This window comes from Saccopteryx bilineata, chromosome 1 (assembly GCF_036850765.1).
Source record: "Saccopteryx bilineata isolate mSacBil1 chromosome 1, mSacBil1_pri_phased_curated, whole genome shotgun sequence".
NCBI classification, from domain to species: Eukaryota; Metazoa; Chordata; class Mammalia; order Chiroptera; family Emballonuridae; genus Saccopteryx; species Saccopteryx bilineata.
Genome location: NC_089490.1, coordinates 341,151,577 through 341,223,665, shown reverse-complemented (window position 1 = coordinate 341,223,665; position 72,089 = coordinate 341,151,577).

The window sequence follows — 72,089 nt, the reverse complement described above, 5'->3', positions numbered from 1 at the left end:
ACCACGAAAGCCCTCTTTATATGTTTTCTCAATAAACAAGCTTAAATTAAGTTCTAGGCTAATTGCTTGGAGTTCAGGGATGATGGGGGTATAGCCCTTGATCTTCAGGCACTCATAGTCCTGTTGCGGAGAGAAGTCTAAAGGGACAATGACATAGTTCAACAGGCAGCAGATAATGCATAAATATAGAAGGTGAACTAGATACAGAAGGAGGAGCATCTCCGGGTGCCTGGGAAGTCAAGGAAGGTTTCCTGCCAGGCTGAGGAAGGGTGGGCACACATTCCAGGCATTTGAGGTGAACTCTGTCAAAGCCCGAGAGGGAGTACAGCATGTTCGGAGATTTAGAAGAAGATGGAAAAGTGAGAACATAAAGCTTGAGGCTTGATTCCAAGAAGAAAATGTAAGTGTAGGTAGTGATGATGAGAAGATGAATGTAGTAGGCACTGGCAAATTAGTCTTTAGAAGCAAAAATCACGCAAGTATGGAGATGGAATGAACTTTAGAGATCATCTAGTATAAATGGTTTATTTTATCAATGAGGAAACTAAGGCCCAGAGAAGGGATGTTGCTTTCATGCTGCTGTGAATCTTTCTGAAATTGCTCAAGGAAGTAGGGGCAGGCCTGGGGGAAGAGCCAGGTCTCCTGAGTGTTGGTCCCAGCCTCTGTGTAAGGGAAGGTAGCTAGAGTGATGCAGTCTGATGCTTCATGGGGGGAAGGGAAGTCCACCTTCTCCTGCACAGGAGCACTGAGAACCCAGCACAGTACACAGTGACACAGCACACAAGGACACTGTGACTTCAGGCAAAAGTAAATGCTGGGTTCCAGTGCTCACTGATACTCTAAAATGCCCTTTATGTCTTCTTCAAATCCTGTCCTCCCCTTAGGGCCTGGTTCAACAATCTTCTTTTCTAGGAAGATTTCCATGTCTCCCAGCACCCATAGGTGGCCTTCCAGGATCTGATATTCACAGAGTATTCACTTTTCTGGCCTATTACCATGTGAGTTTCTTGCTAATCTGTATGATTATGTCTCCAATTGGGAGTCCTGCCCTGTGGAGGGCTCCCTCTCATATCTTTTGAACCCTACAACACTTAGTCTAGTGCCTGGCACAAGGAAAGACGAATGGATTCTTTTAGACTTTGCAAAATGACCCTTTCTGCCTTCCCGCATGCCCTTCCAAAGCTAACTGGACTCCCTATATTGTTCAGTTTCTACTATTGCCTACCAGTTTTCCCATTTATTTTCTTAACATTAAACAATAATTATAGCATCCCTTTATATTTATATAGAGCTCTGTAGTTGGAAAATATTTTGCCAAACCTGTGGAGAACAAAGGTTAGGAAAGTTACATGACTCTCTAGGTTTTTCAGGTAATGCTGATCAAAGTGATGGAGAAGTTCAAAGCCATACTTAGGTAAACTGAGGACAGACAAGAGGTTCAGGAAAACCACTTACTTAAACATCGTCAAGTAGATGGAGCTTTGGGGAAAGAGCCCACTTCCTCTGCACCCCATAGTCCTTATTCAGGGAACGATCTAAGTGGACAAGAGGAGGAATCTTTCACCTCTGACGGTCTATGACAGTGTGATTGCTATGTGTGCTTCCCACTCCTTGCCCAAACTCCAGACCCATGTATGTGATGTATTTGCAATGTTTATTTTGTTTTGAAAGATAATTATATGCTTAGTTCCAGCCTCTGATAAGTTCTAAAATATCATTTTTACTTCCTTCTTCACCTTCCTCTTAATTTATTGCATATTCAACTTCTGGCTCAATGATATTAATCGCATGCCCAGCATGTCAAAGGAGGTCGCTATGATGGATCTACTCCATTTGACCCCCAGATCCACTTTCCTCTCTTCTCCACCCTGCTGTTCCCACAGAGGCCACCCTCTAGGGCAGTGGTTCTCTAACTTTTTGAAGTTGGGGTACATTTAAAATCCTACAAATAATTGTAGGTGCACTATATACAAATTTCTGAGAAGTATGTTATAATGATTAAGTCAAATATTAAAGAAAAAAGAAGTCCAAGCATGCTTTTATGGTAATTAAACAAAATAAATACAACAGAATTAAATTTATTCTGACATTTGAAAATATTTTTATGTTACATTTATGCTTTTTAGAATTCATAAAAAAGAGGGGTTAAAAAATGATAAAAAGTTATTTATACATATAGATATAGATATAGATACATTCTTAGTAAGATTTAGTAAATTCAGCAGGTCCTGGCATGAGTGTGTTAAGTTTTTTCATTCTAGTGTTTATGAGAAACATGACCTGAGCGATTTCTTCAATGTTTGGGCATATATTTGAAAGGCAAACTCTCATTTCCTCATCATTACGTTGAAGAATTCCTCTCTTTTTACTCTTAATTGTGTTGAGTGCAGAAAACCCGCACCATACATATCATCTTAACTTTACACCAAACAAAGGATAGAAGAAACTTGCCTCCAGTCTTTCCGGGGAACTTGGTGGGTAGTATATACAATTTAGCACCACAGCTTAGCCTTTTGCAACCTAATCAGGCAAGTGAGGTGGAGGGTTGGACAGACTGTCAGTTTACAGCCAATTCCCCACACCTCTGTCCCCCAAAAATCTAAACTCCAAAAACTCTATTGGTTTTTTGGTCCCCAACAGGCACATATTTCTCTGGAATACCAGAGGGCACACCTGGAAATCTTCTAGGGTGCACCAGTGTGCCCTGGTGCACACTTTGAGAACCACTGCTCTAGGGACTGCACCAGTGCCCTTGAACTCTGGAGTCTGACTGGGTTTAGCCAGTGGGAAGCACTAGAAGGAGGTGGAAGGGTAGGAGAAGAGTAGAGGTCAGGGTATCGAGTCCCCTGGCTCCCCAACCATCGCGTCACTGTGGGTTGGCTGTAGTCCCCGACTAAAGGCCGCAGCTTCCTTCAGGGGTCCTCTTTATATGGCCCACCTTTTCTGGTTCTGAAAACTGTCCCTTTAGGCCTAGGGGTGGTCACCACTCCCTGCTGCTACTTGTCATGTGGTTTACACCCTCCCTTGTTGTTTCCTTAAATCCTTTCCCACATCTTTGCAAATAATCTATTTCTTAAGTAAACCTCCATTATCCAGTTTAAGGGTGCCATGTGTTTCTTGCCAGGACCTTACTGATAGTCATCACACGTTTTTTAAAAAATGGAGTAATTCCATTTATCTTAGGTATCTAGAATAGTCAATTTTATAGAAGCAGAAGGTGGAATGGTGGTTGCCAGGGACAGGGTGTTACTGTCTAATAAGTACAGGGTTTCTACTTGGGATGATAAAGAAAAGTTCTGGAGATGGACGGTGGTGATGGTTCCACAACAATGTGAATGCACTTAATGCCACTGAACCATACACTTAAAAATGGTTAAAGTGGTAAACTTTATGTTAGGTATATATTACCACTATAAAAGTAAATAAATAGGGGACAGAAAAGCTGATTGCTTATTAATGCTTGATAGGTTAGAGTCAAAACAGAATATATATATTTTTTTAATTTATTTTTTTCTATTTTCAATATTCCAGTGGAGAGATCACATTGGATCAGCCCATGCAACGACCAGGAACCTTTTATTCCTGCCAAACAACTTAATCATGCATGAGATGCTGTTGAACTTATTTGAATAAAGAGATACATGCTGATCTTGGTCTGATGCTGGTATACAATACTGACAGACAGTAGCCTCCTTTGGTCCTATCCTTAATTCAAAGCCTAGCTTATCTCCATTTATTTCATACTTATTTCTGGAATTGCGCTACCTAACGCTCCTGTTGCTTTTGTCATTCTTGTCTCTGAACTCCAACAGCACTATGTCAGTTCTGTAGAAGCTAGTCCATTATGTTACTCCTGGTTCTAATCCCAGACAGTTGTCTCCAAAAGACTCAGTTTTTGGATGTCAAGAATCTGAGCCTTATTGTCATTGTTTCCTGTGCACCTACAATGATGCTATATGGTACTCCACACTTAGCAAATGATTGCAACCTTACCTAGCTAGCACTGTGCAATTTACATAATAAAAAGTACCACAGATCAGAGTGTGTTCCTCTCTGGCTCTGATTTCTACTGGCAGGGAGACTAATTTTCTCAAACTTATAACAGCCCAGACTCGTGACAGCAGTTTGACATCCAGGAACAATGGATGACTTGGGAGCTTTTTTTCCTCCCCCATTCTTCAGTGTTCTGCAGGCCCTTAGCCAGAAATTTATAGAAATAGCTCAAATCTTCAAGGAATAATGAACTCCTCTCCAGGAACCTCGGAGGTGTGCAGCACCAACAAAGCTCCCGTTTCGCCAGAGAAGAGCCATCTGCTCTGCTGGCCTTGTTCTCAGACAACTGTCGCATCCTCCTAATTTCTCTCCTTGTGAGTGGTCAACTGCGCGGCCTATTTATAGCATGATCATTATGTTGTTTTAAGCATGGCTTTTTCAGTAAGAGAGAGAATTTAGTTTTATTCAGACTATAACAAATGCGAGTGAATTTCAGCCCCATTCATGAGCATTGCTGAAATAGCCACATATGTCACAGGCTTGATCAGGGGAGCCGTGACATCCCAAGACTTGAACCCTGCCCCTCTTCTCTGAACTGGATACTTGAAAGACCTCAAAGGGGAAAGTGAAGATGAATTAGAATATTAGTGTGTTAAAGTTCTTAGCTATTTTATTTTTTATTATGATGTATTTTATTGGTTCACATAAACTCTTTATATTAAAAATATTATAATAGCCTACTGTATATCAAATTTGTTCCATTTTAAATTAATATTTTTGTTGTCTCCATTTTATTTGTAGCACTTATGAAACCTCTTCATTTTTATATAGTCCTTGTACATTAACATTTGTTTGGCTGGGTATTCTGTCCCATTAAATTTTCTTTTGTGTGTGTTAGTACCACATTTAATGCTAATGAATTAAGTAGGCATTTTAACAGATTTTGGTGGGAATATAATTGATGGTAACTTTTCAGGAAAAGCAATTTTTCAGTTGCTTACAAGGGCCTGAAATATGTTCATATTCTTTGACCCAATAATTCTCCACTGAGGGACCTGTGCTAAAAAAAATAGTAAGAAATGTAAAATATGTATGCACTAAGATGTTCACTGCAGTATTATTTAAAATAATGAAAAATGGGGTATGATGTTTGAGAGTTAGAACTTTTGATAGATTTTTATATAACCATTAAAATTTTAATTACAAAGAAAATGTCAAGATCCAAGAAATACTTAGAATATAATCAGTGATGTGCTAGCGGAAGTTTAACATAAACTCTCTGAACACATGAAACAAAACAGCCCTGCTTGTAGCATCTGCCGATTTCTGTCGTGTGCACATTCTCATCATGGCTGATTTCAAGCCCTGCCCCCTCACTGTGATGTCATTGTATTCAGAGGTGGGAAGAGATGTGCATAGGTTCTTGTGAACAAGTGTGAGCCAGCTTGAGCACACCAATGGTTATAATGCTTTGTGGCAAAAATAGGATGTAAAAGGTGCATATTGTGTGATCTCCACAATGTAAGTAATTTTTGGTATTTAAAAAGAGGCTGGAGGAAGAGTGGCCCCTTCGGGCAGTAGAATTATGAAGGATCATTTCCTCCTGCATTTAAATATTTCTCTGAACTTCACAGAATGCGAAAGAGCCAAAATATTCTTACAGTCAGAAAAAACAGTTGCTAGTTGTCCCATTTCCCACCTTCCCCATCTACTTCTCGTCATAAAGCTTGGTTCTCTGTAATTCCGTTACCCTAGGGACAATACTACACTGGGACCTTTGCTGGTGTCAACTTTGAAGACTTGTGCTGCCTTTTCAGTCTTTTATTTGTTTCAGAATCTCTGTCTACACACCTGTTTCCTTTTTCACCCTCTAAAAAGAAGCAAAGAGGATTTTCATTCTCTACGAAGAAGGTACTTTATTATCTTGGTGTAGTAGGTGGAGGCATAAGAATTATATCCTCAGGTAACCCCCAGTATAGCTTGTTTCCATCACATGTGATGATGTGTGCCTCCTGTTACTCAAAGTGATAGGAAATCCTCACGCTGGAAGGAGGTAGTCTTCTCACTTCACTGTCAGACAGGGAGTATGAGGCCAAGAGATCAAGGTGAGGATGTACAATGAGCTAGTGGCTGGAACCCAGGTTTCCTGACCAACAGAGAGCTGCTGCAGTGCCTGTTGCAGTGGTACTGAAGGCAATGATCAATCTAGACCTTCTTGTGTAGAAACTGGTGAGAGCTAGCCCCTCAGTCTGCAGGTAGATTCACATGGACACCCAACACTGCCACTGGGAGCTTTGCCTCGGCTTGCAGGGCAGTGGTGCAGTTCTAGAGAAACTTTTAACCTTACCATTCTCTTGACAATAATCCCTTCTTCCCTTTCACAAGAGTGTTTTTGGATGTGGCCAGTTATGTACTGAGAAGAGGAAATGGCCAGTGCTCGGGGGAAGACAGAGCATACAGACTTAAAAAGCTGCATTTTAATAAGCAGCAACTCTCTAGGAAGTCAATTGGCAACAAAAGCCACAAAGAAACATGTCTGATTAAAGGGGAAATTGTCTTATCGACAGCTGGGGCACACCTGAAGCAAAGGCACATCAGCCTTTCTTCCCGGGCAATGTTGGCCCTATGGGGTGGGGCCCAGTAAAGTCTTCTCCATGTTGTAATTCTGAAATACAATGTCATTGCTTGAACCTCTCACCAGTTTTCTGGGATACAGCATTCTTTCTCTGTTCCCAATCTCAGAGGAGAGGGTTAGAAACCTTGTCCTGTCTTGTGTACTTGTCCTGACTTGCCCTGACACTCCTTCCAGCTCAGCCACATTATCCTCCAACTCATCATCAAACACTGTCCATGTCACTCTTAGGAGCCCCTGGAGTCACTCCTCTTGCATCCATCTTTCTTGCTCTAAGCTGAGCTGCCATCCCAGGTTGCCTGGACACTGCAGTAATCTCCTCTCTTGACCATTCAGCATTCACCATCTCCTTTCTTCCATTCTACACAGGGTACCCAGGGTTACCTTTTCAAAATGCCCATGCTTCATGTCACCCATCTGATTATAACCTACTTCTCTTATGACAAGACCAAAATCTCCACATGACTTATATGCCCTGAAGCACCTGCATCCACCCCCATCCCACTCTCAGCTGGGTTCCCTGGGCTCTGGTCCACTTTCAGCTCTTTGACTGTGGTATGCTCTCTCCTTCTACACAATGTTTCTGGGGCCATACTACAGCTCTCATGCTTTCATTAAGCCCATCCTGTCCACCAGTTCAAGCATCACTTCTTCAGGAAGTCTTTGTTGACTCCCTCCCCCAACACCTCCTTAGATGACTAGGTCCTTTGTCAGATGCTCTCCGAAAACCATGCCTCTTTCCTTCAGAACACTTATTCTAATGTGAAGTTCTGCAGTTATTTGATCATATCTACTTCCTGTCATGACTGTGGGCGCCATGACAGCAGGGGCCACATCTTTCATTATTTACAATTATTTTCTCAGCATCTACCACAGTGCTTGTTAGTGGCTCACCAGATGTCATTTAAATGAGTGACTGTGGATGAATGTGACTTTTCTCTGTGAATCCTTTGAGACTAACCCTGCTGGAGTAGCTAATTCCTACCCCGATGTTCACCTGGCACTTCTTCACAACCATCCATCAGTTTCCCCATCTGTAAAATGGGCTACATTTGTCACAGTGTTAAATGGAAGGTGAATTGTGATGATGGAGCTGGACATACACAATGGCTAATGTTGGTCAAATAAGTTTGTAAAATATGATTTTTATGTTTGCTTGCTTATAGTTTGCATTAGGGGCTGGGCAGCACCAGGTATATGTGATATGTGAAATTGCAAATTACCTTCCTGCTTGGGAAGGGTCATTGTTTTGCTAATGTTTGCTGGAGAAGAGGTTTTTGCACCATAAAGGTTTGAAAAGAGAAAAGAAGAAGTCAGTTTTGCAGAGAAAGAAGCCATGTTTGCAGAGTGAGAGCAGAGAGAATGCAGTGTTAAGAGAGAAGCCATTCATTAGTTATTAGAGAAATGCAAATCAAAACTACAATGAGATACCACCTCACCCCTGTTAGATTAGCTATTATCAACAAGACGGGTAATAGCAAATGTTGGAGAGGCTGTGGAGAAAAAGGAACCCTCATTCACTGTTGGTGGGACTGTAAAGTAGTACAACCATTATGGAGGAAAGTATGGTGGTTCCTCAAAAAACTGCAAATAGAACTACCTTATGACCCAGCAATCCCTCTACTGGGTATATACCCCAAAACCTCAGAAACATTGATACGTGAAGACACATGTAGCCCCATGTTCATTGCAGCACTGTTCACAGTGGCCAAGACATGGAAACAACCAAAAAGCCCTTCAATAGAAGACTGGATAAAGAAGATGTGGCACATATACACTATGGAATACTACTCAGCCATAAGAAATGATGACATCAGATCATTTACAGCAAAATGGTGGGATCTTGATAACATTATAAGGAGTGAAATAAGTAAATCAGAAAAAAACAAGAACTACATGATTCCATACATTGGTGGAACATAAAAATGAGACTAAGAGACATGGACAAGAGTGTGGTGGTTACCAGGGGTGGGGGGAGGGAGGACATGGAGGGAGGGAGGGAGAGAGTTAGGGGGAGGGGGAGGGGCACAGAGAACTAGATAGAGGGTGGCGGAGGACAATCTGACTTTGGGCGAGGGGTATGCAACATAATTTAATGACAAAATAACCTAGACATGTTTTCTTTGAATATATGTGCCCTGATTTATTAATGTCATCCCATTACCATTAATAAAAAAAAAAAAAAAGAGAGAAGCCATATTGGCAGAGAAGGCAGAAGGTGTGCAGATGGGGAACCAGAGGTGAGGGGCTTTTGTGAGCTCTGCTGAGACTGGTGGGGCCTTTGATTCTAGGAGGAACCAGAGAAGATTCTACTGGTTGTGGAACTGGATAATGTGTCAGGGCTTTGTGAGCTCTGAATGAAGAGGGAGGTGTTTTCCCTGTGTGTTTGCTTGTCGGCCAGTACAAGACCTTAATAAAAGTATGGCCCACCATTTTTTGGCTCCACTGTTTCTTTACCATCTGTCTGAATTCAATAGGAACCTGCATGTGCATGCCATGATGGCCACGACTACTGGCCATTCAGCTATCACATAGTGGGTATTCCAAAAAAATGATTTTTTTCTTTACAATCACACTCATTTCTTATAATGAGCACTTAGCAGGAATAGTCCTGACCCCATTCATCTCAGCCCTTTACAGGGAGGGCACTGCACACAGTAGGTGGGCCCCATGAATGTCTGTGTGTCTGAATGACGGCACTGAGACATTAGCTTCTATTGTCCTTGGCTGCCTTTTCCAAGACTAAATCCTTAGCTACCTCATCTTGCTGTGAAGCATTTTTTTCTGATCACATAACTTGTGGCTTCTCTGGCTAAGTTGTTTCTGGTCAACTGGATTGCTCTACACTCACATTTCATGTAACACAGCCCCTGGAGTTTACCTCAGCACTGAAAGGCAGTCTGGCTCATTTGAACAAATTGCTTAACATGTTAAATTAGATTCAACCATCCTTAAAAAAATTAAGTAAAAAAAAAAAAGATTACTAATTGTCCTCAAACCCATAAAACATAAAATGAGACTTCCACAATCTTCCAAAACCGCCTTATTTTACTATTGACAACTCCCCAGGCATGTCTGCATTGCTACTGTGACTTGTGCCAACCAGGAGGTTAAGTCATTGTCACCACCACCAGTCAGCAGTCCCTGAGAATGCACTGAGCATTTGGCACCATGTTCACAGCATTGTAGAGACATTTATGACCTTAAAATAGGTGCAATGCAGTTGGGCAATTCATTCACTGATTGTCAGTGTCACTAATTTGTCTAGCCACGCTTTCCCCTTTCAACCACTCCTATCCATCATGGCTGGTTGGACTCCTATTTGCCCTCTAGAGCCCAGTTCAGATGTGCTCTCTGCTCAGATGGTCCTCTATTGTTGAATAAAAAGTTAGTCACTCCTTTAATTGAGCTAAATCTATATCTTAACAGACTTCTGTTTTTATTTTTAACATTGTATTTCTTTGCTAAATATTTCTCTTCTTTATTGGAATCTGAGATACTTAAAGGTAGGGAAATAACTGAGTCCTCAGCATATAATATGGTGATTAATATATAGTACATGCTTAAAAAAATGCTTGCTGAACTGAACTGATAAATTTATTTGGCCAAAAAATATATTGCACCTCCTATATGCTAGGTGCTAAGAGTACTATTCAGACAACTCTCTAGGAGCTGTGGCTATTTTGTGAAATGACAGGTACAAAACTAAAATGTAAAAGAAAGTGTCATAAATGGAATCACAGAGGTGCTTGAGAAGTGCTATGGAAGCCCACGGGCGTGGGGAAGGCTAACACATACACAACAAACAGTCACAGTACCATGAGGCAGGAAGTAACAACTTAGAGGAGAACCACTAACAATTGAGAGGAGGCAAAAATTTGTGTGACTGGGATGATCAAGGCAAGGTTTGGCTTGATCCTGTGATGTTTTGGGTATGTTTGATTTATATAAGCAGTGGTTTCTCTTATCATGACCATGCCAGTACTACAAGTTACAGTGTACATTTATCACAGTCAAAAGGGCAGATTCAGACTTAAGAGTGTGTGAAGTTTGGGGCAGCTGTTAGCCAGTTTGTCTTGATCTAGCGTCCTGACTGGGGTCCTATCAGGGCTTGCCTTCTGAAACCTGTTTGACTGAGTTTTAGAGTTTGAACACTGAAGAATGTACAACGCTGTTTGGAAGCACCTGAAGCAGCGTCACGTGGCGGAAAGATCAGAGCTGAGAAAATCAGGAGGCCTGTTCCAAATCCTGCCACTCTGATGAGGCAGCAGAACCATGTGTGTTTCAGATGCTTCTTAGGCATCCTTGGCTTCAGGTCACCACTACAGGAAGTCACAGAAGCCTGACGCTAGACCACGTTCCTCTAGTCTTCACATTCGAGTTCCTCCTGACCTTAAAAACGCATCACCATTTTGTAGGAGTTAGTGAGTGGGGAAGATGATTAAACCCTTTTCCTATGAGACCCAGCCCAAAGCCACGGAGTCCAACCTGTCTGTGTTCCCTCTCTCCTCTGTGCTGCTCCAGCCCTTTTCCCTCCATGCCGAGAGGAGGCAGCACAGATGATCAGGAAGAAGAGCCATGGCAGGGAAGACAGTTGTCGCTTCAGTCCAGTTCATTAGCCCTCCTGCCTTTCCTTTACAGTCCCCACCCTACTTCAAGAGGCCTAGCTGGGTGTGTCCGCACAGATCACCTCAGAACTCCTCCTCTGGATGGGGAGGAGGCCTTGGTGTCCCACAGCGCCTGGACTGTGCCATCAAGGGGCTTGGTGCCCAGGCACAGGCAGCATTGGAGGGACGCTGCAGGACACAAGAGAGCACCTGCTGCCACCTCTTCATGAAGCATTGACTGCTTTTTACCTTTTAAGCCTCACAGGATCATCAATAAGATAGTACTAGCATCATTTTATGGACATGGGAATGGAGGGGTCAAAAAGTGAGGTTAGTTGCTGGAGTCACAGCTTTACTGGGAGTAGTTTGCTTGCTGTAAGGAAGATGACAAAAAGAAATCTTTGTGAATAAAGACGTGTGTGGACCTGCAATGGAGCCACAAGCTGGCCGATAGAAGGTGGCTCAGGGAGAAGGTATTCTGACTCTGCCTTTGTTTCCTTCTCATGGAGACCTCCATGCTCTCTGCGCACCTGCTCCAGCCCTCCCTCGTGCTGACTGGCCAGCCCGCTCCGCTTTCCCAGTCCAGCTAGAAGGGTCAGGGCAGTGGCTGAGTCACCTTCATTTCCCCAGTTGGGCAGAGCCCAGCTGCTGGGGGACCTCACTGGGCTTTGGAAACAGTGACTTTTCATTTGAAAACAAAAATCTTTCATTATGATCCCCTGTAAAAAAGTATGTCTTACATTATGAGTAGGTTCACAAATATATACATATCGTAAGTAAAGATATAAATTTGTATGTACAACATACACAAACACACAAATATAGAAACAGATGTTTGTTTTATAAACATATATAATGAGAACTATTTCATGAAACAATACTATATGCAAAGTATTCTGGTATTTTTCATTCTTTTCTACCCCATTAAAGAAAGTACTGCTCATTATTCTCCAAAATGATTTTCTAATCCACTAATGAGTGGAAGCCTTCAGCTTGAAAAGCACCAATCTAAATGTTGGTGGGCCTCAGGGTACAGTCCGGGGCCCCTTCTGTTCTCTCTCACACTCTCTTTTGGTGTCTCATTGAGCTTTATGATTTAAACAGCATATATACTGATGCTTCACAAATTGACACTTCCTGCATTCCCACACTCATGTACTCAATAGCTGATGGACAATAGCATCGCGCACCACACTCCTGGCCCCTTTCCTATGTTCACATTTTTTCTTTTCTTTTTTTTTTTTTTTGCAGCCTGTCCCACTCCAATAAATGACAACTTCATTCTTCCAGATGCCCAGGCTTAAGCACTTGAAGTGACCCCTGAGATCACCCCGGATTCAAACCACTTCGATACTCTTGGCTTCAAACTTTGTCTAGAAATCATCAAGTCCTTACCATCTCCACCAAACACCACTCTGGTTCAAACACCATCATCTCTCTCCTGGATCCCTGCAATGACCTCTTAACTGATCTCCTTGCTCTCACCTCAGCCAGAGGGAACCTTTAAAAATATGTCAGATCATGTCACTCTGCTCAAAACCCTCCAACAAATCCTCATCTTTTGCAGCATGAAACCCCAAGCCTTTTCACTGCCTTCAAGGCCTTACACCATTTGACCTGGTGACTCTCTGACCTCTGTATTTTCTGTTCCCCTTACTTCCTCTGCTCTTGCTGTTCCTCAGCCAGGCCAACCACACTCCTACCTCAGGGCCTTTGCTCTTGCAGTTCCCACTGCCTGTACCGCTCCTTCCCCAATTATCCACATGGCTCACTGCATTAGTCAGGGTTCTCCAGAGAAAAAGACCCAATAAGATATACATATATACAGAAAATATTTATAAGAAATTGATATGGAGGCTAACAACTCCTAACTTCCAAAGTTGGCAAACTGGAGACCCGGGAGACCCAATGGTATAGTTCCAGTCCAAAGACCCAGGAAGAGCTGATGTTTCAGCTCCAGTCTGAAGGCAGGAAAACAACTGGTGTCCCAGCTTAAAGGCAGTCAGTCAGGCAGGAGGAGCTCTCTTTACTTGGGGAAGTGTCAGCTTTTTGTTCTGTTGAGGCCTTCAACTGATTAGATGAGGCCCACCCACATTATAGAAAGTAATCTGCTTTACTTGATTTACCAATTTAAATGTTAAACACATCTAAAAACACCCTCATAGAAATATACAGAATCACATTTGACCAAATATCTGGATATTCTGTGACCCAGGCAGAATGATACATAAATGTAGCCATCATACTACTCCTTCACCTCCTGTAGGTTTCTGCTCAAATGTTGCTTTATAAGAGCGGTTTTCTCTCACCATTAAGATTGAATGACACTCCTCTCCCCTCTCATGTTATGTTAAATCCTCTTATCCTGCTTTCTTTTTCCCCAAAGCCACTTATTACTAACCTGACTTATTATTTTTTGTTTATTGCCATCTACTCCAAACTATAAAATTCAAGAGGGCAGGGACGTTTTTTAGTTTGTTTGTTTTCAGCCACCTTTCTAGGGTCTAGAACAATGCCTGGCATATAGTAACTGTTCAATTAATATTAATTAAAGTAATGAATGAGTCTCTAGAGAGCCAATACAAAAGTCATCCTTGGGCTTGGTACCTGCCCCAGTCCAGCTAGTGGCCACCTCTTGTAAAGAACAGCTGATTTTGCTCCCTGAATTGGGAGCAGCAGGCACAACTGATTAAGTTGGAATGGACTTCTGGGCGTGGGAATCCCACACACACTGAATTGCATGTATAATAAACCATATATTTTCTTTCCTTTGTATGAACTTTCCATAAATGTGTATGTCTTTTTTATGAAGTCCCATGAAAAATAAGTTTACAGGCCACAAGAAACTTGAAGATGCTATGCTTGTTCAGAGAAGGAGGGAATTGATTCTAAGCTAGTGTTATAGAGAATCTTTGTGGAGAAAGGGATCGTAACTGAGCCCTGAGAGTAGGATTCAGGACTAGAGACGGGGCTGAGCAGAAAGGTCATGTCAGACTGGGGGAAAGATACACATAGGCAAAGGGATGGGAAAGTGCATTGTACACAGAGAAGACTCAGTCGTTTTTCTGAGCACCTTGTAAGTACCAACTGAAGATCTGTCACTGCTCCGGTTATCAGATCACAGGCAATTCAGGTAAGAAATAATTCAGGTTCCCAAGTTTCATTATGCTATGATGTGGCTTGGTAGCTTGGATCACCCAGATCATTGCTTCTACTCTCTCCTCTAATGGGCTCTGCATTAACGCAGGTAATATTTTAGCAATCTCCTGGCTGTTCTGTATAGGACACCTTTGAAGTTCAACAGGTACAGGTGAGATCAATGTAACTCCAAGAAGTGATGAGAGCCTGCACTTGCAAAATGCTTGTCTCCACTTTCTGAGTGTTTAATTAGTTGATTCTCACATCTTCAACTGCACAAGGGCAGCTGGACAATCCTCATTACAACATTTATTAGCTTTTCTACAGCTCAGAAGCAGGAGGGAGGGTAGGGAGGGTAAGTACTAGACCGAAATTTTAAGCTTGTCAGAGTCAGGAGTCAGGATTTCAGTGCCGCTCCTTAGGTATTTGGACCTGCCAAAGAACTGTACTGTTCTTTTTCACTCACCTCTTCATAAAAATTACCAACTTTTTATCATTTTTAGGACCTCTTGGAAAAAAGAACAAACATGTAAACATGTTCTTAGCTTATAGGAGTCTGACTTTCTCTTTATATTTTTTTCTGTCTGTTTATTTCTGTGCCTGCATCTTTGTCCTTTTCTCTCTGTTCTCTTGTCCAATCTGTCTATCTCTGAGAAGCAACAGAGTATATACTGTGCAGAGAAGAATACTTGGCAAAGAATGAGAAAGCTTGTGACATGGGTTCCAGCCCCAGTTCTGCCCCCTAATAATAGGGTATCTATCACCAGGCAAGTTGCTTAACTTTTCTGAACCTTGGTTTTTCTGAACATTCAATGTGAAGGATTGGGGAGGCAGGGTAGTATCACAAAAAGCAAACAAGTCTTCTTGCATCAAAAGTCCTAGGGCTTTTGTGGGCCCTGTCATATCCTCACTCTGGCACTGAGCAGGTTCTTACACCTCCCTGCATCCTGCATCCTGCATCTCAAGTTTCTAATTGAGAAGATGAGGATCACATGAGGGTGTGGGGAGAAAAAGAAGAGGCAGTAACCTCGCCGAGAAGACATGGCTTTGGCTCAGAAAGGCTAGCATTCTATTCTCACTAGCTGCGTGGTCTTGGGTAAGTTACTTCCTAATAGTAGTTAAGATTCGCTATGTATGTATCATGCGCCAGGCATTATTATAAACTCTTATTTGGATTATCTCAATGAGTCTTTCTAACTTGATGAAGGTGTGATATAATTTTCTCCATTTTGCCTATGAGAGAATGGAGGCTCTGAGAGGCTCGGGGATTGCTCAATGTCAGAGATCAAGGGCTGGCTGACAGGACAGCAAGCCCAGCCCTTCCAACGCCAGAGCCCACACTTTTTGAGCATGACAAGTCCACAATAGAAGGGCTTGCATAATAGGTAATATCAATTAGTTTTTATATATTTATAATTGATAATAATACATCAATGATTACTATTGATATGTTAATATCAATAATATGTAATATCAAGTAGTGGTTACCTTATATGGCTATTCCAAGGAGTAAATGAAATGCTACAAATAAATGGCGTCACAGTATCGCATACAAATGTCATGCTGTAATAAATGTCAGCATGTGTGTATATGCCACCTTAAATATTTGTTTTGTGGACATGACTGGTATAATATATACATCACAGGTATGTGAATAAGTAGCTGTGACCTTTTTTGTACTATACAAGTCACTGTCATGATGACAACCTCTAACTTTGCTCCCAGCTCTTAATTCAGACCATGACGCATTTTCCCCCGGCTCTGTCAGCTTTGGTGGAAGTTCCCAGACCACCTTACACAGTGATGACAAATGGTTCCAGAGCTCTTTGACTTCTGTATTAATTAAATGTGAGAAAACATACAGCTCCATGAAAAGACACCTCTGTGGTTTCTTTTGTAATCCTGTGCTTCCACCATACCTTGCATCTGCGTCACTCAAAACAGCCTGCTGCAAAACAGTATCCTATTCATTCAGCGTGGTGAGTCACAGATCAGTTATCCAACCTGCATCTCATATTCCAGAAAGGAGAGATGCACCTTGAGAGGCAGAGGAAGCAAAAGGTGAATCAAGGGGCTTTGCGTAGTCGGTGCAAAGGTCATAAATACATAAGATGCCAAGCTTTGCCCACTTACTGACTCACACAGCAATCATTTATTAAGCCTTTACTCAGGGCTAGGCACTGAAAAAAAACAAAGTCCAGTAAGTCTTGCTTCCTGTCCTGGAGGAGCAGAAGGGAGAGGATTTTCCATCCACTGATTGTTTGCTTTGGGCTGGGCATTGGCTAGGAGATTTTTATTGTTTGTGTTTCGTTTCGTCTTTGTTCTTGTTTTCAGAGAGAGAGAAACATGATTTATTATCATATTTCACTTATTTATGCATTCATTGGTTGATTCTTGTATGTGTCCTGATCAGGAATAAATCTACAACTTTAGCATATGGGGATGACATGCTAACCAACTGAGCTACCCGGCCAGGGATTGGGTTAGGAGTTTCAGTCCTTATGATAATTGTCTTGAGATAGGCATTATAATTCCTATTTTGAAGATAAGAAAATTAAAGTTTAGATTATCTAAGAATTCTGCCTAAGGATCACATAGCTGGGAAATGGAGGAATTGGGACTGTTGGTTCTACCACACTTTATTGTCCCTCTGATTAGAGAAGCTCGTGTCTAATGGGAAGCTGGACTCACGTCATCACTGTCTGGAATGAGACAGTTCCTGGCTATTTAGTCCTCCAGTGTGGGTGGGCCTAGAGGGAGAGCTTTCCTGCAGCGACCTGTGTGATTTGTGTCGAGTTCTCTGCTACCTGTGTGACCTCAACCCATGCATGTCCATCTCTTTCTTCAGTTTAACTGCTGAAGGAAACCTTGAAGGTCTGGATGTGAGAAACCACAGTGAAGGCTGCTACAGGTGCTGAGAACTGGCTCCCTCACACAGCCAGAGGAAGGAGGCTGTGTGGCCCTGGCGCGGCTGGTATATTGTAGGACAGGCCACCCAAACGTTTCTAAAGCACGGGTCTCATCACATCACGCCTCTGCTGGAAAGCCGTCAGTAACTTCCCTGGCAGAGAAAAGAGGCCAAGTCCTTGACCACGTCACCACTTGTCCCCCACAGCTGTAGCCATGCCACACTCCTTGCTTCATTTCAGGACTTTTTGCCTTTGTTCACCTTTTTATTTTTTCTTAGCACTTATGACTGAAGTCAAATGTCTACTATTCCGTGAAACCTCCTCAGATACTGCAGGGTGGAGTAATCACTCCCTTGTCTGCATTCCCATGGCGCTTTGCTGACACTGCTGAAGTAGCACAGAACATTGCCTTCCTTGGATGATACCTGGCCATGGCATAGTTTGAGGAGATCTGGTCCTCTTGGAGTCCTCCAGGAACGCTGGCATAGAGCCTCACGGGGGGTTCAGGAAGGGTTTGTGGATTGACCAGGAACCCGTGCCGCGCACACCGTTGGCTCTAATGTCTGTGCAGTCCCGTGACTGTGTGCCTTCAAAACCTCTTCCTGCCTGGCCCCTGCTTGGCCCCCCCACCCCCCACACAAGATTATAAGGCCTCAATTCCTGCCAACCATTCTTTGCAGATGCTTTTGCAAATCACATTTCCCAGGGTCCTTTCTAGGTTCTGAGGTCACATTCTATGGGCATGAGGAATGCTGGATGCTGGTTCTAGTTCTGCCACTAAGCATTCCTGGGTAATTCACACAATTCCTCTGGGCTTTAAGAGCCTGAGCACCCTCTTACCCTTCCTCCCTCCCTTCCTCTCTTCCTTCCATCTTTCCTTCCATCCTTCCTTCTTTTATCCACATAGTCATGAAAACACACTGTGTTCTCTCCTTGTGCCAGGCAGAGGGAACACAGAGCTGGGTTCAGCCTGGTCCCTGTACTCAGTAAGCTCATATTGGGGCAACAGCAGCACTTTGGGAAGGGCAGTGATGTGAAAGGACATGTTCTTTAGCAAATGTAGCGGGCAGCCTGTGGTGGGGGCTAATGGAAGCCAATTTCCTGAGGGCAGGATGGGAGCAGTGGAGACAAGTCAGAGGAAGTCTGATTTCATCTTGGAATGGCAGGGCGAATTTTCTAACGGTTAGAGGAGCTCCACAATGACATTATAAGGTAGTGACACCCTGTCAACAAACATATCCCAGAAAGGGCTGGCTGTTGCCCTCCTACATGGTGGGGAATGTTTGCCTGCTTTAGGAAGATAGACTAAATAGTTCTGAGGACGGATTTTTAACTCTAAGCTACTGTGATTCTAAAAGTCAAGATCTCTATGCTTCAAATTAGTGGTTTTGAAACCATTTTTTGAAAGCAGCATGATTTTACCTTTAAACAAAGTACCATGGAATCTCAATCAAAAAATAAGTAAAATTGAAGCAATTCTGGTTAACATGCAAGGCTCCGCTCTCCTGAACTCCCCTTCATTTCCTGAGGAAACAGGTCAAAAACACAGCTTTATAAAACTCAGAACTCTGTCTTAATGGTGGTTGAGCAGATCTGTGCTATGAGGTGCTGCTGGTCCCAGCCCCTTCTTTCTCCCCTTCTCATGACCTGTTGCCCCCACATGCAGTTCCTTTCTCCACTCCTAACCCTCTCTGCCCTTGGCCATGAGAGGTTAAGGATGTAACTTGATGCCATGCAACTTGCAGCACATGGCCCTGGCTCCAGGCCTGGACTTTGCCATGCTCTGACGCTGGGCTTCTGCCAGCAACTGACTCCTACTCTCCACCTTGCTGACTCCCAGTCTCACCTGGATTCCCTATCAAGGCACCAGAATACGTCTCCCCTACCCTTTTTGCCCCCTTCCACTCCATCCTCCCCTTCATTTCTGGCCCTGAGGACCTCCACTGTTGGGCAATAACTCACATTATCTGAGCATGCCCTCTGAGCCAGACCCAATGCTCATAGTTGATCCTCACATCAAAGCTGTCAGTCACCCGGTATATATATATGTGCACCTATGTTGTGAATGAAGAACCTAAACCTCCTAGAGGGCGACTGACTTGCTGAGAAGCTGCTGCACTGAGATCACAGCCCTGCCTGGCCCTGGAGCCCACGTTCGTTCTGCACCCTGGGAAACCCAGTCTCTCCCGGGTCCAGGCCCTGCTTTTCTCTTCCTTCTGGTCTTTTCAGGTGCCAGGATCTCTCACTGCTGAAGACCAATGTCCTACATGGTTTTCTGAGCCTCAGCTGCCACTGAATTTTGCTTAGTCTCCCTCTGTTCATGTACTCTCACATTCATTAAGCCCACATTATATACGGGGCATGATTTAGAGTCTTTACATGTATTAACTTATTTAATCCTTTAAACAGATTTAGGAGGTAAGCATACTTCTTATACCCACTTTACAGATGAGAAAACTGAGGCCCAGGAAGGTTGAATAACACAGTCACATAACTATTCAATGGTAGAGCCAGAACAAACCTGGGCATCTAGTTCCAAAGCCTGAACTAATAACTAGACCTTGACTACAGAGTTTTGACTGACTAACTTGTGTCTTTCTCAACAGCAGCTGATATGGTAGGACTCAATAACACAGGTGCTCACTGGGGCTTAGTGACTACCCCTCCCTAGAGGTGTCAAAATGGCAACTACTTTACATAGCTACTTTGACAAAGGACAATTTTTTATTCAAGCTAATAAGTAAATTAGCGATGAGAGCTATGTTTGTGCTTGTTTGTGTGAGTGTATGTGTGTGTAATGGGACGGAGAACAAGGATATCTCTGCTTACATTATTTGGGTTGACAGCTTTTTTATTTCCATCTAACTACATCAAAATATCTTGTTTTGCTTCAGTGAATGATTGAAGTTGTGGGCTGACATATAGATTTCATCTCTTTTTCCAAATTTGGTCGATTTATTGTGGCTGCTTGGAACTGTGAGTTGAGAAGGATTCTGCAGTCACAATTGGTCTCAGTAGGAAAGAGTCATGATCTATTAATAATGTCTGCCATGGGCAAGGGATAAGAAGGTGATGCATGTGAGTTGTTCATCTGATAGCCATGAACTGATTTCCTATCCTGACTCTTCCTTATCTGTTTTATCCTGTCAGTTAAGCGGGGGCAGGTCTATCCTTATCCTAAAGACGTGACCTGAGGTTTGCCAGGGCATCCATCTCTTTCATATCTGGATATCTGTGATATAAAACACAGTTCTGAGTGGGGAGATGTGAATGTGGGGAGAGGGATTTATAACAAAAACGTTGCTTGAATATATTTTGTCTTGGCATTCCTTCATAATTCTAATGGAGTGTATAAGTTTACATTAATAACTGGGAGAATCAGTAGAGATCTCTCTTCAGTTCTTGGGCACATGGCAAGGACAGCATTCTGAATGACCCTGTTCTGCATCCTATTTCGGCGAAGTCGATGGTAGCACAGACAGCAGTTCCACTGTTCTGGATGCAGGATCCTCTCAGGGCTCTTGTACAGGGTCCTGGAAGACTGTCAGATCTGCAGTGTTCTTCCTCAGGTCTTCCCAAAGCTGGTTTTCCCTCATCATTCAGGTTTGAACTCACGTGACCCTACTTCAAAAGGCTCTCCTTTAGCACCCTATTAAACACATCATCTCTATTGTATTGTTCTACCTTCTTTACTTCAGGGTTGCTTCATTGACATCCATTGTTTTTCTTATTGCTCCATTTACTCATTAAGTGTCTGCCCCTCATGTTTGCATTGTAAGCCCCACTGTTTTTTTCTGGTTCACCACTATATCACCTATACCTCTGAGAAATAAAATAAAAACCAAGATTGGTGCTAGATATTCCTTCTAAGGTGCGTGAGAACTGCCATTCAGTGTCTGCCAGGGACTTTGACCATCTGGCCTTCATGAGACATGTTTTCCTTGAAGCAACCTAGTTCTCTGACATTTCTTATAATCCAAACGCATCTTTTGAAGATCTTTTCCGATGGTGCACACCCATATGCCCTTCTAGATGGCCTCCAGCCTGGGTTTCCATCAGATCTGTCAGAGGCTGGGGACATCCGATATCTGGTAGCTTCCATTCTGAGTGAATTATAGCTCTTCAATCACACAAATTTCTTGGACCATGCAGGCAGGAAGAGCTTGTGTGCCCAATTTCTTCCACAGTGACCCTACTGATATACTCCTTTGGTTACATTCCTCCTATATCCCCTCTGAAATCTTCAGTGTGCTCACAGACCAAAGTCCAAGGTCTTTAAACTAAGGCACTCAAAGCTGCTCAGATCTCCCTGTCTCCTATTTTCTTGACTTCTGCGAGGACTGGACCTTGGCTTATTCCCTGAACATTCCTTGCATGCATTCTCTTCCCTTTGCAGTCTTTGCCCAGGCATCTCTCCCTGGGTAATCTTTTGGTCTGCCTAATCTTTGGAATGAATGGCTCTCTTATGGTGTCTGATCCCCCACCCCCTGCACATTTCTGCATTGCTGCACATTGACACATCAGTTTGAAATGCATTTTTACATAGCCTGACCAGGTGGTGGTGCAGTAGATAGAGCATCTGACTGGGATATGGATAACTCAAGTTTGAAATCCCAAGGTTGCTGGCTTGAGCACAGGTTCATCTGTTTTGAGCAAGGCTCACCAGCTTGAGCCCAAGGTCTCTGGCTTGAGTAAGGGGTCACTCACTCTGCTGTAGCCCCTTGGTCAAGGCACATATGAGAAAGCAATCAAGAAACAACTAAGGATCTGCAATGAAGAATTGATGTTTCTTATCTCTCTCCCTTCCTGCCTGTCTGTCCCTATCTGCCCCTCTCTATATCTCTCTGTCTCTGTCATAAATAAGTAAAAAAATAAAGAAATGCACTTTCACATGTTATAAGTCTGTAACATAACATTTTTACCTATTATCTTAAATAATAAGCCTGGGGTGAGTACCCTCTCTATTTTTTTTTGTATTCTTAGTGCACTTAGCAGAGTGTCTAACCCAGATTACAAAGAAATGAGTTTTGTGAATGAGGAAACAAAAGCTCAGGCAGGGGTCCCCAAACTTTTTACACAGGGGGCCAGTTCACTGTCCCTCAGACCTTTGGAGGGCCGCCACATACAGTGCTCCTCTCACTGACCACCAATGAAAGAGGTGCCCCTTCCAGAAGTGCTGCGGGGGCTGGATAAATGGCCTCAGGGGGCTGCATGCAGCACTCGGAACGCCTGGCTCAGAGTATAAGTTTCTCCCTGCCCAAATCTATACAGCTGTTTTCCAGGAGAATTGAGACTTGAACATCAATCTCTTATATTTAAATTAGAGGCCATACACTCAAACGTCCAAAGAGACAAGCAGGTTCCATAAGCACTAAAGCATGTGGTTAACATACACTCTCAAGTACGAAACTGTCTATCTAGGAGAGAAGCCACCAAACAGCTCAGCTGACAGTCATCAGGGGGGCGTGTGCATCCAGCTCTGCCAGACATTCAGGTTCTGTGGAAAATTGAAATCTGATTTCTCTGTGTCATCTCACAAAATTTTTAATGTTGCCAGCCAGTTCTAATTAAAAATACTGTGTGGTCCAAACACATCCCCTCTGTGAGCCAGATGATGTCTCAGCCTACCAGTTGGTGACCTCTGCTTTTCATTTCCATGAGGCTGCCCTGAGTATGGTGCAATGGATCAAGTGACTCAGATTTGCGGAGTAAGAGACACGTTCCAATTGCCTTTGTGGTAGAATTATTTTAAGTCATTGACATTGGGCTGATCTTGGCACCCTTGAGGTGAGCAGGATGAATACCCTTGAGTTTCACACAGATGTTTTGAAGTTGTGTCAACTCCAAATAACAGGTTTGCTGGACATTAAAATTGACCAAGAATTCTAGTGATGGTCTGCAAATGGGTTCTGCTGTGGATAAATATAAATCAATGCAAATTATAAAAGGGTCCTTGTGTGGATTGGCTGGCTGTCAGGAAAGGTAAAATACTGAAGAATTATTGAGGGGTGGAGGGGATCTCTGAATGTCTGGCTCTTTGAAACTGGAAGGCAATTAGCCATGTAACAATTACACTCATGGGGTGGGGTAGCGTTCAGTTTAGAGAATGTAATCAGCTTTGCCTCAATACAGGCACTAGGAGCCAAGCAATGGGAGTTTGGGCCATACTGACTTGAGCATGCCTTTATTATGACAAAATGACCCAGTATTGACGTGGGGGCCCTAGTGCAAGGTATCAACATATTATTAATATGTCATTACATACTCTGTCTAAATACTAGGGATTAAAGTATTGCTGTCCTTTGAAATATAAAGGAAGTGGTATCGTTTGGATTTGCAGTGATTATCTCCAGGCTATCATGACTACATGTAAATTGGAGTTTGGGGAATAAACAGGGTCAGTATAAGATCAGCATGGGTTCACATCTTAATTTCACTCCCTACTAGTCTTAGACCCTTGAGTATGTTGCTGAACCCATTTTCAGCATTAGGTTTATGATCATTGAGGCAGGGATGATAACATGTTCCTCTCAGGTTGACTGGGAGATGACTTTGTCAATGTGCTTCGCACAGTGCCTAGTGCAAACTGGATGCTGAAAGCAGTTCATTTCGCGTCCCTTCTCAATTTCCACAGCGCTTTATTGGAGTCGCTCTCAGGACTTGATTGGCTTTCTTTCTGAATTTTATAGTCTCTCTGTTCATATATTTTCCCCTGGCAGGCAATGAATTATTTTGGACTCGATTCATCTTTGCATGTTCCACAGGGCCTGCCCATAGTAGGCACCTGATCACTATTGTTGCACCGATGGGTACATAGCTTAAGGCACAGGGGTTGTGGAAGTCTCGGTCCATTGCACCAGTCAGCATCTTCCCCATCAGTCACTGTGCCCTGAATTGCTCTGTAGCACCAGCCCATCTGCCTCACGATGAGCAGATGACCCTGCTGGTCCTGGTGCATGTGTGCCTGCCTAAATCATCAACTGCTCTAAGTATGGACTAGTGGCTATTGAGCATGGAAGGAGGAGCTCTAATTTCTGAGACTGAGGGTGGAGGTAAATCCGAGGAAATATCCTTCAGTAGATGACTTTTGAGATGGGTCATTGAAGATCAGAGCGATGTTTCCAGGTAGAAAATGAGGGAGAGTATTTTAGGCAAAAGAAAGCCTGTGCAAAGTTATGGAAGTGTGAAAACAGAATGTGCAGCTAAAGAAGGAAGAGAACTTGAATCTGTTGAACACCTACTATGTGCAGGAGCTTTGTCTCTGTTATTGCATTTCATTATCTCACATGTCTTGCTAGGGAAGCCTTATTCTTCCTATTTTAAAGGGAGGGCAAAATATTAGTGACTAAGTTTAGTAATTTGTTCAGACCATACAGTGTGAAAGTGACAGGGCTGAATTTTGAGCTCAGGTCTACCTACTGCTAATATTCTCGTGCTCAGGGTGTATGGTGAGGGGCAGGGAGCAGCAGGCTGAAGGACTGGGATTCACAGCAATTCCCTAACATAGTACTGTCAACATCAACCCTGAAGGTGAGCAGAGTCTGCTTCTTTGAAACTGTATTCTCTTTCGGTTTTGAAAATTTCCCCTGAGTTTGAAAAGTGATTCTCAAATCTCCAGAAAGAAGTGGGATCAGGCATGTGAGGAAAGAGATCTATCTTTCTTGTTTCCTTTAACAAGTTGTAGCCAAAACGCTTGAGCTATTTTCATAGTTGGATCTCAGACAACTTGCTGAGATCCGTATTATCTGACTTAGGGTGTTTTTATGCAAAGCCTTTTTATTTTATCAGGTGCATTTCACTCCACCAGAGCCCAGGTTGATCTCCTTGGCGATGCCTCAGGAAATCGGGTTGGCAGTTTGCAGAAGAACTGGAGACAGGCGTTTCCACGGGCGGTATTAGTCCAGGTGCATGAGGGCTCCTGATAGAGTGTCTCTAGGGACTAATTTGGGAGGCCTTCTTCTATCGGATATAATTATCTTTTAGATTCTGTGGACCTCTGGGTTCTGATGGCAGGCTGAGCTGTCACACCATCATTTTCTTAAGTTAAGTGTAATCTTCAGTGTGACTTTATTAAACTGGATGTAGATAGGTCTTCCAATAAGAGCAGGTACATGCATGGGTACTCAGTAAACCCTACAAAGTTAACAAAGGGGCCACTCTGTTTAGGAGCTTAGACTCTGAGGTCAGACAACCTGCTTACAATATTTTTCTCTCCCCTTACTAGTTGTGTGATAATGGGTGAGCATTTTAATTACTGTACCCCTCAGTCTCCTTAACTAAAATGCAGACATAAGAATACCTTTCTTTTAGGTTTGTTGGGAGATTTATATAAAATGAATTTGTAAAGTTCTAAATATATTCCTGGAGTATACGTTCCCCACTTCTGAATTCTTGATTGGGAAAATAGTTAAATAAGTTAAGTGATAAATAATTAAAGTGCTATTTTTAGTCTAAAAGAGAGATATTACATTTTGTGTAATAGATATCAAAATTTACACCTTTTATGATTAATAAAGGAAACCCCAAAGAAATTTTAAAATTGCAACTGTTGTCTTCAGTTAAGTCTTCAGGTCTCTAAAGGAAGACAGTTTTGTCTATTATCGAGATTTGGTGAAAAAACTCAAGTCAGCTCTGATCCAGTCTTCCAACCATTGAAGGAAAAGTCTAATTTCTGGTTTTTAATGCTATGTACACATTTAGAAGTCCTTTTCCAGATGGAGTGTCAAAATTGTCTCTGTGAATAGTTAAATAATCACTTCACTGAATGACAGGATTAGAGAGCCCAAAGGGAGCTTTTACTATGACAGGTATATTTCACTTTATCTGCCACTTGCCCTACTGGGCCCAGAAAAGTTCTGGAAATTGGTTTGCTATTTGGTAGGAGATCCAGAGACCAGCATTTCCATAGGGGATGATAGTTCAGGTGCAAGGTGGCTCCTGGTAGAACTTCTTTAGGGGCTAATGGTAGATCTAGAGACAATAGAGCCTGTAACATTCTTGGTAAAAATCTTGGACTTCCTATAAGATTTAGGAATGGGATTTTGAGCCAATTTCATATTGATGGTAAGGGTAGGAGACCAACAGGTGACCTCCTAGTCACATAAGTGTTTAATAGAATAGCTAAATATGGGGGGTCCTGGGGCTAATGTCTGAGTTCACACTTTGGCAAGTCACTGAGCCTCTCTGGACCTCATTCTTCTCTGTCAAGCAGGGCTGGTATTAGTAGTTACCTTCTTGGGCTGTGGTGAGGATGCAAGATGAGACCATGTGAAGCTCTCAGTGTAGAGTTTGGTCCATGGCCAGCACTCAGCAGATGGTAATGTTGATCGCCCAGCACTGCTACTGCCACAACTCAACTTAACCACAACGTATGGCTGATCGTGCTCTCCCACATCTGAAACACACTTTCTCTATTCCTCCTTTATGATCTGAGTTGCTTGCTCCTTTGAATTAGCAGAGTTTGTTGTCTTTGTCATGTCCCTTCTAAACCCTTGAGCACTGTGATTTCAACCTATTTATTGCTATGCTTTTCTAGCACTCAGCACCGGCTGAGTCTTGCTTCAGATCCCCTTTAAACCCCTTTTGCTATCTACCTCCTCCACCCCCAACCAAAGAACCCTTTGTAGTGATGCTTTCTTTCTGTGGTCACCAGTTTTTCCCTAATTTAGTTGAACTCTACAGACCTCAGATCTGATGCTGATACACTTGATTATATTGCAATCATCTGAATTCAGGCAAAATACATTTTAAAGCATGAGTGAGGAATTGACTGAGCATTATGTTATAATGGGGTTGGTGGGTTTATTTGTATCTGAGCTATTCAGTCTTGATGCCTGGACACTTTTACAGAGATCATAAACATGGCCTGCCCATGAATGGGGTATTATAGCCACCTTTTGTGAGCAGCATGAACCACAAGACAAGGACCAGATCTAAGCTCTGGCCATTCCATCAGAGTCAGGCCTCAGAAGTGCCGGCTCTTTTATGTTGAAGATTTCCTGGGATAGCACATTGCCAGAACATTTTCACAGTCCCCTCTTTATTGTTAAGAGTGAGCAGTGTGTGTCTTGTGGGGTGAGAAGCAAGACCCTTACTCTCTTTTCTGGCCAGAGGTCTTTCTTTTCTTCTTCCTGGGGCCTGGTGAGGACAGGAAGGTTTTAATCCTGTGTTTGCTGTTTTAAGCCCTCACTTAGAGGACAAAGAACCTGTACCTCAACCCCTCTCTGGAACTAGAAAGTCCATCTCTGATGAGACAGATGCATTTAGTACTCAGTGATGCATTGGATGACCTGTGATACTGTGGAAAGAACATGGATTTTAGGAATAGCAGATAAAAATTTGAATTCCTGCACTGCCATGAACTAGTTTAGGCAAGTCACATCTTTTACGTTAAAATTGCCTTACTTTCAAAATAGAGAAGATACCATCTACCTCCCAGGATTGAAAGAATTTAATGAAATAACACATTAAAAGCTCCCAGCAGTGTTTGCTTGGCACATTCTGAGCTCTAAACAAGAGTTACTCTTTTTTGTTTCTCTTGCTCATTTGTGGAAAGGATATATTAATGTTGAGATTGGATTGGATGCTAGGGTAACTGAATTCTGGTGTGGGCTCAGCCATTAACTCCTTAGGTACAGCCAGAAAAATAATAACTTACCTTTCCAGATATCAATTTGTGTGTGTGTGTGTGTGTGTGTGTGTGTGTGTGTGTGTGTGTGTGTGTGACAGAGACAGAAAGAGACAGAGGGAGGGACAGATGAAAGGGAGAGAGATGAGAAGCATCAATTCTTCATTGTAGCTCCTTAATTGTTCATTAATTGCTTTCTCATATTTGCCTTGATGGGGGGGGCTACAACAGACCGAGTGACCCCTTGCTCAAGCCAGTGACCTAGGGCTCAAGCTGGTGAGCCTTGCTCAAACCAGATGAGCCCACGCTCAAACCACTGACCTCAGGGTTTCGAATATGGGTCTTCTGAGTCCCAGTCCGATGCTCTATCCACTGTGCCACCGCCTGGTCAGGCTCATCTTTAAAACAGATATTAGGAATTTGTTCTAGAGTGTCTCTAAGGTCCATTCCAGTTTTAGTATTCTAGATGTAACATAGACTTTCTTTAAGAACAAACTAGCAGTCTGCTAAGAAAGCTTAAGATTACACATCTCCCTCAGGCCATAGATATTTGCCTTTCCCCTGTTAACCCAAGCAGATTTCAGGGGTCCAAGTCAGTCACCCCTCCACTGCCAATAATGAACAAATCCAACTCAACTCAGAAATCTGCTGCCTCACTATTGTCACAGTTTAAAGAAAATTTCAAAATAATAAAACTGAGTCTTCTGTTCAATGCAGAACAGAATTTTGGTTATACCCAATTTCTAGAACAGACTCTTCTATTACTCCCTAGTTATCATGATCTCCATCCCTCCAATCGGCGAGGTGCTGCACCCTCTTGCTTTGGACATTCCCTTTACACACTGTGTATACCAAGAATGGTAAAACATGAACTCAGGATTTGTTTTCTGGAGCCCATACAAAATGGCCACTTGGATTATTTGTTGACTCTGGTGGACAAGTACATATAAGGAGAGTGCTTTTTAAAGATTATTATAATAGTACTTATAACTAAGATTATTATTTTTTAATGTTTGGGAACCAAACAGAGCTATTTTATACATGCTCTCTGTTCTTATTTTTCATTAACACTACCCTGGAACGTAAGGTATTAAATATGCTTATTAGCAGTTGGAATCAATGAGAAGTCAGTAGAGAATCCACTTATAAGGGGCACTGTTAGAATCCACCGCAGAGGACAGCCTTCCAGTCCTTGTCAGCGTGGCTTTTCCCGCTTCCTCCATAAAGAGTAGTATGTGACAAGCCTGCTGGGGCAGGAAATAGTTTTGTGCTAATGAGTTTGTGCTTCACTGACGCTTTCCCATTAAAATCATGTTAACTGTGCCCCCCTGTTAATCATCCCAAAATCAGTTTATTAATTAACTCACTTTGGGAAATCGCAATTTAGTCAGAGCTCTCCAGCTCATTAGCATGTTACCAGGACAGAGAAAATAGATGTCATTGAAATTCCTCCTTACATGTTTAGCTCATCAGGGCAAGGAGTCTTCTTCAATCTTGTTAGTTTGTTCATTCAGTCATTCATTCTATAAAGGATTATTGAAAGGGTCCTATGTGCCTGACTCTACACTTGGTCTGCCTCGAGAACATCAGAAGGTTGAGGGAGTGCCACTTGTGAATGGAAACAAATCACAAGGTGGGAAGGAACACAGGGACTGTTTCGGGCCCAGCAATCTTGATACTATCCCCTAACTAGACATTGCCTTAGGGGCAGGCATTGCCTTTCAAAGTCACGTCCAATTCAACTGTCACTGGCTAAATGCAGGCAGCTCTGAGATTATCCAGCCCAATCTCCATTTTTATAATAATATTATTGACAAAAAGACCTAACATTAATTAAATGATTACGGTGTGCCAAGCTCTGTCCTAAACACCTTAATTTCTAATAACTCAGTTAATAACAAAGATTTAATAACTCATTTAATTAATAATAACAAATGAGTTAGTATCATTTAATCTTCAAAACGATCATCTAAGGTTGGTACTAATAGTATCCTTGATTATAAATGGAAAACTGAGGCAGGCTGCACAGATTTCAGACAGGCAGTTTGGCTCCCAAATCGGATGAAAGTGAAAACCAGGATAGGAAGTAACTTGTCCTGGGCGTCATAGAGAACAGTGAGAACAGAACGGAGGCCTCCTCAATGTCCAAATCTACACTGTTCCCGTTGTGCCTGCTATCTGCTTCCAGAAGCTCCTACCTATAGATCAGTCCACTTTCTCCTGAAGGTTCTTCCTAAAATATAATACAGATTCCATGTCTCCTGGGGGTAGAGTCCAGGCCTCAATTTGACTCTTGTCCCTCGTGTTTGGCACATAATATGCACACAGTTGATATTCATGGATTGGTTATATGAACCTGTAAATATTTAGGAGTTATCTGTTTGGTAATACAAAGATGTCATCTTATAGAAGATGTAAGTTTCTAGCTGTGTGATTTTGGGTAAATATGAATCCTTTCTAAGCCTCAGTTTTCTCATCTGAAAAATAAATCTGAAAGGAACTTCCCAGGGCATTGTGAGGTTAAATGAAATGATATTGAAAGTGTCCTGTGACTAGTAACTCACTATGACAATGTCAGCAGAAGTCACCCTCCTTATTAACCTTGCCATTTGAGTGTCAGGGTGGTCTTTGCTGAGTGGCTCGAGGGCAGCTGGGGGCCAGTCAGCCTGAAAGGAGATGTTGGCTTTCCTTCTGTTCAACAGTCACTCAAGGGACAATGCTGGCATTGGTGAACTTGCCTGCCAATTCCACGATTTCCCTGGACGCCTTTGCCCACAGAAGATATAGCCATCAGCTGGCTATCCACAGCTCATTCTGGCACGCCAGCCAGAGGGGAAACATGCTGAGCCCTCCACCTTGCTCTTTGGAACCTTCTTGCTTGAACTCTGGGCTCCGTCTGGTCTTTATCGCTAATGCTGCTCTCTGGGCAAGGAAGGTCTGTGCATGCGAGGAGGTTATGCATGCCTATCAGCCTAAGGAGGTGGTATATATCATGGTGGGTGAGACACGAAAGCTTGATTGTCGACTTGGGAGGAAAACTAAGATTCTAAAAGTAATTTTTGGGATAAGAGACAGAGATATATGAAGATAAATAAATAACACATAAAATGGGATTGTCTTACTTTATTAATTATTTCCTGGCAGAGCCTGGGGACATTTCCTCAGAGGGAGGTGGGGAGGGACTGAGCCTTTGCTGCAACAGACATCATCTGAAGTTAAGGGGTTGGAAGGTGGTCCAAGTGGTAGACAGAAGTTCAGGTCTTTTGGATTCTACAGCGGTAACTTTCAAACTTTTTCTTGTGACATAAGTTCTCCTATGAGCAACATTCTACATGAAATACTGATGTGTAAAACAATGTAGAGAGAGAATGAGAGAAGCCATGCTCAACTCTTTTTTTTTTCCAGAAACAACAAAAACAGACGCCTCTTTGCAATATGAATGACCACGAGCTTCATTATTTTTTTTTGTATTATTATTTTTTGGGGGGTATTTTTCTGAAGTGAGAAGTGGGGAGGCAGAGAGACAGGCTCTTGCATGAGCCCAACTGGGATCCACCGGCCTGCCCACTAGGAGACGATGCTGTGCACATCTGGGATGTTGCTTCGTTGCAACCAGAGCCATTCTCGCACCTGAGGTGGAGGCCATGGAGCCATCCCCAGCGCCCAGGGCAATTTTGCTCCAATGGAGCCTAGGCTGCAGGAGTGGAAGTGAGAGAGAGAAAGGAGAGGGGGAAGGGTGGATAAGCATATAGGCACTTCTCCTGTGTACCCTAGCTAGGAATTGAACCTGGGACTTTCACATGCTGGGCCAACGCTCTACCATTGAGCTAATCAGCCAGGGCACAAGCTTCATTTTTAGTGGAGACTCTTGGACTTTACCTCCTGCAAAGGCCCACACAGCAGGATGCCTGATGGTGCTCCAGTTTGAAAAGCTATGAAGTAGAAGGACTGGATAAGAACCATTGCTTTTCTCTCAGACTTTTCCAGGTACTTTCAGGGAACTCAGCCACCATTTATTGGGACGCCTCTCAGCTTTGTCAAGGAGATGTAGAGTCATCACTAGAAAGGTGAGCTGTTTGACCTCCATTTGAGAACTACTAAGTATTAGGGAGAACTGCTTAAGTGATAATATTTTCAGTGAGCCTGAGAGATTATTTGCTCCAATCCTCCTCCCTCTTCTTATGATGAAATTGAGGCCCAGACAGGAGAGGTAGGTTTGAGTGCATGCTGCTAACCTAGCTCTAGTCAGGCCCAGAGCTAAGTTAGGTGATGATGACATGATGACAATAGTGGCATTTTATTGAGCAGATGCAATTTCATAGATGGTGCAGGACACCTTGACAACCTGAGCTTATTTGATCCTCACATTTACTCTGTGAAGAAGTATGGTAAAGATGTGGCTATGTGCTCCTCATATCATTGCCTCTTCCTGGACACAAGGAAGACATTTTCCATTCCAACTGGCAGTTATGTTGGAACTCTTACAACTAAGTTGTAGCCAATAGGATGTGCGTCCACACTGTACTTCTTCCAAGCTTGGCCGTAAAAGGCCCTGTTTAATCCCCAATTATTTTGTTCCCTGCCATACAACCTTGGAGGTCATATGTTCCAGATGGGTGGCTATAAGATAGAGAAAGATGTGGCCAGCCAGTGATACATAGTGTAATGAGCCACTAACATTTGGGGGATATTTGTTACTGCAGCAAAGCCTGACCTATTCTGACCAGTGCAGATAGGTTCTTTTATGATCTCATATTTGCATATTATAAAGTTAAGACCTAATGAGATAGACTAGCCAATAAAGAGGCAGATCCAGGGGTCAAGGCCATCTTGGTCTGATCTCAGAGCTTATACTCTTTCTATCATACTATGACCATGAGATAGATGGAAAGAATGGTGGGTAGGAAAAAATAGCAAAGATCCACAAGATATGAACCTACGTGTGTCACTTTATGCAGGCTTCTTTAGCACTCTGGGTACTGTTTGCTGACCTATGAAAGAGAGAAACAAACATTTCCCATTCTCTTTAGATCTTGCTCAAGAAGATGAGAGGTTGTGAGGAAAATAGCATTGCACTGGGAGTCATGAGGTCTGGGTCTTACTTCCTATCATTTACCTGTAGGTCTTTGGGCCCCTATGGGCCTCTTTCCCTAAGCGTTTCTTCTTTATAATCTGTAATAGCAGGGGATTGGACGAGATAATTGATGAAGTATTTTTGGCTATACAATGAACTTGACCTATTTGGCAGGGTCCTAGTGAGGGTCAAATAAGAGGTTACAAGAGTTTGTAAATTGTAAGTACCATGCAATTGTACTTAAAGGAGGGAGCACCACTGTGAGATTTCTTCAGGAAGCTGCAGAACTTCTAATCTGGTGCCTTGTTATTGGGAACAAATGCTTCCTTCTGGACTGTGTCAAAGACACATGTTTTAGAGGCTGCCACTATGGAGCTGGCTGGCAACAATCTGAGCGAGGACTGGGTCACACTGATTCTCTCAGCCATGGGAAAATAGGCTGTGGCATAGGTTGATCATAATTCAAGAGAAACTGTCAACCTCTGGACTCCTTCCTCTGCTTAAACACTGTCTTTCAGCCTGGCCTTTCCTGCTACCCCAGCTAATGTATCTCCCTCAGCATCCCCCCAGCCTACTTTATTTTCTTCCTCGCATTCAGTGGCCACGACCTGCCAACAGTGTCCTGTTCCCCTGCTACAATGTGACCTTCACAGGAGCAAACACTTGTCTGACTTGTTCATGGCAGCAACCCCACTTCAAGCAGAGTGTCTAGCACCCAATAAATATTTGTCGAATGCTTTAAAGGGACCACTGGTTCACCTTACAAGAGGTTATTCTTCACTCCTTCTGTGAAATACATCCAGAGAGAGAATTTTCAGAAGAGCAGAACTTGAAGCTACTTTCAGGATCAGGTACTGCAAGCACTTCGCTTGTCAGAGATGAACTTGGGATTCTAGAGAGAGAGGTAGAACTTATAGAAGAGGGAAAATCCGCAATTGCCACAGCTTAGACTTGACATTTGAAGGCCCTTTTGAAGTTGAAATCAGGCCACTGTGACTATGATCCCAAAATTGGGTATGTTCTGTGCTGTGGATGGAGAGGACCAAATTGCTGGCGGCAACTGCACAACTTGGTCCGTTGTTTTCACTGAAAAAATTTTTTTTTTTTTTGCATTTTTTCTGAAGCTGGAAACAGGGAGAGACAGTCAGACAGACTCCCGCATGTGCCCGACCGGGATCCACCCTGCACGCCCACCAGGGGCAACACTCTGCCCACCAGGGGGCGATGCTCTGCCCATCCTGGGCGTCGCCATGTTGCGACCAGAGCCACTCTAGCACCTGAGGCAGAGGCCACAGAGCCATCCCCAGTGCCCGGGCCATCTTTGCTCCAATGGAGCCTTGGCTGCGGGAGGGGAAGAGAGAGACAGAGAGGAAGGCGTGGCGGAGGGTTGGAGAAGCAAATGGGTGCTTCTCCTGTGTGCCCTGGCTGGGAATCGAACCCGGGTCCTCCGCATGCTAGGCCGACACTCTACCGCTGAGCCAACCAGCCAGGGCCTTCACTGAAATTTTGATGCACCAGACTCAGTCTCTGCAGGCAGAGAAATGACTAATTCACATTCTGTGGCCCCGGCATCCAGCAGGGAACCATTCTTAATGGTCAGTCAGTGTTGAAGAAGAGCACGGAGCTGATAACTTTCCTTCATCAGCTCTGGGTCTCCCTTCTCTGCTTCCCAAATTTTCATCATCTGTGGCCAATCTTATTCTCCACCACCTCCACTTACCATATACATAATCATCTGAAACTTCCTCTTCTTCCCCATTTCTCCCAGTACTGTTAATAATTCATATTTCATACCCATTTCCTCTGTAACACTGCTGTTTCTACTTAGAATTTCTTTCTTCTCTCTTTTTTTAGGTATTTGGTTTTTTGAGGACAGAAACTCTATCTATCACATTATTCTCCATGCCTCACACAGTGTCTGGAACTGAATAATGATAATAATAATGATGATGATGATAATAATAATAGCTATAATTTATTGAGGACTCACTCAACATCAGATACTGTGTGGAGCATTTTACATGATTCATTTCATTTACAGCCATGAGTGGTGAATTACCATTCCCATTTTACAGATGGTAAATTATTAATTAACTAGAACTCTGAACTCAAAAGTCATAATAATTACCCAACGAAATATTAAGTGAACTGAATTAGAGGGGATGGAAAAGGATGAGGCAAATTGAACTCTTCCTTCTTTTCTTTATGTCTATGTGTATGTGTGTTTTCTTTTTGTTCTTTCCCCTTGAGAATCAAGAAAATAAAAACCATTTCCTAGAGTCTGTGGGCATGCATGTGTATGATAAAGAACCACCTCCAGACAAGGCACCATGATACCCACCAGACCTTTGGGCACTGACGACATGAGGGCATTCTGCGAGGCTCCCACTTCTTTTCCAGGAGAAATTTGTGACTCAGCAGTATTCGCTCCCCCCCTTAGGCACAGGTGGCACATGGACTCCCAACCCCAACCTCTGCAGCAATTAGAAAAACCCACTTGAGTTTCCAAATTAGTATGCAATTATGATTTTGGCAAGTGCTCCAAGGAAACCCCCAAAACAGCTTAATTGAGTGGCACTTTCCCATGGGCCCATCCCCAGACAAACAGGACGAAACACTTCAGATGTGCTCTGGCCCTAGACATCACAGGGGAGAGTGTTGCCTCAGGGGGCAAAGGGTGCTAACATTTGCAGAATAGTGATAGAAATTCAACCAGACAAGTATTTGCTATTTGAGCTGCCTAAGCTTCAGGGAAAAAATCGCACCATTAAGGACTCACAATGGAGAGGAGAAGATAGGGGGAATAAAAACAGCTCTACAATTAAAATAAAATGTCATAAATCTTCCCAAGCGGGATTGGTTAGAACCTATTCAAAGGCTGGGGGCCCAGTTTGTGTGCGAGAAGGTAGAGAAAGCTGCACCCAGCATCGGGACACCAGTCCTTGTACTTGAGCGAGGCAGCATCAAGGGCAGAGTCAAGACCCAGAGATGAGAGGATCTGAAGGCAGCCTCCGGCTCAGTCCACACAAGCAACATTATCATGAGTCTCTGCCCCCCACTGTATACAATAATAACCTCTGGGTGCATGAAAGATTTAAATAAGTGAAGAAAGCAGGTTATTTGTATAACCTTAGGCACTACAGGACCTTCCTAAATGAGATAGTAAATTTAGATGCTTAAAAGGAACAGATAAATATATTTGAATATATAAGCATTTAAAATTTGTGCATGTCGAGATACCAAAAGCAAAGGCCAAAACCCCAAACAAAATGAAATAAGTGATAGTCTGGAAAAATACTTGCAGCGCATATGAAATAAGGTTATAGAGGCCTAGGTTAATGTGTCTGTATAAAAGTGCTTCTACAAGTTCACAGGAGAAAGTCAAGCAACTTAATCTAAAAAATAGTCAAAGATTTTACATAGGCAATTCACGGAAGAGAATGTCTAAATGGCCAATAAGCAAGTGAAACGTGCTCAACCTGAGCAGTAGCAAGGGGAATGGAAATTAAAACGACACTTTGTGCTCTCTAGATTGGCGAACACTGTACATGGCAAAAATATGTACTTACAGGGGAGACGCAGGGAACGAGTGGTCTCAAACACTGCTGGTGCGTGATTAAGTGAGGTTTTAGGAAAACTACCTGACAATATCTTTTAAAATTAATATTATGCATACCATTTAATTCCAGATTTGGAAATTCATTCTCCACTTACAAATATGAGTATGTAAGGATTTATAACAATTAAAAAAATTTTTTTTACAGCAAACAACACAAAGCATCAACAACAACAAAAAAACCTGGAGGCTCTGGCTGGTTGGCTCAGTGGTAGAGCATCTACCAGCATGTGGATGTTCCAGGTTCAATTCCTGATCAGGGCACACAGAAGAAGAGACCATCTGCTTTGCCATCCCTTCCCCCTTCCCCTCCCCCTTCTCTCTCTCTCTCTTCTTCTCTCTCTCTCTGTCTCTTCCTTTCCCACAGCCATGGCTCAATTGGTTTGAGAGCATCAGCCCCAAGCACATCATCCCCGAGTGCTGAGGATGGCTCTGTGGAGAACTCTGCCTTAGACACTAAAAATAGCTCAGTGGAGAGCATGGCCCCAGATGGGCAGACATTGGCCCCAGAGGGGGTCACCAGCTGGATCCCATCATGGCGCATGTGGGAGTCTGTCTCTCTACCTCCCTTCCTCTCACTTGGAAAAGAAGAAGAAGAAAAAGAAACTTGGAAACAGTCTGAATGGCTGTGAATGTGGGAATAGTGAATAAATGGCAGCACGTTCACACTATAGAATGCTGTGTGGTTATGATGTTAGATGAGTTAGTTTTATATCTTTATAAATTTTGACCTGGAGCACTTTTACAAGTTACTGCTAAATGAGAAAAACAAATGTAATACATCTATACCATAATTCTGAGGGCAAAAACAATGCTATTTGTGCATATTTGTATATTTTTATGGGCATGAAGAAAAGTGTTGAAAAGGGAGTGGAGTGGGGGGATAAATATTAGATTTTTACTTATTCATTTTTAGTTAGAATGCACATATGTATATATTGCTTTTATAATTAAAAGAAAACCAAAATAATAGAGTTACAAAAAGAGAGAACCACTGAAAACCAATGAATAAATTATATATGGGTGGGCAAAAGTAGGTTTACAGCTGTGAGTACACAAAACACAGAGTTTATTCCAGTATTATTATTTGTTATTGTGCTTTTTATTTGTATTACAACTGTAAACCTACTTTTGCCCATCCCTGTAATTGTGAACTGACCAAGGGAATGGGCCAGCTACTGTAGAAAGGATATTGGCAGAGGTTATTTAATGCCTGCTTCTTAGGCTCTGTGGATATTAGGAAAAGCGAAGTGGCCCATCTTTGGCACTGAACAAGTGACAGATGCTGTTGCTGTTTAAGGGGCAAGGTGGTGTGCAGGGGAGGAGGTGCTCTGGGGAGTCAGCATACTGGGATTGGAATCCAGGCGTGGACCCTTACTAACTGATGACCATAGAGATCCTAAAGGAGACTTGTTTCCTCATCTATAATTGAAGCTATGACTGTAAGGATCTTGTAAAGTTCAGAGATAAGGCCTGGAATAAAGACGATCCTTAACATATAGAAGCTGTTACTGTTTTTTTCATCATCCTTTTCATAGGAGGTAAAGTCATGGTATAACAGTTTTTGTAACATATGAGAAACAGTCTAAGAAATGAATTGTCAGTTTTCTAAGTGGCAGAGAGACCCTGCTTAGTGAACATGGTATACTCTAGTTGCTCTTGGCTTCCTGGAACTGGAGGTGGGGAAGGGAGATCGAAGACAGGAAATGAGAAGACCAAAGAAGAGAGTAAGGATATTAGCTTCCTTTTGATCATTCTAATCCCCTACTCTTTTTTGTAACTAAACTTCTATTTGAGCATTTCTGTCTTGTAAAAATTACTTTGCAGCCTGACCAGGCAGGGTCACAGTGGATAGAGCGTCGGACTGGGATGCTGAAGACCCAGGTTTGAAACCCGTAGGTCGCCAGCTGTGCGTGGGCTTATCTGGTTTGAGCAAGGCTCACCAGCTTGAGCCCAAGGTTGCTGGCTTGAGCAAGGGGTCAGTTGGTCTGTTGTAGCGCCCCGGTCAAGGCACATATGAGAAAGCAATCAATGAACAACTAAGGTGCTGCAACGAAGAATTGATGCTTCTCTCATCTCTCTCCCTTCCTGTCTGTCTGTCCCTATCTGCCCCTCTCTCTGTCTCTCTCTGTCTCTGTCACACACATAAAAAATTACTTTGCATATCTGTGGAACTATGTGGGACAAGCAGAAGATAGGGACCTGGGTGCTTAGTGGTTGTTACTGAGCAAGGGGTTTTAAGAGCATCAGATTCCTATCTGTAAATTGTCTGATAATTCCTCCATCTTGATTAAATAAGCATGAGTGGATACTGAACTTGACACAGTAAATATGAAGGTTTTTTTTTCCCTTGGCTGCTAGCAAGGGTCCTATAGCATTCATCTCTGATCTTTGTCCACCATGAGACCTGGCCTAAATAAAGTACTTCCATAGTGATTCATAAGTAAATGAATGAACAAGTGAACAAATGAACTAATGTATGCTTGTGAGAACAATGTCAAAATGGACCATCCCAGATACCACACGCTGTGGACTGTATTGTGTGGTCTCAGAAAGTACAGTACTTAAGGGATCTTTCTCCCTGCCATCAGAGACATGATAAATGATAACTTATTTTATGGCCAGCAGTAATTAGACAAGGAGGGCCATTACAATCTCTCCTCTTTCAGCAGTGTGGTAACATTTATGGGGCTCAGAGGGCAGCCATTTCCTACTGCCCTGCATCTGGGCTGATTCCTATTCATGGGCCTTAGGGACCCAGCGCTGGGGGACAGGGCCAGTGCAGCACTGGCTATCACAGCCTACCTCAGCAGGTGCTGAGTCCACCAGGGGACTTGAGCAGGGGTCTGGGGCCCCAGAGAAATGGGTAGGATTAATTAGCTGTGTAAGCATTGATCCTCCCATCCTCTCTGGTTCTCAGGTCTCTCTTCTATACAATGGGATGTTGAAGGTAAATAACCTTTCAGGCTCTCTCCACTTTTGAAATTCTATGTCTCAATTGACCTTTTTGAAGCACTAGCTTGATTTTAGATTCAAAAATACCCACATGAGAGTGCTAGTGTGGGTTTTCTGGCAGTCCTTTCTGCAGCCCTGAGATGCTGAGGGATGCTGCCCTTACTAATACATTCAGCTAGTGGTTAAAATAGCACATAGCAGAGTATCTCTAAAAGGGACCACACGGTGTCTTCTAGTCTAGAGCTTATGCTTTGATGTCCTGCTGGCCAAGTTTGTTCTGTAAAGTGTTTTGTTGGGCTGTCATCATCCTTAAATGTTTTAAAAATCCTTTATTATGTTAATATATCCTAATCTACCATTTCTTATTGCCAATTTGCTCCTCAAGGCATTTGAGTTTATAATGGGTGAAAATCAGGCTTTCATTTTATACACGACTCTTTGACTCAGAAGGAGGCAATGTGACTTGTCGAAGGCCCCTCATTTTGGATTCCAACAAGACCTTCTGACTTTCAACCAAACTCCTTTCTCCATTGCAATCTAGGCATATGGCTCAAGTACATGTTCAACAGAGACCAGGGACGGGCAGGTCTTTGACTAAGCTTGCCTTATGGGGGTATCTGATAGTGGAGTCCTTCTTGAATAGATTTGAATGGGAAGAATAGAGAATTAGGACAAAAGACTCATCTCAGGTGGTACTGGCCTCAGCTTCCTCATCTATATTAATTTGGACAATCCCACTCAGCCCCTTATCTTGAAGAATTTGGTGGACTCTAAGTGAAAAGAATGCCTAGAGGTGCTCAGGATATGGGGACCCTTTTCCTTTGAACTGCCTGAAGATAGCTGAGGGGGGTGGACTGAGCTTTACCTTCCCAACTTCCCAAATTGTAATAATCACACACATCCTTGCCTTCAGGGCCACATGAAGGAGGGGAAGGTGAGGGATTTGCATGGAAATGCGCATGAGCAATTTGAGCTCTCTGCGGAGAGGAGTGCCAAGGCACAAGCCCTCTGGACAACCTCTATACCCACCCTCCCTCCTTGGGGCACCCATGCTGGATGGAGACAGCCTCTTGCTAGGATGGACCATGGGCTTGACCCAATTTCCCTGTGTTTGCATAATTCAAAAGAACATTTACTTTAACAATCCTTCCCTCTCCGGGCGGAGATGCATTTTCCTTTCCTGAAAACAGCCAGTGCAGATGCATCATCGTTCTGACAACACGTTCTCTCACCCAACAGATTGGAGCAATCATTTAAAAGCTCGGAGTGAAAGCTTGAGCTTCTGATTGATCCGATAATACTGTCTCGTTCCCGTTTTAAGCTACCTGTTCTTTAAATTGCATATAAAAATACGGTCCATGCAATATTAATACACTAATGAATAATACACTAACAATTTGAAGCATGCCAACCCACCCAAGGATTTTTCATCTCCTGCATGTTTCATCAGAGACACTTGGTATATACTGAATAATCGTTAGAATGATGAAAGTGATAATAACAATGAAATAAATACAGAGCCGTTTCACTGTGGTGGGGAAAACATGAAAGGTAATTCTCAATTATAAGTGAGAAATGGATGCTTGTGATCCTGGGACGGGCCCCTGCTTTTGATGTATCACAGCAGAGGGCGGCCGCAGCTGGGTGTGAGTGTATGTATAACACAGCCTCCTCTGTCTAGCACTGCCAGAGAAGGTGATGTTGCACACAAATAGAAGTTTCTGATATTAGAGGTAAAGTGATTTGAGGGAAAGGACAAAGACTTTGGAGAGAGCTGCCCTGAATTTGAATGCTGGCCCAACCACCCAATTGTCCCATGAGCTGTTTCAGCCTTCCATTCGCTATCTGGGAGGTAGGATAATGACGACCCCACAGGATTGTGGCGAAGAGTAAGTCAGGTCATGTATATGAGAATGCCTGGACCAGGCACTGGCACCTGGGAGGTGTTCAGCAAAGAGTTTCCTCCCTCAAAGCACGGAGAACAGCACCTGCACAGGCTCCATTTGCGTTAGTTCCCTTTCCTTACACCTGAAGCTTAAACTGTGAGGTTGAACTCTCCAGAGGCTTCTTTGTCTTATCTGTGGTTTTGAGAGTACTTCGCAGATGACTGGAGTTTGGGGATCTCTGATCTCCAAACAGAAGGATGTTTTGGTTCATCTGCATCCAAATATTGTTTTAAAAGTATGGAAAATATGCCCAATTGTCTACCAAGAGGTTATCTACAAACATTTATAGAGCAGTTACCTATTTAGAAGACTCTGCAAGCATTTGTAAGCTTTCTTTTAACCACGAAGTAGATTTTTAAAAAATTCATTATTTTGGGAAAAGCATTTTAAATGTGATTCATTTAGTGAAAAGTTACAGATTTTTTTTTAAAAAATGAAAAACAAATGCATTTATGCATTCATTTATAGATCCTATAGTGAGTGTTGATAGTGGACTAGTCACCATGCCATAAACACTGAGGTATAAAGACATAATACAAGGATGACAGACCCACATACTGTTGACTTGGTAAGCACGATTAAAATTGCTAAAAGAGAGGACAAGATTCACTTGTAATGACAGGTCCATTCTGACACTGTGATGAGGGACTCCTTGAAGGATGTGCTATTTAAGGTAAAGAAGGTAGAGAAGTACATTCCAGGCATATGATATAGTGTTAGAATTGAGAAAAGTACATGGCTCACCAAAAATTTTGGAGAATGGTAAGTGTTGCAGGTTGGTGACAGGGTAGAACACACGATGTGCTGTGTCCATGTAAGTGTATGAAGGTGTGGGTTGGGTATGATTCTAATACTAGTTTCCTATTAGTCACTGACTGCTTAATGTGTTCGAATGTGCTTCACATAGCACTGATCCATGTCCTACTTGGTCATTATAACAACCTTGTAGGCTATGCACGATTGTCCCCATTTTCCCTTTGAAGAAACTGAGATTCAGAGAGGTAATAACTAGACAATGCCATACTTGAAATTCTATTTCATCTTTCTGGTTCAAAGGCTGTGTTTGAGCTCTACTGAGTTCCAAGGCATTGTATTAGAGAGGATACAGAAGAGAATAAAACAAGATCCCGCTCTCAATAAACTAGTTGTGAAGGCGAGACTTCACAACTAGTTTTAAGATTTAGTTTTAAGATGTTTTAATATTTTAGTCAAGATATGATCAATCCCAACCTGGAAGCAGGTGAGCTGCCAAGTTCATGGCTAGGGTGCAGTTGAACAGAGGAGGAATTTTTTGAATTAGATCTTGAAATATGCATGGGACTTTGACAAGCCAAGAAGAGGAAAGGACATAGCATTCAAAGGGAACTAAAGAGTCTGGAGAGGACATGCCTAATTCTGGGTAGGGGACCAGTATTCTTTCTTCCGGAGCCAGTATTCAGACAAAATAAAGAGGAAGGTGGTGTGCCTACAAAACAGGAGAAGGAGTTCTAAACTTGACTCCAGGACATTTTGTTCCACTTCTTTTTTTTTTTTTTTTTTTTTTTTTTTGACTAAATGTGACACCTTAGTTAGGCAAGGCTTTTGAGCTTCTTTATTTAATTCTTTTTTTCCCCATCTGTCAAGAATGATCCAAGGAACTGTCATGAGGTTAAGTCTGGTACTAAGAAAAAAGCAGCAAGAAGTCACTGGTAGCTAAAGCACTCTGTCAATCTCGGGAACTATATTGTAATGAACAACAGGAACATGGCCCAGAACAGTAGGTCACCACGGCAGGGGAAGAGAGAATGAACTTGACTCTCACCTATCTATCAGTACCACTTCTCTATCAGGCAACAGACATCAGGGTTTCCACCTAGACCGGCCCTGAAATGGAGCTCACAACCCCTTCAACTGTCACTGTTTAAGCTGTTAGCGGCCTAGTGGGACTTTTGAGCCACGTGCTGTTAATAGACGAAACAAATTAAGAAGGGGATATGCCATCATTTGTGCAGGTAATGCCATTTTGTCTCCTTGGGTCTCTGGTTCCCCACTGAGAAAGTAGATGTTCCCTAATAATGTCTTCTGACACCATGTTCCATGACAATGGAAAATTACTATTCATCCAGGTTCTCCTATATACAATCAACATTTCTCAAAATGTTGTTTGATGGGATGCTAATATATATCCAGCAAGAGTCAAAATAAAACAAAAACCAAAAACAGACAAAAAAATCAAGAGGGATTCTATGGGCAAATTTGGTTAAACAAAATTAGACAGGGTTATTTACTAAAAGCCTTGAGTGGGTTGAAATGCACTGAGAAAATTCTGGAGGATAAGATTTGGAGAACTTTTCCAAATGTATTTGTCCACATTTTTTTTTTCTTTCAGAGCCAGTATTCAGAGAATCATACTTGGAAAAATGTTACATGAGCTTTGGCATAATAAGTTCAAACCCTTGTCAATTCCTTCTGAGCATCAGGACCAAGAGTGATGCAGTGAACTGAGTGTCTAGGATGCAGGGGTACTCATGCTTTAAGTCCAGGTCTGTCTGTCTGTGCATGATGTTACCCTAGGCAAATTATTACTTCTCCTTCCCAATAATTAAAACAAATTGGATAAAATAATCTCTGAGATCTCTTTTGGTTCTAATATTTTATGTCTACCTAATTTTCTAAAGCTTATACATTCATTCTTTCACTCACTCAGCAAATATGTGTAGAGAATAGGCTGTGTGCCTGTGACAGGAGAAAATGATGGAAAAACATATCCAATACCTGCCCTGGAGAAAGTCTCCAGCCAGTGGGAGAGAGAGGTACAGGGATTGGCAGTAAGAGGTCATGTGGTCAGTGCTTGAGTCCAAGTGTGGCTCAGAAATGGCATCTCACCAGCCAGGGGGAGGGGATGTTGGAAAATGCCTTATAGAGGCAATGCCACTTGAAGGATGACTAGGCATTAACTGGTGGTAAAAGGAGCTGTGCATGGAAGGACATTATGGATAGAGGCATGGAGAGAGGGACAAGTGAACGCAATACTTTCTGGGAACCACAACAATAGCAACAGCAACAAGGACAGTGACAGCAGGTATGATATTTTGAGTGAATATTAATGAATGCTTTGTATTCATTAATCTAAATTTCCTACAACTCTATAAAGAAGATATTATTCTGATTTTATGGTTGAGGCAATAACAGGCAATTCATTATGCTTTGTGGGGATTTCCTCTGAATACAGTTAACTTTGAGCAAATCCCAACTGATCTATCCACTTCATCTATTACTTGTCACTCTCAGTCCAAGATTGATTTTTCCTTCTATAAATTTCTTACTGCCTCTTACCAACTCTAGTGAGAACATGTCACACAAACTTCTTTCAATATTAGCTTAGGCAAAACATTAGGATGCAGAAGAATCAGGATGCATTTTCAAACCAAAAATGAGCAATTTGCATGTTTTTCTTTTCAAGCAATAACTCTTCCCTCTGTTGGGATGGGTCATTGGGATTAGGCTTAATTAATTCAGTTGTTCTCCCTGAATGAAAGACTTGAACATTTATATTAATGCATTCATTCATCCACTGTTTATTGGAAACCTATTCCATGGCAGACGCAGAATAAGACACTCTGGGGATAACCTCAGATCCACCATGATTCAGTGCAGGTGGTACCTCTTCCAGGAAGACTTTCTGGATCTACTCTCTCACCCTTTACCCTACAAAAAGCTAGGCCAAGTAACTTTCTCTATGCTCCCAATCTGCACTGGACCTTGCTTGATTATAATACTGCACAACTCTGTTTATTTATTTGTAATATTTGGCTTAGTGTCTAGAATATAAAGTCTATGAGGGCAGGGATGGTGTGTGTTATGTTAACTGCTACGTTTCCAATGTCTAGCACACTGGCTGTCTGCATAGTAAGTGTTCAACAGTACCTATTGATTGAATGGACAGACTTTCTGTTCTTTGAATACTGAGACTATGGCTATCATTTTAAAAATCCCAAGTGCTTACCAAAATGCCTGGAAATGATAGAGACTCCTTAGATATTTGTTAAATGAAATGAATGGATGAAAGATGAGAATCATGCCCTCTATCCCAGGGAGCTTATATCTAGCAAGGGGGACAGTTACTTGCAGGCAGCATCCATCCTTTCTGTTGAACAAGAGGATCCCATCCTTCCCTACTTGTGGACCATGTTGTTTGGATGTACTTCCAAACCTGGCTAAAAGGGCAGAGAGCTCATTCTAGAAATCAATTCAGGGGTGGGAAGCTAAGCTAATTCTTGTCAGGGAGAAAATATGAGCCCTAGGTCTTAGAAATGAGGGTGCTAGGAGGAACCCTGGCTTCCACTGCTGTTAGGTATAAAGATTTGAAACTTGGAGCTTCTGCAACCAACTGGCTACTATGAAGAAATCTGGCTGAGGATGGAGCCAGCCCACAGCAAGGAGAGTCAAAAGATTGCCCTAACCCAAGCTTATGGCCAGTATAATTTCCTTTATGCTGACAATGGTGTGAGTCAATTATTAGATATTTATAAGAGAGAGTTCCAACTGAATAAAGCATGGGGCCCTGACATTAAAATGGTAGAGGGTTCTAGAGAAAATACTGAGAGACTTCAGAAGAGCATTCAGGAAACAGGTGGACATGTTCTAATCAGGACATCAATGCAGGTAATTGCTTTGACCTAAAGCTCAAGTTAAATACATTTCCTCTTTTTCTATGTTCTTGCATTGAACTTTGGTCACTTCTGTACTGCATTATGGTTATTTTTGCCATGTAAGATGCAGCCTACATAGCTTTTAGAAAGAGAAGTCTAGATTCAAATGGATGATTACAGACATCTTAATGTCTCTGAGCCTCAGGGTCTTCCCTGGTACAATGGGAGTTCCAGCTGCAGAGTGTTCAGTGTTGTGAAGGGCAGTAAGTAAACTACAGCTAGGGGACTGGATCTCTGGTTTGGTCAGGACAGTCCTGCTCTATGCCAATTATTCAGACATAATTAGTAATAGTGCCCCTTTAACTCCAAAATGTCTTGGTTTGATGAAAAGTTATATGACTCCCTGCTTTCACATTTAAAAGTTCCCAGCGACATATCAGACACATAGTAGGTACTCAAGACATGTTTGCAGAATCAGAAGCTTAAAATTTTTTTTTCTCGGCCCTTTGCTCTGTGTATGTGAGCATTTGTATCTCTACTAAATTTTACAGATTCATAGTTAATAACAAACTATGCAGAAGCTCAAAACAAAACAAAACACCATGATGATGAAACCACCACTTTCATCCCCCCACTGTTGCTTCAAGCGCTGTGATGATGGCTCGAATGCCATTGGCAGAGCTTCCAGGAGGAAGCAGAGGTCCAGCTGATCTGTTTTATCTCCATTCCAGTGTCCACAGGGGCCTGCCAGTCATGGGTGTGGGGGCAGTTGGACTGTGGGTGACTTTCATTTTTACATTTGCGCCGATGCTAAGGCAGGTGGTGTGTTCTTGATTTCCTTTGGGGGAAGAACCAGAGTCTGGAAATGGACCCCTCTTTGTCTGGCTTTGCCCTATTTAGTGAGAATCTGCTGGGGGGTGAGTGCCCCGGCTGGCCCTTTATGTTGCCTGCAGTGGAATCAGGGTCCCCTTGCAAGTGTTTCGGGGGTAACAGGTAACGGAATTTTGCTTTGGTAGACACATGTCCCTCTCCTGCAGTGCAGGGAACACCTGAACTGTGCACCTGGGGACTCAACTCAGCTGGCTCTGGCTGGACACCTCCCGGGGGTGTATCAGGAAACACAAAGACGGGGCATTTGATCTTGTTGTTTGGGTCTGAACACTTGGTCCTTGTTGTTTGCACTTTGTTTTATTGTTCTATTATTTTTATATTTTAAAATAAAGTTTGTACATATTTAAGGTAAACAACATAATGATTTGATATACATGATGAAATGATTAATATAGTCAAGCTAATATACACTATCTAGCTCATCTCATAGTTGTCTTTTTTTTTAAAGATTTTATTTATTCATTTTAGAAAGGGTGGAGAGAGAGAGAGAGAGAAAGAGAGAAGGAGCTGGAAGTATCAACTCCCATATGTGCCTCGACCAGGCAAGTCCAGTGTTTTGAACCAGCCACCTCAGCATTTCCGGGTGGACGCTTTATCCACTGCGCCACCACTGGTCAGGCTGTCTTTTTTTTTTTAATTTGTGGTGAGGGCAACTGAAATGAACTCTTTTAGCATAATTCCAATATTCGGTACAGTATTATTAAACTATAGTCATTCTGCTGTACAGTAGATTTCTAGACTTATTCAAGATGGAGCTGCAACTTTGTACACTTTGGTCAACATTTCCCTCCTTGCCCACTCTCCATCCCTGGTTCCCATCGTTCAGCCTCTGCTCCTACGCATTCACTTTTAAGGCACCACTTATAAGAGAGGTCATGCAGGTATTTTCTTTCTGTGTCTGGCTTATATCACTTAGCATAATTCCCTCTGGGTTCATCCACATTGCTGCAAATGTTAGAATCTCCTTTTTTTTTTTTTTTTTTTTTTGTATTTTTCTGAAGCTGGAAATGGGGATAGACAGTCAGACAGACTCCCACATGCGCCCCACTGGGATCCACCCGGCACGCCCACCAGGGGGCGACGCTCTGCCCACCAGGGGGAGATGCTCTGCCCCTCCCGGGCGTCGCTGTGTTGCGACCAGAGCCACTCTAGCGCCTGGGGCAGAGGCCAAGGAGCCATCCCCAGCGCCCGGGCCATCTTTGCTCCAATGGAGCCTTGGCTGTGGGAGGGGAAGAGAGAGACAGAGAGGAAGGAGGGGGGGAGGTGTGGAGAAGCAGATGGGCGCTTCTCCTGTGTGCCCTGGCCGGGAATCAAACCAGGGACTTCTGCACGCCAGGCCGACCGGCCAGGGCCAGAATCTCTTTTGAAGCTGAATAATATTCCATTGTGTGTGTGTGTGTGTGTGTGTGTGTGTGTACCAAAACTGCTTTATCCATTCATCTGTGGATGGGCACTTGGGTTGTTTTCATATCTTGGCTATTGTGAATAATGCTACCGTGAACATGGGAGCACAGATATCTCTCTGAAGTATTGACTTCCTTTCCTTTGGGCGTCTATTCAGAAGGAGGATTGCTGGACTATACGCTAGTTTTACTCTTAGTGTTTTGAGGAACCTCCATAATGGCCGTACCAATTTACATTCCCACCCACAGTGTACAAGGGTTTCCCTTCCTCCACATCCTTGCTAATATTGATCTACTTGATAATAGTCATCTCCTAAGATGTGGGATGGGATATCTCACTATAGTTTTGAGTTGCATTTCCCTGATGATTAGCAATGTTGAGCAGCTTTTCATGTACCAGCCGGCCACTTGTATGTATTTCTTTGGAAAAAATGTCTGTTGAGGTCCTTTGCTCATTTTTGAGTTTTTGCTATTGGGTTGTATGAATTCCTTTGATATTAACCCCTTATCAGATATATGACTTGCAAATATTTTGTCCCAATTCCTAGGTTGCCTTTTCATTTTGCTGGCTGTTTCCTTCGTTGCACAGGTGCTTTTAGTTTGATGCAGTCTCACTTATTTATTTTTGCTTTTGTTGCCTGAACTGTTGGTGTCATATCCAAAAATTCATTACCAAGGCCACTATCAAGAAGTTTTTTCCCTGTTATCTTCTTGGAAGTTTAAGGTCTCAGGTCTTATGTTTAAGTCTTTAATCCATTTTGAGTTTATTTTTATGTATGGTATAAGATAAGGGTCCAATTTCATTCTTTTGCATGTACATATCTAGCTTTCCTAACACCGTTTATTGAAGAGACCATTCATTCTGCATTGTGTATTCTTGGCACATGCAGTGTGTAGATGGCTTGGAATTGTTAGATTGGGAATGCAATAAGGAAGAAATCTCTGACAGGCATTATACATTACTTATGAATTAAGTTTAAAAAAAACCCAAATCTATTAGTTTCCTTTTAAAAAAAAATCTAGTTCATAATGAATATTACTGGTGATAAGATCAACATGAATAGAACTGCTTGCCATCAAAACTAATTTATCCACGGGCTAGATTAGGCGCTTCTTCTTGGCAGACCTCTGAAACTCGATGCTTATCTCTACCCTCGCCAGTGGTCACATTATTTTCTAGTATCTGAGCTTACGTGTTTTTCTTGCCAACAAGATCAGAACTGGCTGAGAGCAAAAGCCCTCGTTTCTGTGCCCGTGTCAGGCAGCAGTCCAGTCCAGTGTTTGTCCAGACATCTGGGCCTTGTCTCACCTAGGGCGGTGAGACAGCATATCCGTCAGAACCTTCTCCTCAGCTTAGAACTTGCTTTGTGTAGGGAGGAAATAATTAATACAGAGCCTCATAAGCCACTGGAAGGATCTCCATCGGATCACATTTTGAATGAATTGGGAGCCCTTGGTAAGTCTTGGGCAGAGGTGTGACCTGATGTGGCTTAGGCTCTAAAGGGTCACAGTCCGGAAGCTAGGCTGAGCATAGACTGTGGGGGGGGGGGTTGGAAGGGCAGATGGTCTGCCAGGCTATGCCGGTCACTTAGGTAAATGGTGGCTTGAACCAGTGTAAGAGTGGTAGAAAGGTGAGGAACGTTCAGAAAGTTTCCGTAATTTGAATGCCAGGCTGACAGGGTTGACTGGTAGAGAGAACGTGAAATGAGAGAGAGAAAGGAGTCAAGGGTGACCGTGTCTTTGGCTGGAGTAACAGTGGGTTGGAGTTGCATTTGCTGAGTTGGGGAAGAGTGAGGGTGTGGGAGCACACTTGGAATAATGTCCTCTCTCGGGTGGGAGAGGAATTCTGTCACTGGGCTTGTTTCCAGCCTCCAGTAGCTCCACATTCCTGCTGCCACTCTGGAGGCCCCAGCTTCTGCCTCCTGCCTCCTTCAGCATTGCTCTACATGCTGCCCTTTCTCTGGGATGTCCTCGTGTCTGTCAGACGCAGTGGGAAGGAAAATCAGGTTCTACCCAATTAGCTCATCTTAAGTGGATTTCACTGTGCCTTTAATTAAAACTGTTATAATCTTGAAGGGTATTTTGATACATGGTACTTGATACAGAGTAATTAGACTATTGTGGGCATGCACATAAATACCTTTGGGCTGAGGTTTTAAGCTGGGCTCTGCTGCTGTGGGTTCGTATGAGCTACCTGCCAATAATTTCAAAGCCTGTAATATTTACACACTCCATAGTTTGCAGCTTTCTCAGCCCCATGGCTGGTGGATCAACTGCAAGGTCACTGGTTATGCTTCTCCCTGGCTTAGGGAAAGAATTCCTGGTCCTATCAGTCTCCTGTTCAAACAATGGGCTCCTCACTGAGTACGGAGTGAGGTGAAAACTCCTTGAGCACGCGTTCTGGAGCATACACAGTTCAGTCGCCCACCCTGCTTCCAGGGTACACTCAGTCTACAAAGCTTTATTGCATGGGATGCCTATATCTCCTCTGCCTCCGAGCGTTTGCTTCAGTATTTCATTCTACTTTGGAAGTCTTTGGTGTTACGCTGTGTGTCTGCCAGAATAGGTCAAATTGGGCTGCAGTGACAAACGGCCCCAGTATCTCGGTGACTTGACTACACCTTTCTCACTCCCCAGACGGCCATTGTTGGTCAGCCACAGCCCAGCTCCACTGCCAGCTACCGGGGCAGAAAGGAAGAGAGAGCATGGTGACCCACACACTGGGTCTCATTCCACTCAGGAGCAGCACACTCACATCCACGAACACTTCCCCAGCCGAATAAGTCCTGCGTCCAGGTCTGCCATCAGCGAGGTGGGAAAGGAGCATCCTCTCGCAGGCAGACAGAGTGAATCTTTGTGATCTAGAGTTGGAATTGCACTAAGGATCTTTCTAAGATGACCCCTTACTTTTATTTCCAAAGCAGTGGTCACACTGCACTTTCCACGAGAGTTTTGTTTTTTAAGCTTGTGCTTCCCTCCTTGAATAGACAGTGGGCAGCTATCTCATTGTCTCCTGTCACCTCTCACCTGCACCACCCCGTAAGAGTGCTTTGCTCCTTAGACACTCAAAACATGTTTTATGAATTAAATGTTGCATTGTCAACAGTGCACCATTTAGGAGGCAGCGATTATGAACTTCAGAAAGCTAGAACTGCTCCCCTTAGAATGATACATGGCTCTCTCTTCAGTAATAACTTCATCATATTCAACCATAGTGCCGGCATTGGGGTGTTGGCATGATTATTATCCCCTTTATACTTGTGAGAATACTGAGGCCAGAGAGACACTAGCAAGCTCCCTGTCCCAGTGAACTAAATTACTTCCAGGTTAGCTCTATCTACATTTGAGTTTAAAATTATGTCTAAAAATGATTACTATTTCATGGCCAAAGGGATAAGCCCAAGTCTTCCGTGTTACAGGATAGTGATGTCGTTTATGCCTTCTGATTTTCAGGGAGTAGGGGTGGGGGAGAGTCACCAGATTCAGAGAGACTCACTCATGTTGTAAATTCCTCTATGGTATGGTTGTGTTAGGGAGAGCCAGGGAGTGAAAATGGATCACTCGCAGTGGGATTGGCCAGAAGAGAGAAAATAGGAAGAGAAGACAAGAATGAAAGGGATGAAAATATTAGTGGAGATATATGTTTTAAAAAGTAAATTTTAAAAACAGTCATTATTTGAATTCATTATTTAGGGCTGTTAATTGCCAATACATGTGCTAAGAATTGGAGATACAGAAATGGAACAGCGCTAGGCCGTGCCCTTGAAGAAGCCTTCAGCTTGGAAGAGGGGATGACTCTGGGGGCAAGATGGAGTAATGCCCACCCTGCAGGGGCACAGGCTGAATACTTCGGGAGCACAGGGGACTGAGGAGGGGAAGGCAAAAGGCGCTGAGCCCAGCAGTATTGCTCTAGTTCAGGCAGCTTATTAACCAGGTTGTCAATAATGTCATGGTAAATGTTTCCAATGTTTTTTTAAAAGCCTCCAAGCATTTTATTGCATTTGACCCTTCATCTAATAAAGCTATCTGCCTACGTCAAGTGGTGTCAGCATACCAGTTAACACAAGTGCCCGAGTGAGTCCATTCCAAAGCCCATGGGGATGCGGGGAGGGGGCTCCTTCATGGAAGGCAGTCCCTGAACTCTTCATGTCTAATTCAACTCATACCCCAGGGCTACCTGAGCTGTGTCCTGGCTCCACACTGGACACCAACAAGCTCTTCCTACTGGGAGTCCAAAGAGCATTGTCCAGGAGTGTGAGCCAGCCAGCATATGTGGGTTCACATCCTGGCTCCACAAATGAGCCTGAAATCCATGGTGAGCATCAACTTTCTCATCTTTACAATGAGACTTATGAGCACCTGCCCTGCTGACTTCCCATGGTTACTGTGAACGACTTAGCAATTCTCTACCACCAGCCCTGCCACCACCAGCAATCCCTAAAGGTTACTGAGAGCTTTGCTGGTGTCAGCCACCAGGCCAGGCACTTCCTGTGCAGGATCCCACTGAATCCTCATAATGCCCTGGGAGTAACAGTGTCTTTACTTCCATTGTATAGAAGAAGTAACTGTTGCTTAGTTACCTCCAGTCACCTGCCCAGTAGCATACAGCTATTCACTGGCCAAGGCGGTACTTGAGCCTAGATTAATCATGCTGCCAAGGTAAACCCTTTATGATCACACTTCACTCACAAAGTTGTGGTGCCTAAGCCAGGCTAAAAGGACTACTAAGAAAGGGTACACAACAGACCATGCACATGCACACATGTACACACACACACACACACACACACACTAATGCACACACTCCCAGTCTCCATCCAGCACATTCTGATTCCATGCATCTAGGGTGGAGTCTAGCAACATGTATTTTTTTAAGCAAATTGTTTGGATAATTTTGATGAAGCTTGTTCTTAGAACAACTTTTGGGACCTCAATTTGACTTAAAGCACGTCCTGTTTAACTCTTCTCTACACTTGAGTCTGGTCCTCATCCTCAGACTCTTCAGTCTCGTTTGAGGGTCATCCACCCGCTGATGCTGCTCACCTTTGTGCTGGACGTCGGCGATGCAGGCTGGAGGGAGCCTCAGTCCCCAGTGGGAGGCACTCACGGCTGGAACCACAGGAAGCCTTCCCCATGTTCTCGACCTACTTCCTGCTTCCATGCATTAGTTCTAGAACATATTCAGGAGGCCTGGAGGATGAGTCTCTCATTGGCCTCCTGTTTTTCCTTGGCTTCTTTTTCCTTTGGACAAAATACCTCTGAAGGAGAGGCTGGAGGAAAAAGTGGTTTGTAAGGGTAGGTTAGACCTCTAGGGGTTCACTGTCTCTCTTGAACAACCCCCCCCCAGCAGTTAGCTTGACACAATGCTGTGGTTGCTCTACATACCTTCCTGCTGCATCCCAGCAGCTCCTTGAAATAAACATCAGCAGCCACAACGGGACCTATCCAGTGCCCACCCTCCACGGCCAGGAAGGGATTTGGAGCCTTGGAGATGGGAAAGTTCCCCGGGAAGTCATGGGTGGGTTTTGGAGGGGCCCATGAACCCTAAAAACATACCCATATGCCTTATATTCATTGCATGTGGGTGGTTGGGAAGTCCATGACTGTCACTGGATTTGGAAAGCATTTGTGACTCTCAAAAGCTTAAGAGTTACTGCTATACACCCCCTCAAAGGGGGTGAAAACCTGTCCTCAGAGGAGAACAATCATTAGGCCTCATATGTTCTCTCAATTTCTTACTAAGGAGACTTATCTCATTTGATCTTTGCCACCGTGCTGTGGAGTAGTTATTATATCCACTTAATGATTTTGAAACTGAGGTCTTGAAGCTAAAAGAGACTGGCCCAAGTCCCACAGCTATCAGATAGTGAAGGCAGGGCCCACAATGAGGTTCCCTGACTCCCCACCCAGAGCTCAGGCCATTACACCACTCAAGTGTGGCCCTGGCCAAAGATCAAAGCTCCCTTAACATGGAAGAAACCATTCATTCCACTAGAAGAAATGAAAAGTTTCTTTCACAGGAAAAGCCAGGGAAGCCACCAGTTTAAATTAGTAATGTGAATTCAATACCATTTTGGAGTACCTACCATACGTCAAGCACTCATGTGTATTATTTCATTAAATTTACTGAGTGCCCTGCAAGTCCAGTCTTTCTGTTCTGTAGACGAGGAAGATGACTCTCTGAGAGGCTGGATTAAACTGCCAGGCTTCCACTGCTGGAGGGTCAGGATTTGAACCCAGGTCTAGGGAAGTCTTCACAGTTTTGCCTCTTTCTACAATTTCCTCTCACCCTGGTGATTTATAGGACCTGTGTAGGAAGTTGCTGGCTACTGGCTAAGGCAGAGAGTCGAGGGAAGGGTGGGCCACTAAATCTCTCTGAACCTCCATTTTATCATCTGTGAAATGGGAGTAAATCACATTTTGAACAATGACTTGTGGATAGTGAGTGAGATGATGCATTTAAGTGGCTGGCATGTGCACTTTAGGCCCCCCTGCATTTAGCTGTTACTATCTGATTGGCAGGAGAGGCACATGCTGCAAACATTGGGGCAATCTCCTCCCCAGGTCTCTGCCATCTGCAATGACTTTGTGGCCTCCTGTGAGGCGGAACCAGCTCTATTAGAGAGTTTCTCTTTTTCATCCTGCTGGGAGATTTGGGAAGTTAAAAACCATTTTTCAAAATATGTTTTGACATTTAATTATACACATCCTCCTCTTTAGTTATAACTCCCCTTGTCATGTCTGCAGCAAACAGGGGTTTTGATGTACTAAAGCACAGCTCCTGCCCCTCGATTATCAGGTTTCTGCCTTTAACAATTAGTAGTCTGAACATCGAAGTCCAAACACGCAGGTCATTTAATTATTTCTCCTTCTTCTTCCCTTCACCACGAAGAACCAGCAAATGACACATTGGTTTATCTAAGATTTTTAAAAAATGTGACTTCAGACTGCATACTGGAACCAGTGACCCTTCTCTCAGACCACATTCAATTAATATGCAAATGAATGAGACCTTTTGGGTCAGCATTGAAGTTCAGAATAAAGGAGTTGGGGAGGAGATGTGGGAGGGGGAGGAATTAACAAACACTTAGAGGAGTAGTTCAGACAGAGTATACAGGCTTTGCAATCAGATCAACCAGGATTTAAACCCTGTTTCTACCATTTACTTGCTTTGTTACTACGGTCATGAGATTTCCCCTATTGGAGCCTTAGTTTCATCAACCTTAAAATGGGGATAATCTCTGCCCTTCTCTGACTTCAAAGGTATTATAGCATTTGCCACATGGCTAGGTGCACCCCATAGGAGAGCTGGAACTAAAGGCTGTCTTTTTCTTTTATGAGTTATCATTTTGCTCTTGTGCAGATGTTGCAAACTCAAGGCTTACAGGTGTCTGGTAGGTATTGCAAAAGAGTCAAGTGGGTCAGGGCACCATAAGGACAATAGGGAGTGGTGGGGACTGTGACAAACCAGAGAATGTAATCCCCATAGGGACAAAAGGTGGCAGCAATTACCCAGCTTCAATGGTGCAGACCTGGGTTATCACAACTTCTCATTTTTTTTAAAGAAAAGCATGAAATCTGAATTTTATATACTATCTTCCAACATTGTACCTAAACAAAACACATCTGCAGGTACGATGTAGCTGGTGAGCATCCATCCAGTGTGCCCCTTGGCCCAGAAATTTGCTGGGGCCCAGAAATTTGTCTCACTTTTGCTTGGAGTAAGTGCACCTTGCAGGCAGACTCTTTCTGCACCATCTTCAATTTTCTCTTTAGTTCCAGAGCCCCTCGCCCCCATTCCTCTCTTCTCCGACCACAGATAGAAAAGTAACAAATCATGTTATTTTATCATACAGAGCAAGGTAGCTCCCACTGGTCATCTAAAAGCAAGCTCTGGAAACTGTGTTTGTCCATCTTAAAAGGTCTGCTAGCAAGCTTTCCCAAACACCAGAGCTGTGTTCTGTGAGATGAGACCATAGGTGGGAGGAGAGAGAGGAGGGGGGAGATCTCTGGGGGATGGGGGGACCTCTGGAGAGCAGCCTAGGACAGAGATTCCACTTCTAGCTCCACCACTACATTATTGTGTAGAAACATCACTGGAGAGGCTTGTGTCTTAGTATTTTCAGTTTCATGACAGAAATAATAACACATACTTCCCTTCCTCCTTGAAACTTTAGGAGAGTAAAATGACAAAATCTAGTGGAAATTCAACAACATCTTCTGAGTGCATGCTCCAGTCCCTATGCAAGAAACTGGAGATACTGACATAAATGCAACCATCCTTGTTTTCAAAGAATTTAGGGTCTAGTGGGCATACACACATAAGAACAACTGTTTGTTATATAATACAGTGACCGAAACACAAGAGGAATGGACCAGGGCAGCAGGAAGGAGGAGGAAGGAGATTCCAAGTCATCTTGAGGTTCAAATAGTCAGAACATATTACAGGTATAGGAAAAAGAATTTTTAAGGAAAAAGAATTTTTATTAGTTGATAAGAGAAAATGGTCAATACATTCTGACAAACAGCAGTGATGGAGAAAGATATTAGAATTTCATTTGGTATGTTAATTGTTTATTAATTTATTCAATGCACTTACTGAGTTCCTGTGCTAAGAACATAAATCTCACTGTCTCACTTTAATCACGATTGCTGGATCAATCTGTTGACGCCACTCAGTGACCTGGAATTCATATCAGCCACTGAGTATTGGTTGAAAGTGAGCAAGGAAACAAATGAGCACAGGTTTGATGAAGTTCAAAACCTTAGAACTGACTTCTCAAAGTCTTCAGAAAGATAAATCTTCTGTGATTCTAATAATTTGGGTCTACTGCCTTCAAAAGCTCTGTGTTTAGAAAAAACTAGGGACATACAGAACTCTTGAGTTCTTTGTCTTTAAGAAGAGTGCTCTTCTTCCAAGGCCAGTTGATTATCTAGTTAATATACTTCTGCCCGGAAAGGACTTAGGAGGCAGAGCACAGGGTGGCGTGGAAAGCAGGAGCCCGTATCAGTAGCCTTTCTTCCCTGGCTTCCTCTGTTCAGTCTTGCCTCAGTGGTGGAAGGAATGTCAGTGTTCATTTTGGCCCAGGTCACAAGCATTGTGCTTTAAGACGATGGGGTGTGTCTCTCTGTGCTCTGGAGCCAGGCAAGGCTCCCCGGAAAGGGCAGCGGAACTGATACAGAGCAGGGAAGGGCAGGGTGGGGACTGAGGACTGAGGAGGAGTATGGGAGGTGAGAACGAGCAGTAATTCACTGTGAGATTGTGGGCACCTAGGATCTCCTTTGTACAAATCTTCCAAGCATGCTGGGTATAGCAACATGGCTCTCATTTTGACCACAAAGTAAAACCTTCATCCATCCATCTACCCACCCACTCACTCATTCCTCCCTTTCCTACTGACCCATCCACTCTTTCATTTAACTAAACATCATTGACAGGCTCACTTCTAGCCACTGGGTATACAGAGATGAATAAGGAGAAACAGGCAGGTAAATTTAGGATACAATATACCTAAAGCAGTAGAGAGAGACTGAGAAAAGCCAGAGGAGGAAACAACAAACTTGGTCAGGGGGAGTCAGAGAAGTCTCCCCAGAATAAGTGCCAGTTGGGCTGGGACTGGAAAATCAATGAGACTGTCAGCACAGGCGATGTTTGTGACTTACACTAGGGTGTGTAAGGAGCAGTTTCAATAGAACAAAGGCAGAAAGGGTCTAGAATCTCTGGGAAATGGGAGAAATTGAGTGGGTGGTTGTAACACAAGCTTGTGAAGTTCACACCGCATTTTGCAGGGTCAGTTGACTTTCAGTTTGTTGAGTTTTTAAGAGCTGACCTGAGATGGCATGGACCTTGGAGACATCAAAATACATTTTAATATTGAATGAGACTAAGTTAAATGCCTCAGCTTTATGTTCTTATTTCTGTGTCTTCTGGATGTTGTTATTTGAAATGTTGATTGCACACTATTCATTCTTCTATTCACTTGTTCGATGTGTACTGAGAAAGTCCTCTGTGCCAACACGTGCACTGAGAGCTTAGTCTTTCCACATTCATGCAGCTACATTCATCTTAGTGAGCGAAAGAGGACAACTCAAACCCAGACTCCTGCTGCTTCCACTTACAACAGGCATCACACAATGTCAATTTTTCTGTAGACATGTGAAGGAAGGAACAAACTGTTCATGGAACCTGAATTCTTTCAATTCTGAGCCTCGCCTGCCTGCTGTCATTTAATACTGTAATGAGGAAGGCAGACCAAAATGGAAAGTGAATCATGGTCCCACTGCGCTCTAGGCACTGTGCTGAAATAATGTATGTAGAGTCCCTGGCCCAGGCACGCAGTCCAGCATCGGCCTGTAATAGCTCAGAAAATACAATAAGAAGTATCATTACTATGCTCAGGTCTTTTTGGGAGATGTGTTAGGTCGTTTAGAATTTGAAGAAAAAGATCTAGAACCTCTAAACAGGGGGTTTGAGGTTGAATCCTGACTCTCATTTGTGAGTTGTGTGAAATCATCTTAGTTTCTCTGGGCCTTGACTCTTCACTTGTGAAGAAAGAACTAGGTCCAATCATTTCTACTCGTATTCCTTCCTCACCAAAGCCCTCTCTTCTCAATTCCCGCTGCTAGTGAATTGATTCAGACTCTCAATTGCTGCTGCAGACTGTTTGTGTCCCCTACAAAAAACTTATACAGAAAACCTAATGCCCACTGGGTGATATGAGCAGTTAGGGTCTAGTCTTTGAGAATAGTTTTATTTTTAAATTAAATTTAGTTTTATAAAAATATATATATATTTATTTATTGAATTTATTGAAGACAGATTCATGTATGAAACTCTATTAATAAAGTATCATCTGTACACTGCATTGTGTGTCCATCACCCTAAACAAGGTCTCTTTTGTCCCCCCCCCCTTTGTCCACCGCTACCTACCCTTCAACCCCCATTGCCTCTGGCTATAACCATACTGTTGTCTGTATCTGAAGAAACTCAAAACACTAACTGGAAAAAGTATATGCACTCCTTGTTCATTGCACTGTTACTACAGCCAAGGCCTGGAAACATCCCATGTGCCCTTCAGTAGATGAATGGATAAAAAAGCAGTGGTATGTTTACACAATCAAATACTGTTGGCTCTAAAAAGAAGGAACTCTTGCCTGTTGGGGACTGAAAAATCAACAGGGTTTTTAGAATTTGGATTTCTGGGAGACAGAGGTGTGGGGAACTGGCTTAAGCTGAGAGTCTGCCCACCCTCCCACCTCACTTGCCTGATTAAGCTGCAAAGGGCTGAGTCCTTCCCCACACCTCCATGTATTTGTTCATCTATCACCTGTGTTCCCGGAAAAGACTGACGGCAAGTTTCTTCTTTGTGTAAAGTTCGGATGTTAATGTACGGTGGGGGTTTTCAGCACATGGTAAAATTCTTGAGTTGCCTTGAAAACTGTAATCAGAAAAGTCATTGATTTGCTAGTAGCCCACTTTGCCCTATAAAATAAAGGAAGATGCGATTTTGGGGCACGGCCTGTTTTTCTGCTAGGGAGGTCTGTTTCTGCTAGCAATAATTGCAGAGCCCTCCCAATCCCATCTTTTAATTCTTTAATTCTTTTAAGTCTATTTTCTTAATTCCACACCATTCTCGCTTGGGACCTGAAAATACTAGTCGCGCTGGTTCACGACACTTGCCCTTTGCAACATCATGGATGGACCTGGAGAGCATTATGTTAAGTGAAATAAGCCAGTTAGAGAAAGACAAGTACCATATGATTTCACTCATATGTGAAATCTAATGAACAAAATAAACAAACAAAATAGAAAACAGACTCATAGATATAAAGAACAGACTGACAACTATTAGAGGAAAAAGGATTTTGGAGGGTTGGGTGAAAAAGGTGAAGAAATTAAGCAGAAAAACAAAACAAAACAGAAAACAAACTCATAGACACAGACAACAGTCTGGTGGTTACCAGAGGGAAAGGGGTGGGGGAGGTAGAAGAGGGTAATAGGGTGATAAATGGTGATGAAAGAAGACTTAAGTTTGGGTGGTGAACAGACAATATAACCTACAGATGATATATTATAGAACTGTATACTTAAAACCTATATAATTTTATTATCTAATATCATTTCAATACATAGAATAAAAATGAAAAAAAAGAGGAAAACATGGCTGTCTGTGAACCAGGAAGCAGTTTTCTCACCAGACACTGAATCTGCTGGTACCTTGATCTTGGGTAGACTTCCCAGCCTTCAGAACCATGATAAACTTTGGTTTGCTCATAAGCCAGCAGTCCATGGTACTCTGTGTTAGAAGCCCATACGGACTAAGACAACTAACAAGCCTCCCCACCATGCCCCAGCCAGTTCATGTACAAATTGGAAAATGATGACCCAAGTGGGCGGACAAATTAGAAAGGGCTGACTTTCCTCTGGACTGACCCAGTCCCATGCCAGAGCTGCTTTGTTAGCCAACTGTAGGCTTGATTTTGACCTCTGTTTTTTCCCAGCCAGGTATTCTAGCACTGTAAACAACCTACTCCAGAATTAGCTGTGGCCCTGGCTTCCTCATGTCTCTCAGCCTCTAGACACAGCTGTTTTATTCCAGTCCTTCCTCCACACTATTCCAGGAAATCACTCTCAAACCGAATCTGACACAGTCGCACTTCTTTCTGTGCAAAGCCTCACTGGCCCCCAGTGGCTTCAGGATAAAAGCACATTGCTTTGCTAAGCCTTACACAAGCAAGCTCTTCTTCATGCTGAACGTCTGTGCACATCATACATTTGCAGTACCCTGAACATGCAGTGCTTTTCCTCACTGCTATGTTTCTGCAAGTACAATCCCTGCTCAGAAGACCCTCTCCGAGGTTCTCCTCTCCATCTGTCATCTTAGCTAATGCCCTGTGACACATCAAGACTCAGCCCAATTGTCATCTCCAGTGTAATCTTTCTGTGATCCCCAACCCTCAAGACAGACCAGGGGAGCTCTTCACTGAGCCTTTGAACAAAGTTACCTCTTCTAGTGTCAGGTCTTATATTACAGTTGGGAAACTGCAGCCCAGACAGCTGAAACTTTCCTGACAAGAATGACAATACCAGCAGCCACAGCCATCACGGATTGAGAACTGCGCCAGGTCATCTATAATGTAAACATTGTCATTTCCAGTATATGGATGAGGAAACCGAGGCTGTGAGTGACATCTACTATCTAGTGCAGTGATTCTCAAAGTGTGGTTCCTGGTCACGCAGCATCAGCTGGAGCAGGGGTCCCCAAACTACAGCCTGCGGGCCGCATGCGGCCCCCTGAGGTCATTTATCCGGCCCCGCCACACTTCTAGAAGGGGCACCTCTTTCATTGGTGGTCAGTGAGAGGAGCATCGTTCCCATTTTAATACTGGTCAGTTTGTTGATTTAAATTTACTTGTTCTTTATTTTAAATATTGTAATTTTTCCTGTTTTGTTTTTTTTACTTTAAAATAAGATACGTGCAGTGTGCATAGAGATTTGTTCATAGATTTTTTTTATAGTCCGGCCCTCCAATGGTCTGAGGGACAGTGAACTGGCCCTCTGTGTAAAAAAGTTTGGGGACCCCTGAGCTGGAGTCTTGGGAGAAATGCAGACATTCCAGGACCCAGAAATACAAGTTTAAAAAGCCCTTCAGATAATTATGATATACATTAAATTTGAATTGTTTGAAGCACTGGCTTATATTATCCAGCTGGTGGTGGCTGGAGCTGAGATGGAGAACTGTGTGTGATGGTTGAAGAAAATTAATAAGTCGTGCGTTTAACTTTTATGCAGGGACCACCCATGGGCTTTGCTCTGGGGGCCTCTCCTGGCCACCTTATTGAAAGTCACAGCTCGTCCCCTTCCTCCATCCACTGCCAACATTTCCTATATGCTGCCCTTTTACTCAGAAGCACTTCCCACCAGCTGGCATATTATATTTTCAAGTATTTATTTATTATTCATCTCTCTCTTAGCTTGGGTTGCTACAACAAAATACCATGGACTGGGTGATTTAAAACAACAGAAGTTAATTTTCTCACAGTTCTGGAGGCTGGAAGTCGCAGATTAGTTGGACTCTGGTGAGAGCTCTTTTTCTGGTTTGCAGCTAGAAGGTGAGAGGGCCACCTTCTTTCTGTGTCCTCACGTGACAGGGGAGAGAGTGAGAGAAAGCTCCTAGAGTCTCCTCATTTCAGGGCACCAATCCCGTCATGAGGAGCCCACCTCCGGACCTCATCTGACTGCACCTCTCTAAGGCCCTACCAGTCAGGTTAAGCTCCAACATGTAACTGTAGGGAGGACACACTCATTTAGTCCATAGTAATCTGCTGCTATCGGAGTGCAAGCCTGAGTCGGTAGGTGGTTTGTCTTTGTATTTCACTTGGGAATAGCTAAATCCTCTGTGCCTCTTGCACAGTAGGTGCTCAGTAAATATTTGTGAACTACATGGTCACACAGCTGGTTGGTGACACAACATGGAGACTCACAAGGACCTGTCATTTCCCATCCCAGTATACTTCATGGGGTCCCCGCACACTTCCTGCCTCCATTGAGTGTTCTCCTGAATAGTACCTCTCTCCTTTCTAGAAGGCTCATTTTCCAGAAACATTCCTTCACCAATCATCACTTGCAGGAAGACAGCCTCTTCCCAACAAGCCCTGCAGAGTGGTTACCCTAGACACGACTTAGCTCATTTACTCAGTGCTTTGTCCTAATGGTTCACCAAGTGGAGATTCTTTCAGTAATGACAGTAAATGCATTTGAAATGTAGATATTGACCCAGGCAATGCTGCATATTCGGCTCATCAAATTTTCATGTTAAAATTAAAATATATATATATATGGTGGGAAGAGAGAAGCAGAAGTGTTGATTTCAATCCTATCACAGTGGCATACTTTTTCAAAAAACAAAAAAACAAAACACAAGGAGAATGCTTTAATTGTACATCTCTCTCATGGCCACTGCCACATAATAGGTGATAACAAGAGAGAGAATGAAACCTGGTTCGTTTAGGACCTATCAAGTTCTCCTCATGGTACTAAAGGTGCATGGGATTCCTTGTCATGCCACCTGTGGGCAAATGAAATGCCATCATCATTCCACTATTTCTTTCAAATAAAAATTTCCCAGACTTCCCAGCTGTTTCAGTCATTATCAGAGGTCCTCTAACCCCTGCCACAAGATTAAAACCATCCCCACTGTGTTTTATTCAATTTTTTACATCCTCAGTATTGCTTTACTGATCATCTATTCATGTAGGTATTGTTTTTCCCTATTATCATCCTGCTTCCCTCCTTCTAGTATTTATCATAGTCTACAACTATTATTTTTTATTGGTGTATTTTCTATGAGGTTCTTGTCTATACTTAGGAAAGCCAAGACCTACAGAATCGCAGTTAGCTTCTCCTTGGGATGGGAAAGGGAAATTGTAATGCCAATTTATTTCTTATTAATTCATCCTGCTACACATACTGATCTGTCACTTGCAATAACTCTGTGAGGCAGGAAATAGCATCTGTGCTTTGTCAAAGAGGTCATTGAAACCAGAGTAGTTAAAGGATATGACTTGTGCAAACCAGAACACAGGCCAGGACACCTCATCCCCCAGGTCTGCCCGACTCCAGAGTAGAGATCAGTGGGAAAGCTTGCGGGCTCCAAAGCCAGCAGACTGGGTTCAAATTCTGGCTCTGCCACCTACCAGCTCTGTGACCTTGAATGAGTTATGTAACTTCTCTGTCTTTTAGTTTTCCCATCTGTGAAATGGGAATATAAATAACACCTACTTCACAGGAAGGTGAAAATTAAAGAATAAAAAATATAAAGGACTGAATAATTTCTGTCACATGATAGTCATTCAATACCTTTTAGCTGGTGTTTCAACTTCACCATGCTGGAAATTCACAATTTTTCACATTTGAATAGACTTTTACAACAGTCTAAGTTAAGGTAGGTACTGTCCCCACACTTTGTCCTCACATTTCCCCACTTTTCACAGAAGGAGATAAGAACCCAAGATTTCCAACCCTTTGCTTATGGTCACAGAGCTAAGAACCTGGCAGTTAGGACTAGGTCGCAGGCCCGTGGCTGCTCCTCCAGTGGCCTGCTTATTTAGGCCAGAAGTTCTATGGGCTCTATGTTGCATTTGTGGCCTTAATGTGCCAAAGCTTTTCCAATTCCCTATAGGGACTTCAAAACAAAACAAGTTGTATGGGCTCTATGTTGCATTTGTGGCCTTAATGTGCCAAAGCTTTTCCAATTCCTTATAGGGACTTCAAAACAAAACAAACAAACAAACAAAAACCCATAAAATGAAGTGAGTAATTTCTCCACCAAAACAATGTGGTGAAAGGGAGATCCAAGCCAAGGTTTTATAAAGAGGAGCTAGTGGGCTGGTCAGAGTGGCAAGTTGGGCACCCTGTAGACTTTCCCAGATGAACAAGTAAGGGTCCTTACAGCAATACTGATACTCACCTGCACAGTGATTGAAAAAATTCTGTCTGAACCACTTTCCTCTAGCTAATTTGTCCAAAGTAATCTCCCCAAACAGACTGTTGATTCTACCATTCAAGACACTTGAATGCTGCCCCTCATCATCTTGCCCAGAGGCAGAAGAAAGTTTTCAGACTCACTTTTGCAATCTGCCCCCACTGCCCACCCCAGGGCTTCCCTCTAATCGACCTGCCAAACAATCCCCTAAAGCAAAAGGGAAAAAGAGCCTTCTATGATACTTCACCCTGGGCGGTTTCTATGTTCCAGGGATGGGTAGCCTGTTCTGCATGTATCATTTAACCATATATTGACACTGAAATGTAAGTAGCATTGTTTCTTTCTGATGGATAAGGAAATAGACTCAGAAAATTTAGAAAACTTGCCAGAGGCTACAGAGTTTAAAGTAACTGACCTAAAATTCAAACCCAGGCATGCCCAGCTCAAGTCTCTGCTGCTTTCATGACACCAACATTTATAAGGCCGCTAGCAAAGCAGCTTGGCTTTCTGTGTGACCGTGAAGGTATTCGTGCAGCCTTTGCTAACTTATCAGGCCACTCAAGATAGTACCATTGAAATGTCTCTTTTGGAAACTCGGGTCTGTTTTCTTGGAGGCTCAGGATCATGCTGAGTTTCTGGAAATCGACTTTCCTGAAGTCAGGAATGCATGAGGGCTCATGTGGGAATTCTTGACCCAGTTTCACTCTAATACGGCACAGTTTATTTCTACCAAACTCATGTCATGTGTGCATCACCATCAATGCTTTAGTACCACTCAGCCCTGAGGAGGGTCCAAGGAGCAATTTTTCTTGGTGCGGTTTCCTTTGACTATACAATGGTCAAGAAAACAGTGTCAGTTGTCCTCCCATTATCTAAGAGACTGGTGGGGGCCATTCTATGACTTGAACCTGCCTTTGTTCTGGCCTGTGTTAGCATTTCCTTTAGATGAGTAGGCTGTATGACTTGGAAGCTCATTCCCTTGATATCATTCACGTGTCTTTTTATCTTTTTATCCGTAACCCTCAAACTTCCATAGCACTTTGTAGAGGTTAGACATCTTAATCCTTTCATGAGAGTTTTCCCTTCCTCCCTCCCGCCCACCTCCCTCCCTACCTTCCTTCTTTTCTTCTTCTTTTTAAACAGTATTTCTCTTTCTATTGTTATATTATGATCATGCAAATCAGCTCACTAGTGGTATTGAAATTCTGGGTGTACACTTTCACATTCTTTCGCTTCCTACCTCTACTCCTAATAACCAACCATGGACAACTGAAGCCATACATGAACTTCTGGATGGTCTTCTTTGGTCTCCTGTGATACTCAACACAAAGTAACTCCTGTAAATCCAATCTTTAAGGGAGGGAAATTAACATATACTGAGCATTGATCATGTACCCCGTTTTCTCTTAGGTTGTCTTAATTGTGCCTTAGAACAACCAAGAGAGGAAGAAATTTTCACACCCTTTACATAGATAAGGAAAGTGAAGCTCAGAGAAGTTAACTAATATGGCCAAACTCATACTCTTGAGGGTCCAAGTTAGGATCTTGATCTTTTTTTTATCTAACTTGAAGACTAGATTTTGCTATTATACAGTACTGGGTAGCATTTAAGATCTTTAGACTATTCTGACTTGTTCTGCTTTCTAGAGGAGCCAACTATTATCACATGCTGTTCTTTGTCACTTGTGACCTGGTTGAAAATTAGAGCCAGGTACATCAACTTTATGCCTCAGCAGTCACTTTATAAAGCAACAAAAACCAAACAATCCACAAACAGAAGTTGAAACAAAGCATGACTTTTTAAAAGATGTGGTGGAGCCTCTCATCAAAAAGCCATTTATTAACTGTTCTATCCACATTCACCAATTAGGTGGCCCTGTCATGTATCTGCTTGAACATCAAGCAGATCTACATCTATTATTTTAATTAATTAATTCAGCCCTTTATTCCCAGGGCGGGCCCTGGGAGACACCTGGCTTACTTTCGCAGCGGTCCCTGGTGCTCAGCTGTCAGGCCACATCATGGCTGGCACTCTGAGCTTCATGCAAGGCCAAGCACTTGATCTCTTTAACGGAGACCTGTCACCACTCCAGTGCAGCCCCAGTCTATGTTGCGACATAATGTCTTATGCACCTGTCTCTCCTTTCCCATTCTAACAACCACCATCTGGGTTCAGACACTTCACAATTCCTCTCTGAATCATTGTGCCTGAAACCCATCGAGTACCTGTCTGGGCCAGGCACCACGCTGTGTGTTTCAGATTCCTCTTCTCCCATCCACATAACAGTCATGCAACCTAGTATTACCTCCTTATTCTCCAAAAGGACATGGGGTCTTAGAAAAGTGAAGTGATTTGACCAATACCCCTCAACTCAGAAGTTGCAAAGCAAGGATTTGAAGTGAGATCTGTATTGACTTCAATAATTAAGCTCCTTATGCTCTTCTGCACTGTCTGTGGGTCTGCCTTTAATCTTTAAGATCTAGGAATAAAAGACAGGTGCTAGCTCAGCTATAAACAGCATAAAATAGACAGGGGGCCACCAGAGAAACATGGGAGAGAGAGGACCTAGGAGAGATGAGAAATGTTAAGTAAAAAAAGTTCTGTTATTATTTTATGTAAATTGTCTCATCTGTGGACTCTAATAAATTCTGCATTGCTCCCAATATTCATATGCAGTATATTTATTTGGTGGTGGTGGTAGAGCAGGCATTTAAGGCTAAGGGGAGAAGGGAGGTATAACAGGCATGTGGAATACATTTGGTTTTATAACATTGGTCGATTTAAAAAATAAATAGCAGATAAAACAGGGTATTGGAGTGGGGTGATCTTCAATACCGGAATGAGAGAGGAAGGCATTTCAGGTGAGAAAACAGTTTGTGCAAAAGTCCAGAGCTGTGACAGGGTCCATACCCGCAGCTATACTTGTCCCTAGGGGTATGATGCTTTCCAGAGCAGTTCTTTTTGAATACAAGATGCAGAACTTACCTGCTAATGTTCTTAATCAGTTTTCAATTCCAAGCCATAGTTTTAAAAGTTCTGACTTCCACATTTTTTTCTTTGCTGTTAAGCATTAAAAAAAAAAAAACCCAGCCATTTTACATCCATGGCTCCTTGGCTGCCCTGGGTGGGCTGTGCCACCTCGAAGCCAAAACCTCCCATAATTATTGGGGAACACTGGGCCTCCTGATGGTACCTCCACTTGATGCCGTTGCCGTCTGGCTCCAGGTTCTTACAGCTTGGTACCTGCCCTCTTTGCTTCTTGCTGCTGGAAGGAATCCCTCTTAAAACTCCAGTATGCTTTCCATTGTGCAACAGAGCCAGGAACTGCTCTTAAAAGCTATCCTTCATGCTGCTAGTTGCCTCTCCTTGTTGCATCCAGGGAAGATGGTGGGGCAGGTAAATCTCATTCTCTGGGCTGTGGAAACAGTTTGAAGCATGTCTGCTGAGTGCTTTGCCAAACATGCTCTATAGGACACTGGGCCCATAATGTGGCCTTCAAAATGTAAGTTCAGTGGTCAAATGTCCTTGGGAAGCATGACACACTACATCCCAGACTTAGAGATTCCTAAGGTGTATTTGCAGATTAAAGGCACAGAGTTCTACAATAAAAAAAACCTCTTTAACCAGTACTTTCTAAACTTATTTGGTTAGAGAATGCTACTTTTTGCATTATCCTTATACCCTTTAAGAAGTGCAGCTTTGGGTGGAAGGACTGAGCAGAAAAGCACCCCCCCCCAAAAAAGAAAAGGAAAGCGAGAGAAAGTCACAGACATAGACAACAGTGTGGTGATCGCTGGGGGCGCTGGGCAGGGCAGGTGGAGGAAAAATGGCGATGGATGAAGATTGGACTTTTGCGGTGGTGAATACCACATACACTGTACAGAGATGTGTTACAGAATCGGGCACCTGAAACCTATATAATTATGTTAACCAGTGTCACCCTAATAAATTCATTTTAAAAAAGTGCTGCTCCAGATAACCACCTCCTCCAGGTGCACAGAATCTAAAATTTTATCTTCTGTTGGAGCAGGGAGTGAGAAAGGCAGTATGAATTAATTGTATTTTATAGGTGACACCAAAGGGCAGTGTCTGTACTAAGAGAAAGCAGCTCTTAGGAGACAGATGGAAGTCAGGGTCTCTAATGTGTCGTGGGGGTCTGGTCACAAAGCTGCATTTTTTTTTTCTGCAGCCATTTACACCCTTTTTCTAGCCAAGTCAACATCATACCACACACACACACACACACACACACACACACACACACACGTGCACAGAGCAAAATGAACTTTGTAAATAGTCGAGTTATTATTACTTTAAAAAAACCACAATGAGATAGGTGGAGAAAACAAAGGGAATATTTGTTTAGTGGATAGAGGGTTATGGGTGCTTCACCTACATCACCTCACGAATCTTTGCAATAATCCTGAGAGACAAGTATCATTTTTCTTATTTTTCAGAGGATCACATAATCACCCTTAGACTCAGGGAGATTATGTACTGTTCCTAGGGTCACACAATACCACGATTCTCAGCCAAGCTTTACATTTATGCCTAATTCCAAATAGCATTCTCTGTCCTCTTACCCCACTACCTTTTCCTAGTGTGTGGCACCATCCCTGTGGCCCTCGACCCGGATAGAGAGAGCTATAGTTTCCCTATGCCTGTGACCCTATCTGTGCTCCAGCAGGTTGTTTAGTCAAGACTGGCTCAATCTGTAGGTGCAAGAAGAATAAGAATATTTAGAACTAGTAACTGAGCTCAAAGGGGATCAAAGGGAGTTTATGCTTAAATGGTTTGACAGTGTTTTATCCCACTCTGAAAAGTATATTTGGGATTTATGCCCCAAACGGAAAGAATTGTTGATGTCTTCTTAGGGAGCTGAGCAAGAATGACCAAGACAGGCCCTGTAGGCTCCTCAGGCTGAGAAACTACTTGTATGGAGACAGTGGTGGGTATGAGGAAAGTCACATGTCTAATCTGTACACCCAGAGAGTGTGATCATGGCCAATGTCTTAAACCCGCTTGGCCTCAGTTTCTCATACATAAAATAAAAGGGTGTGAGAAGATGCCCAGAGGTGACATTCTATGGACAATGTCTCTATTTGGAGGCAAGAAGAACCAATTGTCTGGCCAGGGTTGCATCCTCTGACCTAGTTAGTCCTGGAAAGAGGTCATCTTAAGTCTACAGAATAGGAGAAGTTTTGATGATTTTAATCTGAAATAAATAGGATAGGAAGGGTTCGTATCTTGCAGAGGGGGCATTGGGAACCACAGACGGGGCATCAGAAGACACTCTCAGCAGAGGCTGCTGGGTGCTTGTTACCTGAGTTTGAGTCCCAGGCAGGGAGGCTGCAGAGGGCTTGCTTGGCATGGATCTATCCATGGAGTTGTTAGTGTGGAGGTGCAGGGCCTGGCTGTTTCAGCGGGTTAGGCAGCCCTCAGGGCAGGGGTCCCCAAACTACGGCCCCCTGAGGCCATTTATCCTGCCCCGCCGCACTTCCGGAAGGGGCACCTCTTTCATTGCTGGTCAGTGAGAGGAGCATAGTTCCCATTGAAATACTGGTCAGTTTGTTGGTTTCAATTTACTTGTTTTTTATTTTAAATATTGTATTTGTTCCCTTTTATTTTATTTTATATTTTACTTTAAAATAAGATATGTGCAGTATGCATAGAGATTTGTTCATAGTTTTTTTTTATAGTCCGGCCGTCCATAGTTGTTTGTTTTTTTTTATAGTAAACTGGCCCACTGTGTAAAAAGTTTGGGGACCTCTGCTTCAGGGACTGAGCAGCCAGGGGTTGTCCTAAAGAGGGTAGGGTGCCAGGAAGCCCTGGGGCTTGTGAGAGGGAAAGGAAAGGAGCTGGCTGCCAGCCTGGGCCTGGGAGGGACCCTCAGCAGTGGAGATTTCCAGAAGCTCCTACAATAGGAGGTTGGTGCAATTTCTCAGCTCCCTCCCTGCTTGCACATTATGTGTTGATTTCATTTCCCAGCCTTCCTTGAGCAACCCCACAAACAAGAGTCTCAGGTGAGCTCAGATCCAAGTGTGACCCAGCGAGGAGTGTCCGGGCCTCCACGCGGCAGACACCAGAGCATAATCGGCTCCTGCGCGGCCCGGCACACGTGAGCCCACTCCCGAGGAAGCGCTTTGCCTCCCGCCCCGGTGTCCATGAGCAGACATGGAGCGCAGGCATGCATCAGGCCCTACAGAGGCCGCCGGGCACTGGGCTCCTGACATCACCGGGGCCTCCTGGGGACCACGGACATTTTGCCTGACAGAAACAAAAATCTTAAGAAACCCTCATGGGTTCCTCAGCAGATGAAAAGGAGCAGGCCCCTGTTACTATTTGGGAGAGAGACACGAAGGCACCACTCCTAGTTTCCAAAGCGTGGGTGGATGGACGTCATCAATACTTGAGTAGCGCCAGCTGTCAGTACCACCCTCAGGCCTCTACTCCACCCCTCCTTGTAAAGCTCTCGTTTTTCCCACCGGAGACAGTTGGCAAGCTTATCCAGCGTGGGGGCGGGGCCTGGAAGTCACATCATCAGTGCAGTCAAGGTGAAGCTAAAAGATGTCATCTCCAGAGGACAGCCAGTCTGTGGGTCAGGGCTGAGAGTGTGGCTTGAGGGTTCAGCATGCAGGCTCTTGAAGGCAGGGACAGGGACAAACCCTAGAGTCCCTTAATAAATAGTGTGGAATGGTGCAGAGGTGGTGACGCTGGGATTACTGTGTGGGTCTCAAGGTAAATGAGGATCTTGGGAAAGCAGAGGTCTCTGAAATTTGGGACAGGGAGAATTAGGGGAGAAATTGAGTACCTACTCTGTGCAACAGATGTTGGGCTTGACCTTTCACACGAGTTACATTCCTTAAATCCTGACCAGTCATTATTACCTATCCTGTGAGCTGAGGTTGGAGAGACTGTGAATTTCCTATTTGTAAGTGGCAAAGGCAGGATTCAAACCTGGGTCTTCTGACTTATCTGCCTTCATATAGTGAGGCCATTATGTTCTTCATTTTCTAGAGAAGACTGAGACCCAGAAAAACAAACTCACAGCTAAGAGAAGGCAGAGCAGGGACTAAAATTCAGACCTCTTAGCCTTAGAGCTTCAAACCTCATGGTCTGCCTGACGTTCTCCATGATTCATAAGCCTCTCTCCCTCCAGGTGGCACTGACTGTATTCAGCAG